Source organism: Lactuca virosa, chromosome 3 (genome assembly GCF_052849685.1).
Source record: "Lactuca virosa cultivar CGN04683 chromosome 3, Lactuca_virosa_CGN04683_v6, whole genome shotgun sequence".
In the NCBI taxonomy this organism is placed as follows: Eukaryota; Viridiplantae; Streptophyta; class Magnoliopsida; order Asterales; family Asteraceae; genus Lactuca; species Lactuca virosa.
Genome location: NC_136428.1, coordinates 362,705,717 through 362,777,805, shown reverse-complemented (window position 1 = coordinate 362,777,805; position 72,089 = coordinate 362,705,717). Strand labels below are relative to the sequence as shown.

Below are 72,089 nucleotides of genomic sequence, written 5' to 3'. Positions count from 1 at the left end.
TATCATTACTAGCTATCAGAACACACTTACTACCAGTGCTAGTTGTTGTGGTATGAATCATCTGCAGTAATAATAACATCAATCAAAACGGAACGCACTGAAAAGAAACACAAGATAATCTATCACTCTAACGAACATCTCTTGCGAATACAGCTTAACACATGTTTTACCTAAAAAGATATTGTTGTCGTCATTCGATTTCGATTGATATAGTCCTCACTTTCCTGACTAAACAGCTATGAAAAGACCTTTCACCTAATCTTGAAAACCTTCGTCTCTCATAAACACAAATCCAGCACGGATCTCCGGGCCATCTCTCGCTGTGAAACCCCAAAACACTCACCAGAGGAGTATTATACCTTCCGAAACCTTACCACAAGTATTTCCAGAAGACCCTTCGGGAAACCTTACCACAGAAGCTTGGGACGGATACGATTAGTCTACCACTACTACGTGTATACGCGAGGATAATGTATAATTAAGATTATATGGACATTGGATGTGTTCTTCCACCCTATTTCTCGTTCCTTGTCTGGTTGTGGACTTGGGGTAGAGTCGCCCATCTAACTGTCTTGCCAACCTTCAGTACATATGACCTATATGCGCAAGTTAATGATAGATGGACCAGGTACGAGTCCTGCCATGAACTTCGGGACCAGGTCATCCAGGAGTGCGAGTGAACGCTCTATCATCCGAATAAGTCTAGTCGTGTAAACCGAACCCATATGTTCCCTACCGATCTAATCAGACGAGAAACACTAAAGCAAACCCTATGCAGCGCTCCGAGGAGAAGTTATCATTTATGACTTAGTACAAATTCGAGAAAGGCTGGAAGCATCTCGAGAACACGACAAAACCCGAATAAGTCTTATCATCTATATAAAAACACAGGGTTTTTACTAGTGAATCTATGATGGCTAGTGTAAACATTATGGCCATATATCATTAAGATTCTATGGACATAGAATGTGTAATTCCGCCTTATTTCACGTTCCTTGTTTGGTTGTGGGCTTAAGGCGGAGTCACTCATTCCAATGCCGTTGCAATCTTAATGATATACGACTAGTTTACACCAAGCGATTATAAAAGATCTGGTAGGACTTATATTGCAAATTTCATCACAAATTGTTGAAACATTCGTAATGCTAGTGCTCGCTAATTACATTATAAAAATATTCGGAGTAGTAACAACTAGGATAAAACGGGGAGCATAAAGGCACACATTGAATACACTATCATTCCAAAACAATAACTCCTTTTAAATCGACTCAGCTCAAGTTACAATAAGAAATTCCAAGGTCGTCATTTAACTTCAGGTGGGTTGTTCCCCACCATAATAAATTTCTTGTACCACGAAAAGTTCCCCCATCTTTCCTCCAAATTCTTGAAGTCCCAGTCGAAACACTAATTTCGGGACGAAATTCTTTCTAACGGGGGGATGATGTGACAACCGTCAATTTTTGGCCAAGTCAAAGTCAACTAAAGTCAACAAGTCAAACTGGTCAACTCATCTAACCCTTGTATATTAGGGTTTCCCTTATGATTCTTATTGTACCTCGCAATCTTAATATAAAGTATCACCTAGAGTATCCACGTGTTCGGAAATTCTAAACCCTAATCAGGATAAGTGATGAATCTCCTCGATAAAACATTATTCCATACCCCTCGAGAGCGTATAACATTTATAAATAGGATTAACGAGGTTTACAAACCTTGCGTTACGAAGCCAAACACTCAAAAAGATCACAAAAGAAGTCTCTCCCAATCTCTTTCACTCTATCTCTCTCTACCTCAAATCTCTCCCAAATCTCTCTCTGTATGAGAAATCTCTCCAAGAATGTGAAATCTCTCCCAAATCTCTCTCTGTATGAGAAATCTCTCCAAGTATGTGAAATCTCTCCCAAATCTCTCTCTGTATGAGAAATCTCTCCAAGAATGTGAAATCTCTCCCAAATCTCTCCAAGTATGTGAAATCTCTCCTAAATCTCTCTCTGTATGAGAAATATCTCCAAGTATGTGAAATCTCTCCCAAATCTCTCTCTGTATGAGAAATCTCTCCAAGAATGTGAAATCTCTCCCAAATCTCTCCAAGTATGTGAAATCTCTCCCAAATCTCTCTCTGTATGAGAAATCTCTCCAAATATGTGAAATCTCTCCCAAATATCTCTTTGTATGAGAAATCTCTCCAAGAATGTGAAATCTCTCTCAAATCTCTCCAAGTATGTGAAATCTCTCCCAAATCTCTCCAAGTATGAGAAATCTCTCCAAGTATGTGAAATCTCTCCCAAATCTCTCTCTGAATGAGAAATCCCTCCAAGTGTGTGAAATCTCTCCCAAATCTCTCCAACTATGTCAAATCTCTCCCAAATCTCTCTCGAAATCTCTCTCAACTTTTTATAATCACCCGGGTCATCCCGGCCCTCGACTTAGTCGAGAACCGCTCGAAAACGGAAGTCTACGCGAAAAACCCTTCTTAGGAACCGAACCTTCTTAGGAACCGAACCTCTTAGGAACCGGACCTCTTAGGAACTGAACCTTCTTAGGAGCCGAAACCTTGCATCAGAACCGAAACCCTCTCAGCCGAAATGGACCGAGGGTTCGGTCTATTTCGGTTCCTTGATCAATCCAAACCGAGACTTGACTTTCGGCTCTTCCCTTCCTACCTTCGGTCCGAGACCTTGACCTTCGGTCCCTTCTGATGAGCCACCTGCGAGACTCTCGGTTCCCATGCACAGCCGAACCATACCTTCGGTTCTATGCTCCTAAGGAGCCGAACCTTCGCACCTTCGACCCTGAACTTTGGAATTTCGCTTTCCTTTCCCGGTTTTCAATATTTTTAGCGTTTTGAGCCCGTTTTTCGTGATTTTAACGCAGGATTTTCACCCAAACTCGTATTTTATCATAATAAACCCTAAATATTCATATTTTAATTATATTTTGGGGAAAATCCTTACCTAAGAATAAAATCTAGTAGGTAAGATTTATGGGTGGAGTGTTTACTTTGTTTTAGTGTATGACACAAGCAACCACCCCATGCCCACTCCATGAACCATGCTTGTCCTTCCACCATACCTAGTCATTAAATAGTACTTTCACCACCATTTGACCAGCCACACTCTTGGTCAAAGGCTGGAAACTCTTATCTCTCCTCTCTCCTCTATTTTCTCTCATTTTCCACCAAAGAACAAACTTCATTCTCTCTCATTTTCTCTCTCTAAATTTCGAGATTCAAGGCTATTCTCCAAGCTTTTCTTGTACTTTTGGTAAGTATTATCATCCTTCATATGATTATTCCACCTCTTTCTATTCAAATCATAGGTTGCTTACACAAACTTCATCATATTTATGTTAGTTCTTCAAATCTTCAAGCAATCTTCTAAGTGTTCTTGAGTTGAACACTTCTTTTCTTCATCATCCATCCACTGAAATCACTCAAGGTGAGTTCATACCCCTACATTTTCATGTTTTCTTCAAGTTTTAGGGGGGGGGGGGGGGGGAATACAAGTTAAAACACCAAGAATACAACTAAACTCAAACAACAGCCTTCATCAGAAAAGTTGAGTCTTATTCACGGACTGTTTTGAATATCTTATACTTAATATCTTTCAAAACTGTTTAATAAGCATATAGTTTAGCTTCATACCCTTAAAATTACTACTTGCACATCTCCATACGATTTTTCTACGATTTATGGTGATTTTTACAAAACTGCATATCATTTCAAAAACGAATTCGGACCAGTCTGTGAATATGAACATTTTAACACAAGTTAAAGACTTCTAAAAATCATAATAAAAATTATGAATAAACTAGACACATTTTGAGAACTCGCAGAATTTACGGATTCAGTTTTCGACTTCGTATGATTTTTCTAAAACAGTGCTGAAAGGTTAAAAACTAGTTAACAGCCTATAATTTTCATAACACTTTATATTATGTTGAGCAAAGTGTATAACAGTAAGTTCTAAATATTGAATGTATTTTCTTGTTAGTTTATCATCATAAACTGAAAATTAGTCATTCATGATAAGGTTTCTTCATTCATTTCGAACACATATAATAAACTACAAGAAGCATAGTTTATGGATTTTTACTACATGAAAAAGGTTTTACTCTCATAACGAATGAGTTTTTCATATACTACATGATAAACTATAATAGTAATAGTTTAAAGATTTCATATCATTAATTTATTCATAAAAGGTGATTTTACTTCCTCCACGGAAGTGGTTTAATATCAAACTATGTGTAAACTAGTTAACTTAGGTTGTGAGGCAATTCTCTCCCCGTACGTTCGAGTACGGGATCCCAATTCCTGTAAGTTATAACCAGAGTCTCTTGTTGGGAGAGCGTGATAATTGTGTATAGATCTATATTGGGATTGACACCCCACACGTCGCTGCTAGCTACAGCCGGACCGGCAGGTCTACGGGTGACAAGAGTCATAGTATCTTAACGTCTGAAAAACGTTATGCAGGTTATTTCTCGTCATAGTATGGTTATAGCGACTCACATAGGTAGTTAACAATCTTTCAAGTTTACATGGAAAATTCTATTTTAAAAAGGAGTTTTACTTCTAAATTAAACGAGTTTATGTCGATTTAAACTTGCATGATTTACTTTAAGTATGGAAAAATACTTGTACATTTCGGTCTTGACATTCACGACTACACGACTTTTATAAGGAAAATATTGGATTTTCTTTGGAAACACATTACTATTATGAACATTATAAGTACAAAACACATATATATTCTCGGTCCTGGGATTTAGGACTACATGACTTTTACAAGGAAAATATTGGATTTTTCTGGAACCATACTCTATCACTTTTACAAGGAAAACGACTTTTTCCTCAAACAAAACTCTTATGAACTCACCAACTTAATTGTTGACACTTTTTCAAAACTACTTGTATTCTCAGGAAATCAGTGATACATGAAATCAACAGCATTTTGAGGATGGGACGTTTAATCGTCAAACAGTTCATTTTGTCATCATAATGTAATTGATTTCGAAACATGTAAACATATACTATGGTGTAACCTTTTCAATTATATTTATGATGGTTGTATTTACTTTGAGCACTATTATACTCGTTGTTGTGATACTATACATGAAGTCCTCCACCCCCAGACGTTTCCGCCATCCTTGGTTTGGGGGTGTGACAGTTTTGAATTGGGCCTTGAATTGAATAAAGCTGAGTTAGGGTAAAGTAGTCTTTTACCCCAAGTATAGAGTGGTGGTTATGTGTTGGAACCCAATTATTAATTTGGGTATTGTTTGATGTTGACAGTTCGAGAATCTGTCAACCAGCAAGGGGAATTTTATCTGCGGGGCTTCAGCAGTGTCAGGTGAGTCTTCTCACCATACCAATGGGTCTAAGGCACCAAGGTCGGCCCATTTTATGACAATTAGTATACTTGCTATGTAGAGGTGTGTGATATGTATGTATGCGTGATATGCTGTAGAGATAGCCTTTGTGGCTAATGGTAGAGACAACCTTTATGGATGATGGTAGAGATAGCCTTGTGGCTAATGGTAGAGACAACCTTTGTGGCTGATGGTAGAGATAGCATTGTGGCTAATGGTAGAGATAGCTTTTGTGGCTAACAGTAGAGATAGCTTGTATAGCTAATTGATATGTGCCAATGGTAGAGATAGCTTTTATAGTTATTTGATATGTGATATGTGGCAGAAGTAGCTTTTATAGCTAATTGATATGTGCTAATGGTAGAGAAAGCTTTTATAGCTATTTGATATGTGATATGTGGTAGAGTAGCTTTTATAGCTGATTGATATGTGATAATGGTAGAGATAGCTTTTTATAGCTAATACGATATGTGTTATGTGGATTGTATGTGGGGTATGCTTTGGGGGACTCACTAAGCTTTGTGCTTATGGTTTACAGTTTTGTTTTAAGGTTGCATCGATTTGGAAATGAAGGGCTCAGATTGATCGCAGTGCACACACATATGATTTCCGCAATGAATGGTTTTGGGACAAACTCTGATAATTATTTTACTTAATGATGATTTGGAATGTTTGAAATAAATGGTATCAATGTTTTAGCTATATTAAAAATGAAATTTTTACCTCTGATTTTTGGGTCGTTACATTCCATGAATGAGACCTTTCCAATTCCAAACTTGTGTACAAGTTATGAAACCTTTCAAGATTCTTTGAATTCTATAACTTACATTAGTTAATGGTTTCATAAATAAAGACTTTTCATATTCCATAACTTGAGGCAAGTTATGGAACTTTTTCAAGAACATACGTAGATCAAATTAACTAATCCAATTATGATATGATGATCATTTACCAATTTGACCTAGTTTGATTCATAGTACATGATAACTTCAAATTTTACAAATAACTAGTATATCACAAAAACAAGTAGTTATCTTACAATTTGATAAACATCATGTTATTGGATGGGGATAGACATTACCATATCATTAAAATCGAATTTTATGAACCAAAACAGTTTGTGGTAATGTTCCCAATCCAAACATGACACAAACTCAAAGATTCTGCCATAGTACATGATAACTTCAAATTTTACAAATAACTAGTATATTACAAAAACAAGTAGTTATCTTACAATTTGATAAACATCATGTTTTTGGATGGGGATAGACATTACCATATCATTAAAATCGAATTTTATGAACCAAAACAGTTTGTGGTAATGTTCCTAATCCAAACAGGGCACAAACTCAAAGATTCTGCCATCAGATGCACCGACTCGTCGAGTGCCATAGAATCCCGAAATGTAGTTTTCAGCTTTGAAAATTACACAATTGCATCAATACAATAGTAAACACCCATGTCTTTGATACCACTGTTGGATTTTATGTAGTCTAACATTCCTATGGTGCACATACAACCCTAATGCTTTGGATCTAAGTTTTCTCTAATTATACATGCAATAAACATTTTCCAAAGCATGAAGCTAAACTAGCATGCAAGGTGATATTTGAATCATAAAAACTAGTTAGAATATTACCTTGTGTAGTAGCTTGAATAACTTGGCCTCAAGAAAGCTTAGCACCCCAAGTGTGATGCCTCAAATGGAATCACAAAACACCAAAAACAATTAGGATGAATATGGAGAGGTTATGGAGACTCAAAAAATGGTTCTTACTCTTCAAAATACAAGTGGTAACCATTTTTGGACTTAGAGATACATATATATTTGTGTAGAATTCCAAGGGTCGTGTGTAACCCTAATCCATACCCATAAGTTTATGATCAACCCATTTGATTTGGATAACCACTTCATGGATTAACCCATAAGCACATCACAAATCAAACCATGGATCATTAGCCCAACTCATATGTATCAATTTAATTAGTCTCTTTTGATCACTAAATTAATTCTAAATTAATTCTTGATCAATACTAATTAAATAATATGATTCCTCAATTAATATATTATACTTATAATATATTAATAAATCATAAATAACCTCTTACTCAAATATCCTTCCTAACATTTATTTTGATTAATGCAACTCAAATAGACCATGCTACTATCGGGTCAGGTACATACCAATTATAGTTATGGGCTTAGACACCTTTTCCAGCACTCCGATACTCAACAAATCGTAGTGCGTTCCTCCATGTTCACACATATACTGGGAGTAGTGTCCTTCTGAGCCAAGGTTGGCTCCTTGAACAACTATGGTGAGAAGGGCCTTTATGACTCTGTGATCCACATGGACGTTTTAGTCATGGTTACTTTCAAGACGCATCTGTGATCGACAAAGAACACTCATTCGAAGGAACAAGAAGTGAAGAATATTTTTCAACATACAATCTTTCAACCCCAAAAGCAAGGTGAAGCTGTTTTTGAAGTTATGTGATGAATTTAATTGAAGCCTCCTCAATCAATTTGCTGCTATCTGTGAACTTGCTGAAGTGATCCAGAAGAATTCGTCTCTCTGTTATTATCTCTGAAGTCTTTCAAAGCTGAAAGTGATGATTTTAAAGAGCCTTTACAAGAAGCCTTTATACCCAATGTGCGTTCCAAGTCGAATTCTGTCACACCCCCAAACCGGAATGGCAGAAACGTTCGGGGGCGGAGGAAGTCATGTTTAGTATCACAACACATGTATCATAGTAATCAAAGTAACACACAACCATTGCATTAATATTAAAGTGTTTACAAAGTCTGTGATTCACAAAAGTTAGACTCCAAAAGTAAATAACAAAACAAGACATGAAGCTACTATGCTCCATCTTCTGAATCTCAGCGCGCGTACCTGTCTACTAGTTTCCTGAGAATACAAGGTATTTTGAAAGCGTAGATCAGCATTTAAGCTGGTGAGTTCATAAGTATTTTAGTGATGTATAGTAAGTTGTAAGTTCTTTTAGAAAAGTTCGCTTGTTCCTCCAGAAGATCCTATATCTTCTGATATGATGAAAGATAAGTAAAAATGGCTCTACAATCCCTTCTATGAGTACTAAATGGATACAAGTTATATAAAACCCAGAGTAAGCAGACAATCGACTGTGTGAATCTGCCCTAAGCCCACAACCAAACAAGGAACAGGAAATGAGGCGGAAGTCACACATCCCATTGTTTGTTAGATCTTTGTTGTATATAACCCTGACGTATTCATTTGGTACTCACGGAGTTAACTGTAATAGTTCCTATATATTTGATGAAAACATTCTTTAAGAAAAACCCATATTTCCTTTAGTAAAAATGGTATCCACAATAGTTCCTTCTATAATCACTTAGTTTATACTAGCTAGATATAATCTAATATTGAACGGATAGTTAATTGCGTGAATCTGCCCTAAGCCCACAACAAAACAAGGAACAGGAAGTAAGGCGGAAAGCACAAATCCAACTACCTATCGGATATTAATTATATATAACCCTGACGTATAAACTAGTGTATATAGAACTAACCACTAAAGGTCCTTTAAGTTATACTGGTTTAATAAAATGGATTAAACCCTTTACTGATAAGTTTCTAGTTTAGCCTACTAAATGTTCTATCTGAAAGTATGTTTTTGTACTAGAAAAAGGTGTATTGAATTTGTATACTATGACCTGACCCATACCTGGTACTCCTTATGATTACTTGGTGTATACAAAATATATATATAGCTAAGATCGAATAGATAGTAGACTGGGTAAATCTGCTCTAAGCCCACAACCAAACAAGGAACATGAAATGAAGCGGAAAGCATACATCCTACTGCATGTTGGACCCGATTAATATATATCACTGATGTATCTACCGAGGAATCATAAAGTTAGCATTATAGGCCCCCTTTTTACTTAATGTACTAAGACTCGACTGTACTGTTTGTCTTTTGTAAGTTTTCCCAAGTTTAAGACTATCTTTACTAGAAAATAGTTTGCATTACTTTTTATGTGAGAAGATCACTATATGAATGTAATGGGAAAATGGAAGTATTCAGTAATGTTGTATAAGTAATTACGGAAGCACTTACTACCTTAAAACCAGTTTGTTATTTAAGGTTAAAATGTGATGAGGTTATAACCATACTGATATGACACGTGATTAAAACGACGACCTACTGGCGCTGAAATTGATGTGACATTTGTCACCCGTAGACTTGCAAGTCCCACTGTAGCTAGCAGCAAAGTGTGGGGTGTGAATCCCGTATAGATCTATAGACAAACTCATGCTCTCCCTCCAGGAGACTCTGGTTACAAAACGCGACATAACAAGTATATTGCTAAGTCGTGAAGTAGTGGTTTCACATTATTGTTATCTTGTTCTTGTTATCGTATGTTCCTTCTGTTCTTGTTATTGTATGTTCCTCCCTGTTTATCTTTATAGTATGTTCTTTCTGTTTCTCGTTATAGTATGTTCTGAACCCCTAAACTATACCTATTATAGTTTACTAGCATGTTTGTTTTCAACTGTCTCTGATTTGTAGAAAAGACTCGATTATCTACTGAGTTATGCTCGTACTTTAAAAACGGAGTTTTATAAACAATAAAGTAACATAACTTAAAAGAGTTTTTGAAATGATTTTGATCACTTATAAAAGCATAAGAAATCCTTTAACGTGATGGTTATCACAATTAACATTTACACAATTATCATTGTGTTCAACTTGTATTCCCCCCTTAAAAGCATTTAAAACATTTAAAAGATTGATTATAGGGGTCTGAACTCACCTTATGTGGGTGATTCAATTGAAGATTCGCGTAAGGATGAGATGTTCCACGATTGAAGTCCTGCGACACAACCGAGTCCTAAATGACATATATTGATACATATGTGCATGTAATTAGCAAATCTAACTACAAAGGAGATTAGAAAACAACCTAGGGTGCAAGGATAACTCACCAAAGAAGTGTTGGAAACAAGATAAGAGGTTAATTGGATGTTTACGGCCCAAATGAAGGATAGTTCACAGCCCAATGGAGTTCACGGCCGCAATGGATGAATGGTTCATGGCCCAAGTTGGTTCACGACCCAACTTGATGAATGGTTCACGGCCCAAGTTGGTTCACGGCCCAAGTTGGTTCACGGCCCAAGTTGGTTCACGGCCCAACTTGATGAATGGTTCACAGCCCAAGTGTGAAGAACACTTGAAAATCTTTGTGTTTTGGCTAGTGTTTGAAGATCCTAGCAAGCTTCTATGGAGTATCTAAGGAAATGGGTGTTTTAAGAGTGAAAGATTGGAGTGTTTGTGGATGATACTTGAGAGAGAAAGGGATGTTTGCGGCCAAGGGAAGGAAAAGTGAGGAATAAATCAAAGAAAGGTATATATATGGGAGGGGTTCACGGCCACCCTTGGCTTCACGGCCGTGAACACTCTTTGATGGGTTTTCCGGATCTAATTAATTCCTCTAATTCTAAGCTAACACTTCTCAACATCCAATCCAAAACTGTATTGGGCTTATAACTCATTAGAATGACCATTAACAAGGCTAACATGCTATAAAAATAAGTATAACTTTTGGTTAACTGGATTGACTTTACAAGATAGGAATTTACGGGTTGTCACAAATTCTTAAAAGGAAGTCCGACTGTTCAAGATGAAGTCATTCATGCAGAAATTCATATGTTCATCTTGAAGTTGGGAAGAAATCGAAGATTTAAGCTAAAAGTCAAGATCAAATTAAAAATTTAAGAGAAAAGAAAGCTATAAACCAAGGGGGAGATTGTTAGGTCATAAATTATGGTTTATACTTTGCTTTTCATAGATATTAGAGTTCTTGGTCTAGGACCAAAAACAACATGTTTTCGGTGGTGTTTGGACCGAAATCACATGTGATGTGTGATTCTTATCAGCTTTTTGGGTTTTGGGCTGGGCCTTTGTTATTTACGTCTAGGTATATATATAGCCTATTATTAGGCGTGTATAGGTGTGGATGTGTGATTCTTATCAGCCAAGAACGTGTTCTAGAGAGAAACAGAGAGAAAACCGAGTGTAATCCAAATCTTATGTACTAGACTATCATTGAATATAATGTGCATTGAAGATTCATCTTCTGTTCATGTTCCACCATCAAAGTGAAATCGATTGATACATCACTAAAGGTAGAAGAAGAGGAGACTTTTGAAGACGAGCGACTGATTGTCAACGGTCTTGTGGCTGTTATAAATGATTCCCCTTATGACATATGTAACGTTAGTAGTTTTCACACTAACATAGGATCAAGTAAAAATCTAGGACAAACTTCGTACCTAGACAGTGGAAGCTCTAGACACTTGACCGGTTACATGTCCCTCATAACAAATTTTACAGAGAAGGATGGTCCAATGGTAACCTTTAGTGACAGTAGTTTAAGAGCTGTTACAGGCGTTGGAACATTTTGAAGGCAGGACAATTAAGCTGGAGGATGTATTTTATGTAGAAGGTCAGAAAGGAAACTTCATATCCATTAGTCAACTTTGTGACGCTGGTTACAAACTCCTTTTCAATTGTCATGAGGGAAAAGTATTTGATTCTAAAAACAAAATCATGTATTCTGCTCTCAGGGATAATGATATTTATATGGTTTGATTTATTGGTTTAGAAGTTGATACATTAATTGTTTTTATGCTATGTTACTTTTTAAAAATTTTGAACATAAGCTGCTATTTTTATTTACTATATCCTCCTATGTATTAAAAATTTCTTTTGTTTTACCAAAGGATTATACATTGTAAATACACATTTTGCTACTAACAATGTCAATGTTCGTTCCTCTCTTTCCTTTGTATGTGACAAGACCTTCTATCTTCATCTCAACATTGATCTTAACTAATTAAGATTAGCGCATCACTACTTGAATGCATCACCCTCCTTGTAAGAGCCAGTAGACGCTGACTCTGCGTCTTTTCTTCACCACCAACTCCCCTCTCACTGACGTTGATGCACACACTGATTGACATGTTTCTTCATGTTCATGAGACCACGTGGGGGAAACTGTGCCACCAGGTGTTCCTCTTTGCACATATATCTTCTATCTTGAACAACCTATCTCTGTTTCAATGGGATGAGATGAAGTTAGGTGACCTGGCACGACTAATTTCCAGAGACACTGTCACTACAACTTCATCACCTAAAAGATCCACATGTTTCTTCAATAAAACAGCCGTCCCACCTTCTTTTCCTTTGGTTGCATTCTTACAGCGGTTTTGCTTTAGCAACGTGGATGATTAGCCCTTGTTGTCGAGTACAAATATTTTAGCGGTATATATATATATATATATATATATATATATATATATATATATATTGTGAAAAGGCAGCTGACATAACTTCGTTAATGATGTTTTCCTCTCTAGGGAGGTCTATGCTTTTCTTTGAATAAGAAAGAGGGGATGACTTGTTGTGTAAGTCAATTCTTGGACTTTGTGTTGTTTTTCTGGGGGGTGATTATCCGTTTGGAGTTTGATCACATTTCCCCTTCTTTAAGTATACTTCATTTGAGCTTCTCCCTTTGCTCAGGGATGGTGATGTGTTCCGTTTGCGCGTCAAATATCAGGACATACACCTCTGTTTGGGATCCTGCACCGTGTACCCCCTGATTTTTGTAGCCCTCAACTGGCTGTGTGGTATGCTTCCTCTACGGAGTGTCATGGTGACGTCTCTGCTCTTGTAGCTCTGGGATCGCCCATGTGTGTCTTCCCAGGGTATGGTTGTGTCCTCGAACGTGCGAGATTTTGGTATTTCCAAGTGAGCTACCCTCCTGGGGAAGATCTTAGGATCCTATCGTCTCTTGGGGCCTTCTGGCTGGTTATTTTGTATTTGCTTCGCCGCAGCCTCCGTGCCTTCCCGATTATTACGGTTTGGGGATTTTTTTGGCGGGAGTTCATACGAGATGTTGTTTGAGTACAGTCTGATTTGGCTGAAGGAACTAGCTATTTTGTCCTTCTGTCCCAAGCAAATTTCTTTTCTTGGAGATCGCTTGGCCTTTCTATCCATCCATGTGTTTGGCGATCTTTGCTCTGTACCCCGATGTGTTTGTGTTCTTTATTTTTTAGCTTCACATGAGAGGTGGGCTTCTATGCCTCTGCGGGTGGGACGCCTCCTCGCCCAAGGTAAGCCGCTTTTTGGGCTTTCGTCACCATCCATCTTCGTTTCTTTTCAAGGGGTGATTTCCGAGGAAGTTTGAGGAGATCGAACCTGTGTGGGTGTTCGTGTCAGTCGCCTCTGTAGGTCTCGGCCTAGTTTGTTGTTTGCTTTGTTGGGACATATGCGGCCTCCAGTGTGTTTTTTGTTTTCTCGGGATGGTTACTTGAGTTGGATTCTTCAGTCCATGCCAGTTTGTTCTTTGCTTTCTTGGGACATATGCGGCCTCCAGTGTGGCGATAACCTCGCGAAGCTGCATTTCAGGGTTGTAGGTAATAACTGTGGCCGATCCCGAGCTGGTACTATAAGAAAACTGGTCGTACGAGGAGCATGTTCGTGTCAGTTTGGTGGTTTATTACTCAGAATTCTATTACTCTTGTGATTCTCTCTTTCCCATCGTGACTGAACAGGGTGAGGGGAGACTTATGGGGCCTATTGGCTGTAACTGGTGACCTGTGAATCCCACCAGCGGCCCTTTGGTTGGTTCTTTCAATCCTCCTTTCCAAGGGGTCGGAAGCTCGCAGAAGAAATGCTCATAGAGAACGTCCGCGCTATTGCCGTTATCGATCAACACTTGATGAATTTCTAGTTGGTGTACGTCGGCAATTATCATGAGAGGGTCGCTATGGTTCCACGTACGTACTTTGGGGTCTTCCAAAGAGATGTTGATGTTGAGAGTGTTTTTCGTACTACCTCGATGTCACTATCTGTTTCTTGGGAGTCACTTCATCCTCGGGGCCTTGTGATGCCTAGGATTTCTTCCTTCTTCACTAGGCGCTTCTGGTTTCTTTCTTAGCTTGCATTTCCTTGGGATCGACTTTGAATTTGGACCTCAGGTCCTTTTTTTATATCCACAAGGTTACCGGTCAGTCGCTTTTCTTCTACTTCTTTTTTTAGCATTGTACATTCGCCGGTGTCGTGGGTATTACTTTTGTGGTACTCACAATACTTCCCTTTTCCCTTTTATGCTTTTGATGGTGTTTTTTCAATGACATGTACTTTGGATCTGTTTCCCCAGGGCTTTTCCCTCTTGAATGGGCGAAACCTTTAAGACGAGTGTCTCGAGTGTCGGTTGTTCTTCTCGTGCCGCCCTTCGTGGTGCTCCCGATGGTGTGAGCTGGGATGAGTGTATGCTTCCTCTTATTTGATTTATGTGTTTGCCACTGCTTTGATGTTTTCTTCCTTCTGCTCTTTGCCTTCGACTTGCCGTAGGTACTTCTCCACCCTATATTTGAGTTCATCTCTTGTTTTTGGCACTGTGTGTTGCATCTTTTTTGACAGGGGTCTGGGGAAAAGTCCTTGGGTGAAAGCTCCTGTAACAAGGAATTCTTCGTGTCATGGCACACTGAGTGTCGCGTGAGTGAACCTGTCATAGTACTCACATATGTACTACCCGTCCTTTTTCTTGCACAACATGATGGAGCTCGCGTCCCCCTTCCTTTTCCGGACTTGCATAAATTTGTTGAGAAAGGAGTATTCTAATTGCTCGAAACTTGATATACTTCCCGGACGGAGCGCTTTAAACCATTTGCATGTGAACCCCGATAACGTGACTGGAAAATATGTGCAATGAACTCTTATCCATTCGGAGCGATACCATCATCCATTTGTAAGTACCTATGTGTTCTTACGAGTCTGTCGTGCCATAGTATTTGGGTATATTTGGGATCATTGTTGAGTGGGGTATCTCGTACTGCAAAAGCTTCAGGAAGAATGCAGAGCCGACACTTCACGTTGGTCCGTCTATAGAGGGGAAACCACCATATTACATAGTTTTTTGAGCGTAGTACGGACTATTGTATCCTTGGTCATATCCATATTTGTACTCTTGATTGTACTACGCCGTCTGTGGAACATATGATGGTATCGTCGTGCTTGTGTACGTAAATTGTTGGGATAATGAGTTAGAGTCTCGCTGCCCTAGAGTGCGTGAGTTTTCCTCATGCTCTAGTGTTGTTTTGGTATTTTGGCCTTGCGACTATGGTGCTTGAGGGAGGTCTTCATGAAAATGATGGAAGTAAGGGTTGAACATTGGCTCTTGTACGAAGAGCGGAATGTGTGCCATGTTTGCTGTAAAAGAAAATCGGTGGGTCGTCGCGTGTTACTGGGGAGGTAATATGATTGTTCTTGGAGATCAGGTGTTTGTCTCTACTCTCCTTGGTGGTGGTTACATTCTGTTATCAGCTAGCTGTGACTGGCATGTGGGTACCGTTTGTGGTGTTGTGTTGGTCGTTGTAACCAAGTGTTCTGCTACGACTGGCGGTGGGCGCCATAGATTCGCTATGGCTTCTACCGCTGAGCTGACTGCCTGCACCGCTGCTATTTGTATGTGTTTTCTCTCTTGGTGCAGATGAACCAATGCCGTCGAGGGACATCATGATGGGATTTGAGCATCCTAACAACCTTAAGATGCACATACAACCCTAAATGCTTTGGATCTATGTTTTCTCTAATTATACATGTAAAATGATTTTCCAAAGCATTATCCTATCTAGCATACAAACATAGGTACTTGTATAACAAAAATCTAGATAGAAGACATACCTTTTCTTGTAGATTGATTCCTTGGACCTTTAAGAGCCTAGCACCCCAAGTGTGATGCCTCAAATGTTTCACACAACACCACCAACAATGGAGGACTTTGAGAGAGAATACTTGCACTCAAAAATCGGCTATAGCTCTTCAAAGAACACTAGGGTGCCAATTTTAGGAGCCATGGGGTCTCTTATATAGTGTGGCAAAACTAGGGTTACACCATGCAAGCCCTAATGTGCATGATCTTCCATATTCCTTATGCTCCATGGGTTTAAACCTCCATGGATCATTCATGGGTTGTGACATTGGTTTAGCCCAACATAAAGAACTATGGATTATCGGCCCACATTATAAGAATCAATGATTTACACAATCAATCCCCATATGTTTAATTAGTCTCTTTTGATCACAAAATTAATTCCAAATTAATTCTTGATCAATACTAATTAAATAATATGATTTCATATTAATATATTAGACCTTATAATATATTAATAAATCATAAATAACCTCTTCTCAAATATCCATCCTTCAGATTGTTCCGGTGCCATGGAACCCAAATGGACCATGCTACTCTCGGGTCAAGTACATAGCAAATATAGTTATGGACTTGGACACCTTATCCAACGGTATCCCACTTGGATAAGTCTAATAACTATAGCTTCAAGTATGACTTCAAACACCTACTAGCAATCGTAGCTTTTAAAAGCCTCTGTCGAACTGTGTCGTGCCATTTTAGATAAGTGATCATATAATCCTCTGTTCTCAAGATATTAGCCGGACAAATACATGACACAATGTCATTCTTATTGTCCAGCAATTTGTTTCCCGATTTCCGATTTGTTTGACATAGAACATAACCGAACACATCAATTGAGTTTTGATCGGGCCCGACACATAAGTCAAAACAAAATCATCGAGGGGCCCATGATATCGATTTTAATCCTCCAAGGACTAAAAGGAACAGATAAACTTTGACTTATATGCTTGTACTAACTACTCGTTAAATCGTACACAACAACACGCTTTATAGCATCAAGTTACTAAAGCGGTGTCGTACTATCAACGTACAACCAACTCATAGTCAACAACTCATATCTCTTGGTTTGAAGAATTATATGATATTATCATCTCACGATCACTCGAGATAAGTTCCATGAAGTGATACAAGTGAGCGTGGGTTTAATCCAATACTCAGACCTTATCAGCACTTATGAATGTTGTAGCAAACTTTTCTATGTCTAATACACTTCAGACAGTCTACAAGCCAAATTCATGACAGTCTTGCTTCAATACCAACTTCCAAAGTATGAACGACTGTGGATAGTTTGAATAATATAATTATTCTGGAAGTCAAAACATGCAAAGTGAAACAATAGTAAATGATTGACACATGATAGTAAAATTACTTATAAATAAAGAACACCTTTTATTTAAATCATCAAATGTCAATTACATTTCAACTATTACAAGTTTCAAAACTATCTAATCATTAAAACTAGTATCGTCCTTCAGCCCGATGCGCCTCACATGCTGTAAGTGCTTAACCCTACTCAGTCCCTTCGTGAGGGGATCTGATGGATTATCCTCTGACGATACCCTCTTTGCTACGAGGAGTCCTTCTTCTATTCGATGTCTTATGAAGTGATATTTTCTGTCAATGTGCCTGGATCTGCCATGATCCCTTGGTTCCTTGGCTAAGGCAAACACACTCTCACTATTACAGAAAATCTCCATAGGCTCCTTTATAGCTGGTACAACTCCAAGGTCTCCAATGAAGTTCTTCAGCCATATTGCCTCCTTCGCCGCCTCGCTTGCTACTATGTACTCTGATTCGCACGTTGAATCAGCTATTGTCTCCTGCTTGGAACTTTTCCAAGTTATTTCTCCTCCATTTAGGGTAAAGACCCTGCCCGAATGAGAGCGGAAATTATCTCTGTCAGTCTGAAAGCTGGCGTTACTATACCCCACCACTCTCAAGTCATGACTCCCACCGAGGGTAAGGACTCGGTCCTTAATCCTCCACCGGTACTTAAGAATATTCTTAACCACAATCTAGTGAGCCTTGCCAGGATTCCCTTGATATCTGTTGACCATGCTCAAAGCAAAGGCCACATCAGGGTGAGTACAAGTCATATCATACATGATCGAACCAACCGCAGAAGCATATGGTATTAAACTCATCTCATCTATCTCAGCCTCTGTATTCGGACTCCGAGTTTTACTCAGTTTGGCATTACTCTGGATCGGTAAGTAACCATTCTTGGAATCCATCATGCTGAATCTTTTCAACACCTTTTCCAAGTAGGTACTTTGACTAAGTCCAATTAGTATCTAACTCATGTCTCTCAATATCCTTATCCCAAGGATGTAAGCAGCTTCTCCAAGGTTCTTCATAGCGAAACACTTCCCAAGCCAGTACTTAACTTCCTGCAAGGTGGGGATGTCATTTCCTATGAGTAGTATGTCATCCACATACAACACCAAAAAGCTAACTGTCCTCCCACTAGCCTTGACATATACACATGACTCATCCTCGCTTCTCGAAAAGCCAAACTCTTTGACTTTCTCATCGAAACAAAGATTCCATCTGCGAGATGCTTGTTTCAACCCATAAATGGATTTCTCAATCTTACACACTCTATTCGGGACTTTGCATTGACAAAACCCTCTGGCTGACTCATGTAAACATCCTCAGCAACTTTTCCATTAAGGAAAGCGGTTTTGACATCCATTTGTCATATTTCATAATCATGAAATGCAGCTATGGCTAGCATAACCCTAATAGACTTAATTTTGGCCACTGGTGAGAAGGTCTCATCATAGTCAACTCCCGGAGTTTGAGTAAAGCCGTTCGCAACCAGTCATGCCTTATATGTGTGTACTTTCCCATCCATGTCGGTCTTCTTCTTGAAGATCCATTTTCACCCGACTGTCTTACGTCCCGGTACATTATCAACCAAGTTCCAAACTTGATTTTCATACATGGACTGCATCTCGTTGTCCATAGCCTCTTTCCATTTAGCAGACTCGGGGCGTGCCATGGCTTCCTTGTAGTTGTTAGGTTCATCCAAATTTACTAATGTTCTATCACTGATAAATGTATCACCTTCAATAGTAATATGGAAACCATAAAACTCTGGTGTATTTCCAGCTCTACTGGAACGCCTCAGAGGTAAGGACTCGTCAATTGGATCAACTAGAGTTTCCTCCTCAGGTTGATGGCTAGTGTTTGAGGTTCCTTCACCACATGACTCTTGAAGTTCTTCAAGGTAAATTTTCCTCCCACTGTCTCCTTGGCCTATGAGCTCTCTCTCGCGAAAGACTCCTCTCCTTGCAATGAAGACAACATTGTCACTCGGTCTGTAGAAGATATAACCAAAGAATTTCTGTGGGTAGCCGATGAAAATACATCGCTCACTTCGAGGTTTGAGCTTATCGTGAGTCTCACGTCTCATGAAAGCCTCGCAACCCCAAACCTTGATGTGTGATAACGAGGTAACCTTCCCTGTCCACAGCTCGTAAGTTGTTTTGGCAACCTTCTTAGTTGGGACTAGATTAAAGATATGGGTGACAGTCTCTAAGGAATACCCCCGGAATGAGATAGGTAACAAAGCTCGACTCATCATGGAACGAACCATGTCCACAAGTTTCAATTGCGCCTCTCAACCACACCATTAAGCTATGGTGTCCTAGGTGGCATCAATTGTGAAACAATCCCACATTCCTTAAGATAGTCTAGGAACTCGATACTAAGATACTCACCACCCCGATCGGATCGGAGCATCTTTATCTTCCTACCCAGCTGATTCTCCACTTCTTGCTTAAAGTCTTTGAATTTCTCAAAGGTTTCTGACTTGACGTTTTAGCGGTCCTCAAAAGGCCTTGAAGTTTACTCAGAGTGACCTCCTCCTTCTTCATATGATAAGTCATACGAAACTGATCATAACAGGGAGGTAGAGAGTGTAGAATGATATCTATGGCCAACTCTTCATCGAAATTAACATTCAGTTTGAGCAAACGGTCCACAAACCTTTGCATTTTCTGCAAGTGGGCCGTGATGGGTTCACCATCCTTCATCTTTGTTGTAATCATGGAGCAGATGATTTCATACCGCTCTTGACGAGCACTCTGATGGTATCTTTCCACAGGTCTTGGTGCATCTGAAAAGGGTAGAAGTCCTCATAGGACTTTTGGAGGTCAGCTGACATAGTGGCAAACATGATACAAGCTACCTTAGTGTCATCCTTCTCATGTGCCCTAAACTCAGCAATCTCCTGAGGAGTAGCAGAAGACTCATCGATATCCTTAAGCTCCTTATCGAGGACATATTCCTTGTCCTCATAGAGAGTGACCATCTCGATGTTCCTAATCCAGTCATTGAAATTAGTACCATCAAAGATGACTCTCCCACAACGGTTCATGAGAGAGAATGAGCCAGTAGGGTTTGAGCCAGAAGCAATGTTGGACGAGATCTGAAAAAGAAGAGAACAAAGTTTAGATTAGATAAGAGTCCTTAATATAACACCCAAATGAAATCTTAAGGCTAGGACCCAACACAATATTTTACAATTTGGAAGAGGGATGCCGTAATCCAAGTTGCAAAATATTGGAAGGTAGGTAAATGACGATTTACCAATTTCCATCATGAAAAACGAAATAGATTATTAAGTTTTAATTGGATTGAAATTCCTAGATTCCTTTGAGATTCATTGAGTTTTTCAATGGCATGTTTAAATCTCGATTATGCCCTTCAAGTTTGTGACTGGGATACCGAGGATCACAAATAAGGTGTGAATAACCATGCAAATTAACTTGGTACACTTGATGTCAATTATCACCTTAATCTATGTGCCAGTTAACCACACACACTCCATTGACCTTATGATAAACATCAAGCTACCCTTTGCCAACCTTACTAGTCCATGTTAGTGTGTCGGTTAACCACACATGCTCCACTAACGACTTGGTAAGGTGCAAAGTGCAATTTCATGGATTAGCATCAAATTGACATTTTCCTAAAGTAACTAAGATTGGGAATTTAATAAAACATTTAGTTACTTTATTATTATCATTATACTTTTAATGAGAATTATAGTCCTATCCTACACGTTCGGCTAACGACCCTCCAACAGTCAAGGAAGCGGTGGGTGAGAGTGGACACCCATTAAACCACCATTTTATAGGCAGTAACCTTATACTCACCTTATAGATCGGCTTCGTGAATGAGGCCTACTAACGATATGAATCACTTGATCTTATACATATATATTATTAAACTTATAATAGTATAAATTACAAGGGTTGAATTTTAAACTTTTAAAATTCTACGGTTTGGAATGAAAGTATTTAAGTGACTTTACAAATTCCAAAACTTGAGGGCAAGTTTTGAAACTATTCAAAACCTTTCATTTCCTTAACTTATGAGTTTTAATGACTTTTAAAGAAAAGAATTTTGGTTTTCCATAACTTGAGGACAAGTTATGGAATCCATTAAAAGGCATTTAGATCAACAATTAACCTAACAAGAAGTGTCAAATAATATCTATGATCTAGACAAGCTTATAAGCAAAGATAATTCATATCAACAATTTTCAAGAAATCATATAAACTAATACAAATTTTAAAACTTTGACAATTATCTTTTAATTGGACAAGCATGATCATTACCTTATGAAAAAACAGGTTTCATAGTTCACAAAACAGTTTGGGGTAATGATCCTAATCCAATTTCTAGCCAAAAGTCGAAAATTTGCCCACTGGAGCACCAACTCGGCGAGTACATGAACTGGACTCGTCGAGTTGGTCATTTTACAAGGGGAGTCGGCGAGTCACCCAGTGGACTCGACGAGTTCACTGGGCAGAAGGAAGAAATTTCATTTTTTTTCACTTTGAAAATCAATATAACATCAACTATAATAGAAAACAATCCTAGGCTCTGATACCACTAATGGGATTTGAGCATCCTAACAACCTTAAGGTGCACATACAACCCTAAATGCTTTGGATCTATGTTTTCTTTAATTATACATGTAAAATGATTTTCCAAAGCATTGTCCTATCTAGCATACAAACATAGGTACTTTTATAACAAAAATCTAGATAGAAGACATACCTTTTCTTGTAAATTGATTCCTTGGACCTTTAAGAGCCTAGCACCCCAAGTATGATGCCTCAAATGCTTCACACAACACCACCAACAATGGAGGACTTTAAGAGAGAATACTTGCACTAAAAAATCGGCTATATCTCTTCCAAGAACACTAGGGTGCCGATTTTAGGAGCCATGGGGTCTCTTATATAGTGTGGCAAAACTAGGGTTACACCATGCAAACCCTAATGTGCATGACCTTCCATATTCCTTATGCTCCATGGGTTTAAACCTCCATGGATCATCCATGGTTTGTGACATTGGTTTAGCCCAACATACAGAACTATGGATTATCGGCCCACATTATAAGAATCAATGATTTACACAATCAATCCCCATATATTTAATTGGTCTCTTTTGATCACAAAATTAATTCCAAATTAATTCTTGATCAATGCTAATTAAATAATATGATTTCATATTAATATATTAGAACTCATAATATATTAATAAATCATAAATGACCTCTTCTCAAATATCCATCTTTTAGATTGTTCCGGTGCCATGCAACCCAAATGGACCATGCTACTCTCGGGTCAAGTACATACCAAATATAGTTATGGACTTAGACACCTTATCCAACACATCATTGGTCTGATCAGGCTGGATTCCCCACCTTCTGTCAACACGGGTCGTTTATCTGTCATTTCCGATAGCTGAAGGTCGTTTTACAGGTTGTGTAGCTCTGAGTACATGCCCAAATGGCGCCAGATGTTGTGATATCTTCCCTGGTCTTAACGTCGGCTTTCGTTATCTCAATGGAGTTAAGCCTAAGAATCACAGCACAAAGAAAAAGGTCGTCGGTCGTCGTCCGGTATGGGCTCCCGGAACGAAGCTCCGACGGTCAAGTTGGTGATTAGTTGAGAGAGTATGGGTTAGCTGAAGAGTGAATGATTGGCGATCCACTCTTTTGAAAGAGAGGTGTTATATTTATACCAGTCATGGCGGGGTAAAGATCTTGACAATACCTTTTGGTCCATGCTGGGGAGACAGGACATGGAGGCATCCTATTAGCGGATCGTGCTCCACTATTGGTGAGCTGAGGTTGGTTCAGAATTCTCAGGAGGCGTGGCTCTTAACATTACACATGTCACTCTGGGAAACGACTGGTATTGTTTTATCTTCGAGTTGGCTTCAGTGCTTGGGCACCAAGGAATGATCATGGGATCGCGAGGGCGAGGGCGTGGTCTTGGCGCTAGGCGTACATTGATCCTTGAATACCATTTTTATCTAACATGAGCTCCGTTACATTTGACGTATTCTTAGTTGGATACGTTAACACCTGGAGAGTCTCATCATAGGTTCATGGTCTACTTCACTAGAGCAGCAGGTCGAAACACTCGAGGAGGAGAAGAAGGAGGACATTGAGGCCATTCAGGCACTATATCATTGCCTAGGTGCTAACCGCGCCATTGCCAACGTTATGAGTGCTCATTATAGAGCACTAACCTACAAGACCCACATCTCTGAGAGCCGTCTGGATGTGGCTGTGCACTGAGTAGTTGTTGCTACGCAAGAGCGATGTCATATCGAGGAGCAGTTCGAGGAACTGGTCCTCTATCTGATTTCACGTTTGGGCGATAGACGTTTCATCTAGGTTGATTTGTGCCCTAGGTTAGGGTTAGAACTTTTAAGGAATAGCCTTTGTTTTGCAAGTTTTTATCACTGTTGGTTTAGCATGTGATATTTTATAAAGCTTTTCCATTTCTAACCTTACACGGTTGGTACCTTTATAACAGAAAAAAAGCAGTTGTATTATATGAAACTACTTTCAGTATTTGTTATATACTGATACTTATTATTTGTATTGCTTGTAAAATAGTATCATTACTCAGTTGAAAAAATTGATTAAACTCTCATTCTAGGACTTGGAAATCTATAATATTTCAAGAACAAGTTACACAAATACACTATCACAAAATACAACTTTTTTATGACTACATAGTGTAAAACAACTTAACTTATCCGTCTACACATATTAAGACGATGCATCTACGAAAATGTCCTCGAGTTCGTCCACCACCAACTCCCCAAGGAAATCACAGAAGTGCTCCAAAAGTAACTCAAACTTTGAGAGAAACTCCAAACCCCGGAGGAGCTCTTGGCGTAACTAATGCAAACCAACATTTCAAATGGATCCTGCTCTTATGAAGACCCTGCTCGCGTAAGGGATTGCTACAGCCTTAGCCGCATATGAGGCTACCTGAAATGAAAACACCAAGAATAGTAGAAATGTTGGTGGCACTCTAGTCCCAAAATGAAACAATTCAAGGCCTTGTTCATACAAGGATTTAATGGGTTGCAAACCCGAATCCATCTACGGCACAGAAGGAGTCGTTGGTCTATCCCGTTGTATAGAAAAGATGGAAGCAATTTTTTGCATCAGTGCTTGCACTGAGGGCTGCCGAGTGAAATACACAACCTTTATACTAATGGATTCGGCCTTGACTTGGTGGAATAACCATGATATGTCCATTCATATCAATGAAGCCTATGCCACGGGCTAGGAACCTCTGAAGCAAATGATGATAAAAAAAATATTGCCCACGACAAGAAATCTAGGCTCTGGAGCAGGAGCTTTGGAACCTTACCATGAAAGGATTGGAGGTGGTTGCATACACCTCTCAATTTAATGACCTTGCTAACCTTTTCCAAGGAATGGTGACCCCAGAAGACAAAAAGACGGAAATGTACAACTGGGGACTAGCTTCACCAGTCCAAGGTCTGGTTACTGCATCCAAACGCTCCACTTTCGATACTGCCAAGCAATTGGCCTATCCGTTAACTTAGCAATGTATCCGTTAGGGTACCATGAACCCGCCAAAAGAGAAGAAACAACATGGAAGTACAAATAGGAAGTTCGATGTAAATCTGAAAGGGAACTTCAAGCATCGCAAGCCAAATCCAGAACCTATGGATGTATATGCTGCAATCACATACACTCTCACTCCATCAAAGGCCTATTCTTGAACCCTACCCTAGTATACTAAGTGAAACTTCCACCATGTTGGAATCTACATGATCTGCAGTATCTACAGCTTGAGGGGTCACATATGTAAGTTTTGCAGAAATCCATAAACAACACAACCTCAACCACTGCTGCATGAGGAAGATGAAACTGATTCGAATGCAACTAACCAGGGCACTTCAAGAAAGACTGCCCTAAACTGAAGAACCAAGATGGTAAAGGAAGGGTGATCATGATAGGTGCGAGAGATTCACGCCAGGAACCAACTGTGGTTACTGGTACATTCCCTATCAACAATATTTATACTTCTGTATTTTTTTGTAGTGGTTCCGATGGAAGCTTTATTTCCCAAAAGTTTAGGAGAATGATAAATCACAAATCATGGAAACCTAGTGAAGCTTACATGGTAGAATTAGCAAATGGTAAAATAGCAATCAATTTAGAGATAATCACCAATTTCCTTCTCACCCTGAACAAACACATCTTCCATGTCGACTTAATGCGTATGACCATTGGTAGTTTCTCCGTGATTATCGGGATGGATTGGTTATCAATTCATCGAGCGAAGATTCTATGGTTTGAAAAATTCACCTGATTACCTTTACCAAACGACGAAGCGCTTGTGATTAACGGAGATAATTAGGGAAGAACCTAAGAGTATTCATTTGCATTAAGGCAAGGAAGTACTTGCAGAAGAGATGCTTCACTTTCTTAGCCCACGTGGTGGATATGAAAGACAAGGGTAAGGAAATCAAACACATACCACAAGTGTGCGATTACCCAGACGTATTTCCAGAACGTCTATCTTGAGTACCTCTAATCAAAGAGGTGGAATTCTGAATCAACCTAATCCCAGGTGCGACTCCAGTGGCACAATATCCGTATCATCTGGAACCATCATAAATGCAAGAACTCTCTAGTCATCTCCAAGAACTTCTCGACAAACGCTTTATCCGGCCAAGCTTCTCATCATGAGCAGCTCCGACATTGTTTGTCAAAAAGAAGGATGGATTGTTCAGGATGTGCATCGACTATCGAGAGTTAAACAAGCTCACCATCAAGAACCGATATCTACTCCTGATGATCGATGACCTGTTCGACCGACTACAAGGATCTTACTACTACTTGAAGATCTGGCTATCATCAACTTAGAGTTCAAGAAGTAGATATTCCAAAGACGACATTCCTAACAAGATATGGTCACTCCAAGTTTCTGGTTATGCCATTCAGACTGAGCATCACACCAGCCCTATTCATGGACCTTATGAATCGGGTGTGTAAACCCTACTTGGATAAATTCTTGATTGTTTTCATCGACGACATATTGATATATTCACGAACCAAGGAAGAACAAGGACAACACTTGCGTTTAATTCTTGAACTGTTAAGAAAAGAGAAACTTTATGCAAAATTTCTAAATGGGAGTTTTGTATTAACGAAGTGCATTTACTCGGCCATGTGGTCAACAATAAAGGGATTCATGTCGATCTATAAAGATCAAAGCAGTTAAGTATTAGAAAGCACCAACGATACCAAGTAAAGTATGAAAATTCTTAGGTCTGGCGGGCTACTATCGGAGATTCATCAACAACTTCTCCAAGATAGCCAAACCTCTCACCACACTAACTTAGATAAACAAAAACTTCGATTGGGGAGACAACCAATAATCTGCCTTCCATAAATTGAAACAATTGTTGTGCAGTGCACCAATTTTGTCACTTTTAGAGGGAACAAAAGACTTTGTAGTATTATAAAATGCCTCAGACCAAGGGTTAGGATGCATACTAATGCATAGAAAGAACTTCATTTCATACGAAACCCAACAACTGAAGCCAAACAATACAAACTACACTACCCATGACTTAGAGTTGGGAGTCGTAGTATTTTCTTTAATATTTCGGAGGCAATACCAGTATGGAACGAAGTGTGTCGTGTTTATCGAACACAAAAGCCTCCAACAAATCTTTGATCAGAAGGAGCTCAACATGAGACAACAAAGATGGGTCGAATTGCTAAATGATTACGAAAGCGAAATTCATTATCATCTTGGAAAAGCGAATGTCGTAGCACACGCTTTAAGCAAAAAAGAGCGATCAAAGCCACTTGATGTAAAGGCTCTAACCCTAACCATCCACACAAAGCTCACCACCCAAAATCGATATGCTCATCTAGAAACACTTAAAGTTGAGAATATCATAGACGAAAACCTGCGAGGTATGGACAAACAGTTCGACCTCAAGGAAGATAGAACACAATATTTCATGAACCAAATTTGGACCCGAAGGTTTGGCGAAGTCAAGAGTTTAGTTTTAAACGATGCACATAAATTGAGATATAAATGAAGCACATAAATCGAGATATTCAATACATCCTAGATCAGATAAGATGTATCTCTATCTCAAGAAGCTTTATTGGTGGCCCAACATGAAGGAAGAGATTTCCACCTATGTTAGTAAATGCTTGACTTGCTCCAAAGTCAAGCTAGAGTACCAGAAGTCATCTGGTCTACTACAACAACTGTTAATACCAAAATGGAAATGGGATCAAATAGCCACGTACTTTATAACAAAGTTGCCAAAAACATCAAGCGGTTATGACACTGTCTGGGTAGTAGTTGACAGTTTGACCAAGTCCACCCATTTCCTAGCCATCAAAGAGACCGACAAAATAGAGAAACTGACTAGGACCTATCTAAAGGAGATAGTCAGAATACATTGTGAGCCGATATCTATCATCTCGGACCGAGATAGCAGATCCACTTCCAAATTTTGGCAATCATTGCAAAGGTCCCTAAGAACCAAACTCGATATGAGTATATCATACCATCCTAAAATGAATGGCCAAAGTGAAAGAGCAATACAAGACTATGTAAGATGTTTTTCGAACATGTATGATAGACTTCGGTAATGCATGGGACACTCAGTTGTCATTAGTCGAATTTTCATATAACAATAGTTATGACACTAGCATAAAGGTTGCTCCATTGGAGGCCTTATACGTCCACATATGCCATTCTCTGATATGTTGGGGAGAAGTTGGAGATACTCAACTAGATAAAATTCATATTGGAGATACTCTACTCACTGGTCCCGAGATCATTCATGAAACAACAGAGGAGATCGTTCAGATAATGGAACGATTAAAGGTCGCACGTAGTCGGCAGAAATGCTATGTTGACATAGGATGCTGTAACGCCCGTGTTTCTAGGCCAGGCATTAATATTTACATAATAGTCTAATTTAACCTTTGAAACTCATTTTGAAGAAATGAAAAGGAATTATGTGAATATTATGTGAATTATGTGTTTTATGCTTAATTATTAGGATTTAACTAATTAAGAATAAAAATAAGCGTTGAAAATAAATATTAGATAAAGCCGATATTTATTAAGAAAGTTATAGTGGTCGTGACAAGGATTACGGATATATAAAGAATACCGAAATCCGAGTTATAACGAAGAAGTTATGACCTGTCGACGTTTCGCGACAAAACCGGCACGGTGCCGAATGTCGTAAAAAGTGAGTTTTTGATAAACTACTTTTTAGCCTTAGTGATCTAAACGAAAGTCGTAGTGGTCGTTAAACCGAGAGTATGTATAAAAAGAACGCCCAAATCTGACTGCGTATGAGGAAGTTATGATTTTTCTAAGTTTCAGCTTCGCAGTAGACAGCTAAAAACTCGAATTTTAGATCGAGTGATTTTTAGCCGACACAACCTAAACGAGAATCGAAGGTCTCGTCAATAGTAGCACAATGGTAAAAAGACAGACGAAAACGGACGTCGGATGAAGAAGTAATGAATTTTTAACGGATTTCCTGTCCCGTTCTGTTAAAAATAATAATATAAAAAATAAATTCAAAAAAACGGAAGTTGTGGATCATAATTTTACCTACGCGTGAATATAAAGAACGTAAAAAACGGAGCTCGTATGCGAAAGTTATGGATTTTAGAAGTTCGGAGCTCAAAAATCGAGAAATCATTCAAAACCGAGAAGAATCGCAGAGCTCAGCTTCGGCCACGTCGCCTCGCATGCGAGGTTGACCCGTGTCCGATCTGATGAGTCATCCGAAGGGGAGGTCCAACCGAATCCAGCCGCGTGTCCGACTCGTGGCGCGTCCGAAGCGTAACAAGTTTGCAGCCTCTGTCCGATGCCACTTCGCCTCGCAAGTCCGACGCGTGTAGAAGCCACCTGTCCGACGTCAGCTGCCTCCTCGCATGCGAGCCATGTGCTCGCTTCTCATTGCTCAGGATCCGAAGCCTCCCCTAGAAATAGAAGGGTTGTGAGATCTTCCAGCTACTTTTGGAAAATTCTCATTTTTCACCCCTTTTTCAATATTTTTATTATTTCCACTTCCCCCGAAGCCCCGGTATTATACCAAACACCCGAAACACGTCCCGGAGTGCCCGAGAAGGCCGAAAAATTTATCTTTTCGGTTTCGAAGCCCGACCCTCGCTGAGCCCGGTTTTCAATAAAACATCTCGGTTTTATCGAAAATGATTGTTTTAATAAACGAAGTGCTGCCCAATTATTGTTAAATCAAGTGAGTGTATAGTTACTTTCATCTTACACATAGATATTGAGTATTTTATATAAAATACGTGTTATGTGAATATATATTGTTTGTTTATTTGAGATGGATATTGAAGGAATGATTTATACAGGTTTTTAAACTATATATGTATTTTTATCTACAAATATGTTGGGTAAAACATGGGTAGATGAATTAGATGATGTGTGATGAAATAAAAAGTGATGAGAGGTATCGATGTTTAAGATGATCTAGTCATCTAGAAGAGTATAGAAAACGGCCACAAACTACTTTAGATAGTCCAGTGGAACGTTAGCAGACTCGTAATTGGTAGGTATGTTTGAACTATATGTTCATAAGGTGTTCTCGAACTATGTGTTCATTAGGTGTTTTTGAACTATGTGTTCATCCGATAGTTCTTCTTTTTGACACTATTACCTGTCGAGGTACGGGAGCGTACGGGAGTACTTTATTAGTATTTTCCCTATACTTTTTATTTTGAAGAGCTTTGGAGTCTTTGTTTCTTTTATGAAGTGATCGGACGAGCTTCATGAGTCAGCGTTTCCGTTCTCGATGTCGGATAGGGTGAGTCTGGGGGTAAAATACCTCACGATATTCAGACCACTGCTTAGGCAAAGTTCGATGCTTGATAGGGTGAGTCTGGGGGTTACATACTTCACAATATTCAGACCACTGCCTAGGCAAAGTTCAATGTTGGATAGGGTGAGTCTGGGGGTAAATTACCTCACGATATTCGGACCACGGCTAGGCATTGATAACTATCCCTGACTTAATTGTCTTGTGGTTCTTTCGTTTATGAACGAAGGTTCGTGGTGAAACTTATTCAATTCCTCTCATTTGATGTCTTTATCGATCCTCGTTTGCTGCTAGGGAATTTCCGAAGCAGCTTCGTCAGTTGGTTTTTTCATATCGATCCTTTAGGCTAGATCTAGTAAGATCACTGTATAGAATCAGTATGTCGGGATCGACGTTTGTTAGTGCTTGTAGTATAAACCTTGGGCAGCGATGGACTTCGTGCCTATTCCTTAGGAAAATTCCTTAGGAATGAGTGATAGATGATTCTTAGGGTAACTCCTTAAGAAATAAAGGAGATAATGGGGATTGGGTAATTGGGTTGATTGTGTGATGTTTAAACATAATAAATTTATTTATTGTGGGTTGAAAACCCTATATGCTCACCAGGCTCCCAAGCCTGACCCACTCAGTTTATGTGCATCACAGGTATCGATACGATGTTGTTTTACACTGAGAGATAAAAAGGAGAAGTAGATCACTAGTGTAAATGAATGTAAGTTTGTTTATGCTTATGTTTTTGTATTGACAATGACATCCCAATGATTTAAATGAATAAAATACTTTTCTTCAGAAATGATTTGATAACATATTTATCATGTTTTTATGGGAACAAATTCCGCAACACTTTTAATCAAATGATTACTCTGGTTTATTTTAAAAAGCATAAACGAAATCGGTCTTTTTTGGCCGTGAAATTGGGGATGTCACTGTTGGTATCAGAGCATTAGTTTAAGCGAACTAGGAATTTGTAGGATTTCTAGACTTAAACTTAGAATGCTAACCAATGATTGAGAGATGAGTTTCTACTATATTTTAGACACGAGCATAAGTTTATTTTAGGAAAGATGCCTAAAATGTTTTATGTGTTAAATATTTTATGTTATAGCTATAAAGATGCCTTATACGCTATTATTTGTTCGGATCTATGGTCTGTTGCCGACCGGATCAGGAAACTTTATGTGTTTAGGATTCTAAGCGTATGACTACGATATTAGAACTAGCATGTAAACGTTTCGGAGTGACAAGGAGATTTATACGTCTATCGTAAATAAAGCTTTCCTATCTTAAATTCTCGCCCAGTACACCGAACGTCTGCTTGGGTGTACAAAACATTATGGTGAAGACTCGTAGATAATTGAGTAGATGGAGGAAATGAAAAGCTTATGATAGTGAATGATACCTATCAGAAGATATCGTAAGAGTGGTATCTTGCCTTTAGAATATGTATGATAAAATAACGGAACGTTTAGAGGGGTACGGTACGTCTGAAGTACACCTTCGATTGGCAGGATGATGGAATGATTGGTGTAATTCTTGAAGTTGTCCCATCCTCTGGAATTTCCATCACTAACCAAGTTGAAGTAGAATTGATGATTGAAGATACGCATGGAAGAAGTCCTAGTAAAGTCTAGGTAAATTTTATGATTAATTGGACACATTCGTAGGTGTTAAATTGTTTTGTGATTTTAGGACTTGGGGACTGCGAGACAATACTTGGGACGAGTATGAGTAGGTGTGAATAGTAGTCGAGATCTATACTAGTGGAAGCACAGGACTCACACTTGGATCAGGGAAAGTCACAAGGTTACCAAGGAACTAGTAATTGATTCCGTCTTATTCTAGTCTGTCGTTACCATCGTTTCGGTAATGACTAAGAAGATGATTGTTATTCCCACCCTAGTGGTCATATCAAATTGAGTCCGACTACGATGAGTTTGTTACGTGGTTCAGAGAACCAAGTTCGATGTAGTAGTTGACTTAAGCCAAATTGAAGTAAAGGATGATCAAAGCGATCAATAGAAGTATCGCGTTCGTTGTTAAAAAAGTTGGGTTAGGTTGTGTTCTGACCCAAAGGGATAAAGTGATAGCGTATGCATCGAGGCAATTGAAAGAGCATGAAAAGAACTACCCCACTCATGATCTGGAGTTGGCAGCGGTAGTATTCGCCTTAAAGATATGGAGGCACTATCTTTATGGCATTAAATGCAAACTTTTCATTGATCATATATCTCTTTAATCAGAAGGAATTGAACATGAGGTAACGACGCTGGCTAGAGTTACTCAAGGACTACGGCTGTGAGATACTTTACCACCCTGGTAAAGCAAATGTTGTTGCTGATGCTCTCAGTCGGAAGGTAAACCTTGAAAATAAAAGGCCAAGAGCATTGAGAATTGCAGTTGTCTCGACAATTGTGGAAAGTATAAAGAAAGCTCAAAAAGAAGCTTTAGAGAAAAATGACCGAAAGGATGAACGTTTGGGCAAAACGTTAGTGTTATATACAAACGGTCAAGGACTGAAGGTATTCAAAGATAGGATTTGGGTACCTAAGACGGGAGGAGTAAGAGATCTTCTGATGGAAGAAGCTCACAAGACCATGTACTCGATTCATCCCGGCAGTACAAAAATGTATAGGGACCTAAAACCCTATTACTGGTGGCCGACGATGAAGCTCGATGTTGCTAAGTATGTGGCCGAGTGTGTAACATGTGCTAGGGTTAAGGCACAACATCAGAAACCGTATGGGAGTTTAAAACCTTTGCATGTACCCATGGGTAAATGGGAAGACATCACCATGGATTTTGTGACATGAATTGGGTGGTCGTTGATCGCTTCACTAAGAGTGCGTATTTCATAGCAGCCAACAAGAAATGGTCTATGGATAAACTTGCGAATTCTTACGTGAAGGAAATTGTGAGGCTTCACGGTGTTCCGTTAATGATTGTATCCGATCGTGACAGTCGTTTTACCTCAAGGTTTTGGAGGAGTCTACAAGAGGAATTGGGTACTAAGTTGTGTTTAAGTACAGCTTACCATCCGCAAATCGATGGTCAGAGCGAACGAACAATTCAAACGTTGGAGGATATGCTGAGAGCATGTACCCTGGAATTCCAAGGTAACTGGGATGAACATTTACCTCTAGTAGAATTTTCCTATATTAATAGTTTCCACTCGAGCATCAAGATGACACCTTATCATGCTTTGTATGGAGAAAAGTGTCGAACGCCGTCATGTTGGCTGGAAGCTGGGCAAAAGCAGTTTATGGGACCTGAAATAGTCCATCAGACTGCTGAAAAGTTGAGAGTGATTAGGGAAAGGATGTTAGCAGCTCAAGATCGTCAAAAGAGCTATGCTGACAAGAAAAGACAACCGATATCATTCGAAGTTGGAGATTCGGTTTTACTTAAAGTCTCACCGTGGAAGGGACTTATAAGATTTGGTAAAAGGGGAAAGTTGAGTCCAAGGTTTATTGGACCATTTAAAGTTCTTTAGAGGATCGGGAATCAAGCTTACAAGCTAGAATTACCAGAAGAACTGGAGGGTATTCATAATACCTTTCACGTAGGTTATTTGAGAAAGTTCACGGGAGATGTGTCCGACATAATTCCCATTTCCGAATTAAGGTTGGATGAAAACAAGAGGTTAATTGAAGAACCTGAGGCAATCGTTGACCGTAAGACTAAGAAGTTGCGACGCAAGATGGTCGATTTAGTGCTTGTGCATTGGAAACATACGAATGGGCCAAATCTCACCTGGGAAACGAAGAGTGACATGATGAGTCGCTACCCGCAGTTGTTTGTTGATGTGTGATTCCGGGGACGAAATCATCCTAAGGGGGAGAGAATTGTAACCCCCGTGTTTCTAGGTCAGGCATTAATATTGACATAATAGTCTAGGTTAACCTTTGAAACTCATTTTGAAGAAATGAAAAGGAATTATGTGAATATTATGTGAATTATGTGTTTTATGCTTAATTATTAGGATTTAACTAATTAAGAATAAAAATAAGCATCGAAAATAAATATTAGATAAATCCGATATTTATTAAGAAAGTAATAGTCGTCGTGACAAGGATTACGAATATATAAAGAATACCGAAATCCGAGTTATAACGAAGAAGTTATGACCTGTCGACATTTCGCGACAAAACCGGCACGGTGCCGAATGTCGGAAAAAGTGAGTTTTTGATAAACTACTTTTTAGCCTTAGTGATCTAAACGAAAGTCGTAGTGCTCGTTAAACCGAGAGTATGTATAAAAAGAACGCCCAAATCTGACTTCGTATGAGGAAATTATGATTTTTCTAAGTTTCAGCGTAGTAGTAGACAGCTAAAAACTCGAATTTTAGATCGAGTGATTTTTAGCCGACGAAACCTAAATGAGAATCGAAGGTATCGTCAATAGTAGCACAACGGTAAAAAGACAGACGAAAACGGACATCGGATGAAGAAGTTATGAATTTTTAACGGACTTCCTGTCCCGGTTTGTTAAAAATAATAATATAAAAAATAAAATCAAAATTAGCCGATGATGTCTAAATGAAAGTTGTAGAGCGTAATTTTACCTACGCGTGCATATAAAGAACGTCAAAAACGGAGCTCGTATGCGAACGTCATGGATTTTAGAAGTTCGGGGCTCAAAAATCGGGAAATCATTGAAAACCGAGAAGAATCGCAGGGCTCAGCTTCAGCCACGTCGCCTCGCAAGCGAGGTTGACGCATGTCCGATCTAATGAGTCATCTGAAGGGGAGGTCCAACCAAATCCAGCCGCGTGTCCGACTCGTGGCGCGTCCGAAGCGTAACGCGTGTGCAACCTCCATCCGATGCCACTTTACCTCGCAAGTCCGATGCGTGTAGAAGCCACTTGTCCCACGCCAGCTGCCTCCTCGCATGCGAGCCATGTGCTCGCTTCTCATTCCTCCAGATCCGAAGCCTCCCCTATAAATAGAAGGGTTGCGAGATCTTCCGGTAACTTGTGGAAAATTCTCATTTTTCACCCCTTTTTCAATATTTTTATTATTTCCACTTCCCCCGAAGCCCAGGTATTATACCAAACACCCGAAACACGTCCCGGAGTGCCCGAGAAGCCCGGAAAATTTATTTTTTCGGTTTCGAAGCCCGACCCTCGCACAGCCCGGTTTTCAATAAAACATCTCGGTTTTATCGAAAACGATTGTTTTAAGAAACGAAGTGCTGCCCGATTATCGTTAAATCAAGTGAGTGTATAGTTACTTTCATCTTACACATAGATATGAAGTATTTTATATAAAATACGTGCTATGTGAATATATATTGTTTGTTTATTTGAGATGGATATTGAAGGAATTATTTATACAGGTTTTTAAACTGTATATGTATTTTTATCTACAAATATGTTGGGTAAAACATGGGTAGATGAATTAGATGATGTGTGATGAAATAAAAAGTGATGAGAGGTATCGATGTTTAAGATGATCTAGTCATCTAGCAGAGTATAGAAAACGGCCACAGACTACTTTAGATAGTCCAGTGGAACGTTAGCAGACTCGTAATTGGTAGGTATGTTTGAACTATATGTTCATAAGGTGTTCTCGAACTATATGTTCATTAGGTGTTTTTGAACTATGTGTTCATCCGATAGTTCTTCTTTTTGACACTATTACGTGTCGGGGTACGGGAGCGTACGGGAGTACTTTATTAGTATTTTCCCTATACTTTTTATTTTGAAGAGCTTTGGAGTCTTTGTTTCTTTTATGAAGTGATCAGACGAGGTTCATGAGTCAGCGTTTCCGTTCTCGATGTCGGATAGGGTAAGTCTGGGGGTTACATACCTCACGATATTCAGACCACTGCCTAGGCAAAGTTCGATGCTGGATAGGGTGAGTCTGGGGGTAAATTACCTCACGATATTCGGACCACGGCTAGGCATTGATAACTACCCCTGACTTAATTGTCTTGTGGTTCTTTCTTTTACGAACGAAGGTTCGTGGTGAAACTTATTATGTTCCTCTCATTTGATGTCTTTATCAATCCTCGTTTGCTGCTAGGGAATTTCCGAAGCAGCTTCGTCAATTGGTTGTTCATATCGATCCTTTAGGCTAGATCTAGTAAGATCACTGTATAGGATCAGTATGTGGGGATCGACGTTTGTTAGTGCTTGTAGTATAAACCTTGGGCAGCGATGGACTTCGTGCCTATTCCTTAGGAAAATTCCTTAGGAATGAGTGATAGATGATTCTTAGGGTAACTCCTTAAGAAATAAAATGAGATAATGGGGATTGGGTAATTGGGTTGATTGTTTGATGTTTAAACATAATAAATTTATTTATTGTGGGTTGAAAACCCTATATGCTCACCAGGCTCCCAAGCCATACCCACTCAGTTTATGTGTATCATAGGTATCGATACGATGTTGCTTTACACTGAGAGATTAAAAAGGAGAAGTAGATCACTAGTGTAAATGAATGTAAGTTTTGTTTATGCTTATGTTTTTGTATTGACAATGACATCCCAGTGGTTTAAATGAAAAAAATACTTTTCTTCAGAAATGATTTGATAACGTATTTATCATGTTTTTATGGGAACAAATTCCGCAACACTTTTAATCAAATGATTACTCTGGTTTTATTTTAAAAAGCATAAACGAAATCGGTCTTTTCTGGCTGTGAAATTGGGGATGTCACAGATGCAAACCATTAGAATTCAACGTAGGAGACCGTGTTCTGCTAAAGGTTGCTCCATGGAAGGGTGTCATCCGATTTGGAAAAGAAGGTAAATTAAATCCTCGTTACATCGAAGCTTTCAAAATCCTCGAAAAGGTTGATCTAGTGTTTTACCAACTCAAGTTACCTCAAGAACTCAGCAAAGTTCACGATACCTTCCACGTGTGTAATCTTAAGAAGTGCCTCTATAATGAGAACCTCTTAATTCCACTTGATCAGGAACCAGTGGAGATCATAGATCGAGAAATAAAAAGCTCAAACAAATTTGCATACCTATAGTAAAAGTCCGATGGAACTCTCATATAAGGTCGGAGTTTACTTGGGAACGTGAGGATCAGATGAAACAAAAGTATCTGCAACTGTTCAGCAGTGCTCCCACCACTAGTGGAACGAAATTATAGTAGAACAAAGTAGCCTAAAACTTAATAATTTTGGGACGAAATTCGCTCAACAGGGAGGTAATGTCACAACCTAGAATGTAGGTCAAAGAGTGTGAACGGTCAATTCATAGTAAATCTCTTTGTAATTTGACTCATTGATTTTTAGTGTATCTTTTTAAAAAAAATAAGAGTTCATTTCAACTATTATAAGATACGAGATGGTACCTTACTTTAAAATGTATAACCTAGCAAATAATCAAACAACTCAAACTGCAACCCTAGTTAACACGTCTAAAAAACTGAAAATTCGTATTAAGAAGTTGTGTGAAGAAACATTTTAATCGCATAGTACATGTTCCACTGTTTCCAAAAATATAAAGAAAGCCCAAAACGGAGTTGCTATGCAAAAGATACAACAGTTATAAGAAAACAAACCAATATAACACTGACTTTTTTTAAACTGCTAAAACTGAATCGATCCGTTGAGGTACTTGCAAACCTTAGATGGAAATTCCGAGAGTTTTTTTTGGACTAAGGCTGTGGTCTAATATTTAAATTCATACCCGAAATATTTTTAGCAAAAATATTTGCAAAAGTCAGAAAATCGAGCATTTCAGGCCATTTAGATGCGACACTTTAACGCTATTTCCCAGAGTTCTATAAATCGAAACATTAATATGTTCGGGTTTATGGAATCCTTGAAATTCCCTATATCATAAGAAACATTCGAAAAAAAATCCAACATCGGGATCTCATAATGCATTTCTAAGTGTGTTTTTGAGCATTTTGGAGATAATGACCCCACTAGGGCTCACTAGACTTGTGTGGGATAAAAGTGATAAGCCCCTCTCTTTCCCATGCCCAAGTTCTTGATGCCCATTCATTTTAGTGTGCACCTTTCGTCATCTAGTACAAAGCATGAGTGAAGTTATGTGTTGACTTGGTGTGAGAGGTAAGGTGTACAAGGGTTGTTTGAGGCTTCTTCTACCATAAATAAAGGGCATTGGAGACCTTTAATTTGCCCTCAAATCACAACCATCTCAACGTCTCTTCCTTCTCTTAAATATCTCACTCTCTCTCTCTCTCTCTCTTTCTCTCTCTCTCTCTCTTTCTCTTTCTCTCTCTCTCTCTCTCTTATGGCCCAAAATGCTATAGTTTAATGAATGTGGGTCCATTTAGGGCCCAAATGAGGTTCCTTAACTCAAAATAATCTAATTGAGATTTTATTAGCCCATTAGGCCCAATAAGAGGGTCCTGGTCGAATAAGAGTTTGAATCGGGGTATTAGGGTTACAACCCAAAGTTGAGTGTATGAAATGTATTAAATTAGGTTTACGGCTTCTCGATTGGGTTTTGATTTGAATAGTTGCTTTTGAATTGAATAACATGAATAGCTTCAAGATTCATCAAGAGTTAATTATACATAGATAGAATCTCGTAGCCAAAAATGCTAGTTGTAGCAGTGAAAGACATCTTTGTGACTAATTTGTGTTCCTTACTTATTCTATTCTTTATTTTGTTTAGTTAGTTTGTTCTTGTTTATTATACATGGGGTGTATCCGATCGATATAAACCTCCACAATTTCCTCATTTGTGGAAACCAATCTAAGAATGTATTAGGATTTATAATGCTCTTTGCACTAATGTTAATGAAAAAAATTGTCATTTTAGATAATCCTACCATTCCTTTTATGAAATTCAGTTTCAAAAGACATTACAATATTCATATTTAAAATTATATTACATTTCTAACCGATAACTGAGAACTTGCATCCGATGCAAACTAGTCGTGTTTACATGATTTTCAAACAATTCCATGTAGGTCTCAATTAGTTTGAACACACTATAAGTCAATTCGACTCGATCTTCTACTGTTGGAGTTGTCCTACGTGTTTCTTCGATGATGTGCATTGTGTTCACAAATTGTCGTATATCTTCAGACATGGTAATGAAGAGCATTTGCATGTTATTCATTGCTACTTTTCTCCGCTCCTCAACCGTTGAAGGCGGTAATTAGATTTCCAGTATTATCATTCGTTGTTTCGCATGTTGATAATCACGTATTATATCTAATGCAGTCGTATCAACAAGACGTCGTTGCTCCTTCCAAGAATAGTTCTAAGTTACAAACCAAGATTATTAGTTACAGAATAAAATTCCAAGAAGATTTTAATAGATTTCCATAAAAATAAATTAAAATTATAAATTTTTGTTTTTTAATTTTACCTTTATCGAACGCAATTCCAAAAGTTATCGTAAATTGTATACAACTCGTCGTCCGTAAAACCCACTTTTTTTAACATCCACGCAAACTCGTCTTTAGAGTAACATAGGTTACTAAACAATATTTAGAAAAAAAATGATAAGTATAGTTATTCCTGATTGATATCCCGTAACATCATTGAAGAATAGTTCATCGGTTTCCGGACCACGTTCTCTGTGTTTCAGACATACATTAGCATTCTAGGATTGCTACAAAACCTACTTCCGGACTAAAAGAACTGATCTGAAACACACTGGAAGATACTTACATGAGATTCATATACGTACACGGTACAACGAGAAAAACTTATATATATATATATATATATATATATATATATATATATATATATATATAGGCTTAGGTTATTTTGTTTAAAGTAATTATTGTGTTATTGTATGCATAAATGTGGGCCAATCAAATATTTAATTTTTAAAGGAAAATGATTAACATTAATTTGATATCCATTAAATGAAAAAGGCTTCACATTTAAAGATAACAGACGAGTAAGAGTATATGTGTACATTTGTCAAATCCATTAAAATAGGAAACTGACTCTATTTATCAAAACTTCCCGCATAATCCCTATAACTTCGCATGACCCGGATTCCACTACCCTCTGTATCGGAACACAAAATCAAAGTATATCTTCTGTAATCAACCAAAAAAGCGTTAGATTTTGTTGTATTTTTAATATAAAGTGACCGATTCTTGAATAATGTTCATAGAAATTGCATTGTGATCGATTCTTGAAGAATGTTCACAGAAATTGCATTGTGATCGTTCGAAGTAAAAGAAATTGTAGTAAAATGAGGAGTACAAGGACGACTTCTTTCAAATCGAAATTTCAGAACACACAAGAAATGGTTTTGAATATAGATGAAGACGATGATGATTTTGTTGCTCCGCCTATAGGTAATTTTTATTTTTAGATTTTTTTTAAGGTAATCGTTTGAATAAACAACATTCTTTTGGAATGTTTGAACAATGAAGTATATGCATGTGGTTTTGTAGTTCGTTTAAGTAAAATAGACCGAAATACTGTAAAAAGGGAGTATTTTTTTATTAGGGTTTTCTGAAATTGGGGATTTACAATCCGATTAAAATTTTGGATTTTACAGATATGCTAGTGTTGTTTTTCAAAAAAAGGGTTTGTGATTGTTTATTTTGTTTTGTGTTTTAAAAGCGTAAAAAGATGTTGTTTCTGTTTATTATTTTTTTTGCAATATGTTGTCGTTTTTGTGGTATAAGTATGTCAGGAGGATCTTCTGTAAGAATTGTATGTTTGTTTGTGAAGTTCATGTGAAATGCATTCTTCCAGAATACGAAATATTTAAAATGCTTGTATGTTCTTGTTGTTGTGGTATTTTAGGGTGTGAAAGTGTTGTTTGTTTTAGAATTTTTTTTAGTATTTTGAGTTATGTTTTTAAAAACATGCATAAATCTTTCAAGTGCTTGATGTTATGATAGAATTTTTGAAGATATTGTTGTATTGTTTTATTTTTTTTTGGTTTTTTTGAAATATGAAATATTTTTTATTTGTAGTTTTATTCCTATGATTTTGACGGTTTACTTTATTTGTATGTACTGTATAAATCTAATTCTCATAGAATTAGTGTAAGGAAATGTGTTAAATTCTTAAATAATGTCAACATAAGAAGAGTATATAGGGGTTATATAGATTGGAGTGTGACTGGTTAATCTGAGGATTGCTATTAAGTATCTGTATATGTTTTTATTACTGTGATTTTTGCTGATTTAGTTTATTTGTATTAACTATTTGGCTTTAATTCTCATAGAAACATTATACGTATTTGTTTTGCATTCTTACATAATGAAAACATAAAAAGTATTGATAGTGGTTATAGAAATTGAAGTATGAGTGGTTACTTTGAAAAATATTATAAATCTCATAGAATCATTGTAAGGAAATGTATTTACATTCTTAAAGAATTGTAACATAAGAAGTGTATATAGGGGTTATATAGATTGTGGAAGTTTGATACAAGTTAGTATACACATTAATCGTGAATAAGAATTGCTATAATTATCTGTACATCATATTCTGAAAGAATAAAAGTACTTGATTACAAGTGGTAGAATGTATGAAGATTATGATTTTCCATGTTAATTTCAATGGTATATTTCAGATAGGATACAGATTAATCGTGGTAGAATCTATGAAGATTATGTTCTTACAAGTCAGGATACTCATTAATCGTGGATAAGAATTGTTAGAATTATAAGAACAACATGTTCTGAAAGAATACAATAAGTTGATTACAGGTGCTAGAATGTATGAAGATTATGTTCTTACAAGTTAGGATACACATTAATCGAGGATAAGAATTGTTAGAATTATCTGTACATAATGTTCTGAAAGAATATAATAACTTATGTTACAAGTGGTAGAATGTATAAACATTATGTTCTTCCATGTTTGGCTGAAGATATGTATTTTTTTGTTTGTTACATAGTAGTGTTTTTCACGGGTCTTAAATTTATAAAATATCAAAATGGTTGTCAATCTTATGAAAGAATGTATGTAAAATGGAATACCTATAAAAATATGTTATGATTTTTTATTTCCGGTATGAAATTGTTCTGTCAGAATTGACGTAAATGGCTTAAATTTAAGTGTGTTTAATGTGATTAGGAAAAATTGTGTTTTTGGGGAATTAAAAAAACTAATGGAAAATAGTGATTGTACATGGTTATAAAGTTGGGGAAACTAGCTTGGATAAAGAATTAAAACAAAGTATGCAAAAGTGTATAACAATATATGACAATTATATTAAAGACTATGAAATTTGTAAGCAATATCAGAACTAAATGTGAAACAAAAAAGTTTTACTGTAATATAATATTAAAAAAAACACTACATATAAAGCATACTACTTAGACACGTTTTTTAATAGGACAATTTTGTTAATCATGGTTAGCCATCTGTTTACATAAAGCACACTTTCGCTTAGGCTTCGAACTTACTTTTTCCAGCATTTCTTTTTTTGATTTTAATCTCTTAACATGACTGCCAGTTCCCTTATTACGAATATCTGATGGATTCTCAATATCGGGAACATCATTAGTTAATTCTACACCTATAATCTAGTTGTAGAATGATTCTCTTGATGGCATCTCAGGGGCTGGACAATCATCTACAAATTTTTTCTTCAGCTTATTCAACTCTTCAAGGTATGACTTTAACTTCGATGCATCATGGCTTAAAAATGAAACACAACAATCTACATTTGAGAAAATTTCAATAGCCGTCATGTCAGAGTTAGAGTCTAGCAAAGAATTAGAAAAACGCATTTTAAGCAATTCTGTTGGAATAACATCCTGACGCCACCGTCTCATAATGTATTCTTCAGGAATCTGTTCAATACTGTAGTACTTAAAGACACAGAATATGTGCCTACACAAAAGACCGACATGTTCAAAATGCATGCAGGTACATTTGTATGAACCATCTATTGTTGAGTGTGTAACCTGGAATAGTTATGATTAAATATGAGTTTTAGTTATAAAGTTTTGTTGTGTGATTAAAAAAAATAATTATATAATGAAGTAATAACGTACCATGTATTGGGTATCCTCTGTAAGACAATCGTAATGGTATTCCTCAAGTTTTTCATCAACAACAGGACTTGATGGTTGCCTTGTGGTTATGTTCTTTTGCTTCTCCAATACAATAATAGTGTCAACACCATTATTAGAAGTAACACTCATTTGGAAACAAGTATTATCAGAATCTGAAATATCTTTCTGCACCTGTTAAAATTTTTTACGAGTGTAGACCTTTCAAGCATGTGGTTCAACTGGACTAGATGTGATGAATCTAGGAAGTGTTGTAGCAGTGTTAAAGTCGTTGACAAATTGATTACGCCTTTGACGTTCCATAAAACCCTCAAATGTCATCATAAACATTAAAAGATAAGAACCAGTAAGGGTGTTGTTCTGAAACGACCAATTGTGGCCTTCCGACAATGATGTATTTCTCATAAGACCAGACATCGGTATGTCCTTGAAAAATGCAGGTACCCAACGTCTACGCAACCCATACATCTCTTGCATCCACTTGTTATTTGAAATGTTAAACTCATGTAAACAAAATTTCCATGCCTTTTCAAAATCATGTAGTTCCAACTTAGAATTCCAAATTATAGAGTGAGAACGCTTTCGAAAAGCTGAGTTTGTGGCTAGTTGCGATGTTATCTGAATAAAAATAAAAAATATAGATTGGTCTAAAATATATAATCATTGTATACAACGAATGAAGGGTATGAATGGTATAAACATAAATTCTAAAAAAATTTAGAATAATATTCTAGCAGAACAACCTTTTAAATTGTAATTCTGCCATATCATTTGTTCTGAAATAATTATATTTTGATTGAACGATATGTACTAACAAGGTAAACATAGTGACATTGTTTTGAATATAAAAAAAATATTCACCTTGGTTGGCAGTTTTTTTTGTAATATGCCACATACAAAACCCGTGTGCTGACATTGGAAATACTTCATTAACAACCTTGTTTAAAGCTGGATCTTGATCTGTAAGAACAAGCGTAGGTTGTTTTTTGCATGCTTTCAAAAATGCTCCAAGCAGCCAAGAATAAGAACTACCATCTTCTCTACTCAAAAGTCCAACACCAAAAGTCACACATTTCTTATGATTATCTATCCTAGTGAACGGTACGAAAACCAAATCATATCTGTTTTAAAAAATAAAAACTGGTAAGCGTTATTGGAAGCAAGAAAAATTTTGTGATAACATTGCAAACTTTAAAAATACTTATTCATGCTGAATGTGGCATCCAGAGATACAACGTCTCCAAAAGCATTGTAGTTGTACTTTGCGGTTTCGTCAGCCCAAAAAATCGAATTCAATTTTTTCTCAACAACTTTAAGCTCGAAAGAAAAACTTGGGATATTTTTTTTCCTTTCCAACATCTTCACTAAAAAAGTAATTTTGCATCCCTGGAACCTATGTAAGAATTGAGATTTCTCGTACTGTTCTTGAAATCAGGAACCAACCCACCTCGAATGTCAGAACCACCCTGAAGTCTGGTATACAATCTATGTGCACTTGAGGCACCAATATTTTGCTTTGACAAGTTATGAATAAACATCTCCTGTGAATAATCAAGTTTCCTCTTTGTACGAGACAAAAACATAGTGTCCTTACCAAACAACTCATGATTATGTTGTTCGACAAATTCAGCAACAATATATTTATTAGTGCCATGTACTAGAATAAAAACAATTTTCGCTTTGCATTCGCACCTAAATGAGTCTTTCCTTATTTCAATCTTATTATGTTGACGGTATAAAGTATCCACTTTACCGGTTCTTGGTTTACCTTCCCGATTGCATAGCAAATGTCGTTGTGTGATAATGCCGGATTCGGTGGTTCTAATTGGTCCAAGCCTGACATCAAAGTCTGCTAATGATGCGTAATTGTAATACATTGATAATGTTGCACTATATGAATCAACAATTGAATTGATTTTAGGTTTGATGTGGACTGAAACAACAGGAATCCAATAAGATGATCCACCAGGAGAAACGTAATCATGTGTAACATGAGATTGTTCTGCATCAAAAAAAAAAGGATGAACATTTAAAACAAATTAAAAAATTGACAATGAATTAATCTAGTTTATTAAACTTTTTTCTTATTCGTATACTAACCTTTCTGAAAATCAATGTTATCATCGGCTATAGTATAATCTGCCTCATTATCATTGAACTCCAATTCGTTTTCTGCATCTTTTAATCAGAATATGTGTAATGGATAAGTATATATATATATATATATATATATATATATATATATATATATATATATATATATATATATATATATATATATACTTAAAATACATCACCTGGGTTATGATTACTACAATCACCGAAATGATATTCGGAATTGTCATATATATGATCTTGAATGTGTTCTAATGGATCCTCATCTTTGCAAGTGCAAGTTACGCCATATTGCAAAAAACAATATAAAAGTTCAACATTATTATTATAAAAATTAACAAGTATAACAACTTATAAAGTAAATTCACCTAAATTTAGATTGCTATTCTCGGATATTTGAAAATCGATATTATGTAGAGAATCATGATCAGCTAACCCGAAATCTTCATAATCATGTGCATAATCTTTAGGATATTCATGTTGATCATGAATATGATCGTCACCAGCTGATACTGTATCATCCATAAGATAATTTACAGCACGATTGAACACCAGTTGATTGGAGAAAGCAAAATAAATTCAATATTACAAACTTTGAGCCAATTCAGTATATATTAACAAAGGAGAAACCGTGTAATTGATATGTAACTAAAAAGGCGTGATATTTGCATTCATTGTTATCAATTATTTAGTTTTTTAAATTTTTAGAAACATTGTAAAGATAAGAATCAACACAAAATCGTATTATTTATCATGATATTGTAAATATTTGACATATTCATATTCCAAATATAATAAATTCCATAGATAAGACTTCGAAACATCCTGCGTTTTAAAGTAGACTTTTAATTAATTTATTCAGCAAACTTTTAAAAAATAATTTTTTTTATGAATTTACAAATGATTTCTGATTTATTATGGCATAAACGCATATACTAAGAAATCAATGAATATAACAGACTGTTATTCTGTGAGAATATTTGAAACAAGATTTACAAAAAAAATTATTTTTCACACAGTTGTTCTGTATATTCTCGTACAACTTAACAGAGACATAATTATACCACGGTCTCATTATACCACAATCTTATTCTGTAAGAATAGATGTAATAAGAATTACACTAAATTTATTTTGTTCATGTTTGATCTGTATATTGTAATACAAATTAACATTCTGGAAGAATTTGATAATAAGAATTCTAACGGAATCTTTGATTAATCATTAATTAAAACGAATTTGGGAACACTTATTCTATACGAAGAGAAAAACAAAATGAATTAAAAAACATACATTAAATTGTGTTTTTGTTTATTCTGTATCTTGTAATCAACATTACATTCTAATAATTTTTATAACCATCATTCTAACATAATGTTTACATCTAACATTACGTATAACACAATTTAGGAAGAATTATTTTATACAAAAATATGAGAACAAAAATACATTTACAACAACATATGTGTAGGCATATGATAAATAAGAAAATGTACGGAATTTTAATCAAACTCAAAATGAAAATTATTAATATTAATTGAATGAAAGCATAAACTTACAAGGATAAACCCCTAAAATTCATGAATCCATATCATTATTAGACTGAAATAAAACTCCATAAAATCCGATAAGACTAAATTGAAATCATTATTCAATTCCTAAAATATGTTGACGAAATAAACATCTACTCTCTCTTGACCCTTGCTTGAGGACAGTTCCTCCTATCATGACCAACACCAAAACAAATCTCACATCTTTTTATTTTCTTCCGATCTTGATTCACTTGGGATTGCTTAACATTCCAACCATTGTTATCTGAAAAGTATTTGTTATTGTTATCAATATTATCTTTGTTCCGAAAAACATAAAAATAAAATTCAAAATATGAATTTCATCAATGAAATATCATAAGAACAAATATGATATGAATCTGATGAAGGATTATTCTTAACTATGAATAGAACAAAATTTATATGCATATGATAAACGATTATTCAACACTATCAAAATAAAAACGTGCATGAACAACATACCTCCATTAACGAAATATCAGAATAAGAAAAATGATATGAAGATGATGAACGATGAGTCTGCAATCGAATAAAACGTGTATATATATATATATATATATATATATATATATATATATATATTATTTTCGTTGATAAGATCCATATTTAATAGTCTGATATTTAGGAATTTGATTGATATCAATCAAACTTTAATTAACTAGGAAAAATATAAATTATATAGTAATATTACATTAATACCCCTTAAGAATGATTGGCCCACAGTTATGCATACAATAACACAATAAATACATTAAACACCTGAACCCATATATATATATATATATATATATATATATATATATATATATATATATATATATATATAATTCAGATTGGATCATATTATTTCGGGGTCGTTCCTCGTATTTCAGATCATTCCGGAATACGTAAATCCATTTATAAAATTAAATGCAAAGTAACTTAAAGAGCGACACTTACTTGATTTGACGAATCAATGCTGAAAATTAGGTCTGAAATGTAGGAAGTTCGTGCTTCGGATTTGCAAATTTCCGAACGCGTATTCCAGTTTTTTTCTGTGGGACCCATATATATACCATTGAACTATAATATTGTGTTTGGACGATTTTTTGGGTCCAAAATTACCCCAGAACAAGTGGTTAGTTTTTTTTAAATGATTATTATTATTCAAATACTATTAAAAAATAGTCAGATATAATTGAAGTATTTATAGAAAACAAAATGTAGTGAAATAAAAATATACAGACGTGTCACGATCAATCGTCATTTTTCAAAAGGCGAAATGATGAAAGACTTGAGCATATTTTAATATTTATTTATTATTAAACTCTCTCATTTTAACGGCATAAACGAATTTATTCGTTCCTACATGGATAGTTTTTGTGCATCACATGAAACATGAGACGCACTCGACCCTTGGCCCCCACCATTTCCCTATAATAAGAAGCTACCATTACCCATCATACGTACCTCAATAACCTCGGTGGTACATCGCTACACCCAACCAATCACTTCTTTAGTCACAATACATACAAAAAAAAAATGATACTTAGTCTAGCGGTAGCGGCAGCTCACGTATAGGTATCCTTTAATTAGAGATTAATGCTCAAATTTTACTGTGGACGAAAGATATATATTTTGAAGTAGTGTAGTACTACGTTTGTAAGCAGTTCTAAAAAAACACACAAATGCAAAATGTACAGAAGACAATCTTATTTTCTGTGAACGGAACCGGAGAAAGTCTTATACTTTCATCCTATTCACGACTTTTCTCTCATCACTTAGCCCCATTCACATCTTCTTCATGTGCCCAAATCCCAATCATATATAGCGACCCATCCCTTTGACAAATCTTGAACTGTAACTTAATTATGTTTATAAAATGAATTGATAGAATGGATTTATTTTACCGAGCCAGACTGTGGATAATATTATCTAAATAACTATAATTTTAATAAAACGTATAATTTAGAATGGATTTATTTTACCGAGTCAGATTGTCGATAATACCATCTAAATAACTATAATTTTAATAAAAAGTATAATTTAGAAAATACTTAAACGTCATTTTAGGTTATACAGAATATATGATTTATGTAATTTATATACTTAGATAACTAAAGGAAAATTAAAGGACTTGTTTGTTACATATCCATTCTATTATGTATTAATTAGAAAGAGGATTAACGTAAGGACCAAATTAGACATGACTTCAGAATGCACACTAATCGGGTGTATTTTATATCTTTGGGTGATTTTGTACATGCATACATGCATGTATACGGTTTTCTGTATGGGACAAGTAAAAGGTATTAACATTCAATGTTATATGTTGGTTGTTGAAGCAAGAGGCATAAAGAGAGAGGTTGACAAGCTTTTGTGGTCTTGGCTGGTCTCACCTCTCACTGGTTCAACTCTCTCTAAGACTATTGGGTGTGGACAACCTGTTATTACATGTTATCACACTCAAAATGTCCACCTGATTATATACATATTTTCGATGTTATAACACCCAATGCGGAAATGGGCAACACCAAATAACATGTGATAACACCTGCCATTTTTTATTTATTATTATGATTTTTTTTTGATGTTTTGAATTTCTGTTTTTCTAATTTTTCTAATTTGTTTTAGTTGTTTAATTTATTTCATAATATTTTTAAAAAAAACATATATGTGGTTAGGGATGTTCTCTTTGATGTTTGTCGGCGTGCTGGTATTTCTGCGAAGAAAGAAGCGACAATGAACTTTTTAACGGATCCGCAAGATGGAAGATCTACACTTAGACCGACTGACATTTTGGTATTTGGATAGGTAGGAGGGAAGCACACGTGTGTGGATCTTACTGGGGTCTCTCCTCTCGTCGGTTTGTGGAACGGGGTTTCACAGAAGGGCATGCCGCTTTGAAAGCCGCTGCGTACAAAGTGGCAAAGCACGAGAATGCATGTATAGAAAATCAACATGTGTTTGTACCTTTTGCATTTGATACATTTGGTTTTCTCGCACCAGAGGCGGTGAAGCTCCTCAACAGAGTCCAACGGGTCATGCATTCTAATGTCATATCTCCTAGCTCCACATATGTTGTTTTCAAAAGAATTAGTTTTACCATCCAGAAAGGGCTAGCGGCGCAGCTTGTTGCCCGTTTTCCTTCCATTGATATGTATTGAACTATATTATTCACAATGAAAAATCAATATTTTATTAAATACTTAATTAAAAATACCATTTTAAAAATAAAAACGACATTAGAAAGGAAAAAAAAACATTAAACGAAAACATATGATAGTCCTAATATGTCACACCCCCAAACCGGAACGGCGGAAACGTTTGGGGGCGGAGGACGTCATGTACAGTATCACAACAATTGCATAATAGTAATCAAAGCAAACACAACCATTACATTAATTGAATATAGTATTTACATCTGTTCAATACAAAGTTTGTATGACATCAAAAATGTATTACAAAAGTATAAAATACGTGACTCTAAAAGCTCCGTCTTCTCAAAACCTGTGGCTGTACCTGTGTACCGGTTCCCTGAGAATACAAGTGGTTTTGAAAGTGTATCAACATTGAAGTTGGTGAGTTCAGAAGAGTGGTTTTGTAATGAAATATTGTCTTTGAATCTGTGAAAATGTTTGTATGTTTCTCAAGAAAATCCAATATTTTCTTTAGTAGTGAAAAGTAGTCTTAGATCGTAAGACCAAAATGTATGTTTGTTACTGTATTCAGTAATTGTATATGAATATCTTTGTATGTATGCCTGTGTACCACCAACTGTTTTGTATGAATACTCTTGCATAAAATCCCTGGATACCACTAGTATTTATGTATAGTAATGTACTGTATGAAAACCTTTGTATGAAATCCCTGGATACCACCAGTAATGTATAGTATTGTTCTGTATGAAAACCCTGGATACCACCAGTAATGTATAGTATTGTTCTGTATGAAAACCCTGGATACCACCAGTAATGTATAGTAGTTTTATTACTTAAAATAAAACCATGTGTTTGTATTCCCTTTGCATCTTTTGCAAGTGGGCCGTGATGGACTCTCCATCCTTCATTTTGGTCGTGATCATGGAGGAAATGATCTCATACCTCTCCTGCCGAGCACTTTGATGGTACCTTTCCATCAAATCCTGGTTCATTTCATAAGGCCAAAATTCCTCATAGGACTTCTAAAGCTCAACAGTCATGGTAGCGATCATTATACACGACACTTTGGTCGCGTCCCTCTCATGATTTTTGTACTTAGCAATATGTTCGGGAGTAGCAAATTGATTCATCAATCTTCTTAAGCTCTTTATCAAGGAAATATTCTTTGTCCTCATAACGAATAGCCATTCGGATATTTTGAATCCAATCATTGAAATTCGATCCATCGAAGATGACCCTCCCACATAAGTTCATGAGGGAGAAAGAGTCTGAAGGGATTGGGATGGAAGCATTGTTTAAGTAGACATCTGAAAAGAAACACAAAGTTTAGATTAGATAATGATCCTTAATATAACACCCAAAATGGAATATGAAGGCTAGGACCCAACACAATATTCTACAATTCGAAAGAGGGATGCCGTAATCCAATTGTACAATATTTGAAGGTAGGTAAATGGCGATTTACCAATTTCCAACATGAAAAACGAAATTGAAGATTAGGTTTTAAATGAATTGAAATTCCTAGATTCTTTTGAGATTCATTGAACTCTTCAATGACATGTTTAAATCTCGATTATGCCCTTCAAGTTTGTGACTGGGATACCGAGGATCACAAACAAGGTGTGAATAACCATGCAAATTAGCTTGGTACTCTCAATGTTACAAATCACCTAATCAATGTTCCGGTTAACCACACATGCTCCATTGATCCATGAGTAACACCAAGCTACCCTTTGCCACACTTTGCTAGTCCCAGATTAGTGTTTCGGATAACCACACATGCTCCACTAATGACTTAACAAGGTGCAAAGTGCAATTTCATGGAATAGCACAATTTTCACATTTTTCCTAAAGTAAGTAAGATTGGGAATTTATAAAAGTTTAGTTACTTTAATAATTTTCATTATACTTATTAATGAGAATTAGTGTCCTATCCTACCGATTCGGCTAACGACCCTCCACCAGTCAAGGAAGCGGTGGGTGAGAGTAGACACCCATTAAACCACCATTTTATAAGTAGTAAGCTTATACCCCCCTTATAGACCGACTTCGTTAATGAGGCCTACTAACGGTAAGACTGACTTGTCTTATTCATATATATATATATATATATATATATATATATATATATATATAAGTATTAAACTTTAATATTATAATAGTATAGGGTTGAATTTTAAATTTTTAAAATTCTAGGGCTTGGAATTAAAGTTTCAGTAATGTAACTTTTTCAAGTTCCAAAACTTGAGTGCACGTTTTGTAACTTGTCAAAAATTTTGAAATTCATAACTTATGGACTTTTATGTTCCATGTAACACCCCGTTTATTTATTAAATAAATAAATAAATTGATGAATGTATAGTAGCCCTAAAATCAATAATTATATATGCAGGGTGTTGGTTTCGTGGATTTAATTGGCATAATGTAGAAGTTGAGGGTTAAAAGTGTAAGTTCTGGACTCAGTTTATAATTATTTATGAAGACAGGGGCTCCGTATTGGGATTTAATCTAAATGGAAATGAGGTGGAAGGGCTGATTATGTCATAATTAAGATATTGGGGGCTGTTTGGTAAATTTTGTACCTAAGGTGTAAAGGATTTTACTGTTGGGGGTTTAAATGGTAATTTATGGACTATGTTTGAAGAAATTGTGTATAGGAGGGACCGATTCTGCGACTTCTGTTAAAATTTTGTATGGAAGCGGGATTTAACCCGAGGACCCCTTACCCTCCTGTTGCATTGGAAAAACCCTAAACCTAGTTCTCTTTTTCACGGCCGCCGGGTATGACCTTCCAGCCGCCACCATTGTTGAATATGCTCCCATTGTTGCCATCGAAGACAAAGAGCCACCGCCGATCGTTTGTTGTCGTTGCACCGCCACAGACGAAGACAGATACTCCTCTTCACTCGCCGCCGCCGGCCACTACAAGGTGGTTATGTGTGTGTGTATGTTAGTTTAGTGTTTGTGTGTGTGTGTGTTATTTTGGGGCTAAAGCCTTTTAAAATGTAATAGAAAATGGAATAATGAAAGAAAGGAACCCTAACCACCACCGTGAGGTGGTAGCTGCCGCCACCGGCCGCTGTGTCAGGTGGCGGTGAGCTTGCATGATTGTGTTTGATTCGTTTGGATGCTGAAACCCTAATGGGCTTAAGGATTTGGCTTTGGGCCTATTGGGCTAAGATGGGTTGGAAATCCTAATTAGGGTTTGGAAAACCCTAATGTCATGAAACCCTAATTTGGGACTTATCGGGACCGCATCGAGATTATTTAATGAATTTAAAATATTAATTAATAATCATTGGTAAATGAACGTAAGGCAATAATGGACTTAATGGATTAAGTCCTTAATGGGTTAAGTATGAACACTTAACCCTAATCGATATTTTATGTGAGAAACCCTAAATTGGATTTGGGTTCTTTTTGGACCAATTGGGAACATGCTATGGACTAAATAAATCATTAGGCCTTAGGATAGGACCCATTAGAGAGGCTTGGGCCCAATTTGGAAAGTTGGGCTATAAGTGGGCCATAATTGGTCCTTGAGGACTATTAGCTATTGGACAATTAGAATGCCAATCATTTGGACTAGAATAAGTGGTTGGGCCTTAAGATAAGCCTATATAGAGGTTTGGGCCCAATTTGGAAAATTAGGCCATGTGTTGGGCTTTGGTCCATGATTTGGCTTTTGGGTTTTTGTGACAACCGTCAATTTTTGGCCAAGTCAAAGTCAACTAAAGTCAACAAGTCAAACTGGTCAACTCATCTAACCCTTGTATATTAGGGTTTCCCTTATAATTCTTATTGTACTACTCGCAATCTTAATATAAAGTATCACTTAGAGTTTTCACGTGTTCGGAAATTCTAAACCCTAATCAGGATAAGTGATGAATCTACTCGATAAAACATTATTCCATACCCCTCGAGAGTGTATAACATTCATAACCAGGCTTAACGAGGTTTACAAACAAGGAACAGGAACATGAAGTAAGGCGGAAAGCACACATCCAACTACCTATCGGATATTAATTATATATAACCCTTATGTATAAACTAAGGTATTATAGAATTAACCACTAAAGGTCCTTTAAGTTATACTGGTTTAATAAAATGGATTAAACCCTTTACTGATAAGTTTCTTGTTTAGCCTACTAAATGTTCTATCTGAAAGTATGTTTTTGTACTAGAAAACGGTGTATTGAATTTGTATAGTATGACCTGACCCATACCTGGTACTCCTTATTGATTACTTGGTGTATACGGAGTATATATATAGCTAAGATCGAATAGATAGTAGACTTGTAATAACCAGATTTCCAGGGACATGTTTGTGTATGTTAGTCTTGAGATTTGAGGAGGGAATCGACGAGTTGAGGGACCAACTCGCCGAGTCGAGTCGAGATTGTCGCGTGGATTTAATGAGCGGACTCGACGAGTCCGAGGATGGACTCGCCGAGTAGGTACTGGGCAGAGAAAACCCTAAGTTCCGGGGTTGGAGCCTATTTAAAGGAACTTATGACCTTGGGTGCGCCTCATATCTCCTGTGAGAAACCCTAAAGCACCATTGGAGCCAAGGAAGAGTTCTTGTGATGAAATCAAGTAATTTTGGTGTGGTTTTTCAAATGAAGTGAAGGGATCGAGCTTGAAGGACCAAAGGAGGTTGTTATTCTGAGACATCTAAGCAAGGATCTCCATTTTGAGGTAGTATTTCGCCCCTTCCTTCTATTTTTGTGTCAATCCTTGAATCTAGGGTTTTCTTTACCCTTTCTTGGATAGTATATGATGCATATGAGGTCCCAATGTGGAGAAAGTCTTAGATCTGGACCTTAAGAAGTCCAGAGAGTCCCAATCATTCGGCTTTATGCTGTTCCTTTGGAGATATGAACCTAGGTTGCCATTTTAGAAGCTATTTCACCAAAAGAAGCCTTATGTGTGTTGCATGAGTGTAAAGATTGGACCTTTACGTGATTATTGAGCATTGGGAGGTCAAATCTATAGGTTAGAGAAACAGATCTGACCTCAGAAGGTCTTTTGAGTGTTGCCATGGGGGAAACTCGTCGAGTCCATAAGGGGACTCGACGAGTCAGGTCGGGTTACCCCGCGACTGTGACCCGTGGTAACCCGTCGAGTGAAGGGTTAAATCGACGAGCTGAGAGAGGCCATAGGAGGATTCAGAGGACATGCTTGGACTTGCCGAGTCACCCATGTGCACTCGACGAGTCCGATCAAAGTTTGACCGTTGACTAGAGTTAACTTCAGTTGACCTTGAGGTTTTGGTCAATCTGATTCAAGAGAGGTCAGAGAGGGGTAGAATTGTCTTCTACCCATTATTAGGGATGAGAACATGAGAGGATTTTTATTTGAGATATTATCATTTTGATAAGAGGAGGCTAGGTCGGGTTATCGAGCACGAGAGGGTATCCAACATCATGTGAGGTGAGTCTTCTCACTATACTTTACCTTGAGTGGTAAGTAGAGTTATGTGACAGAGTATCTTGTATGCTATGTATGTGATGTGTTGCACTGCATTATTTCTATGTGATTTATGATGTGTGTATTCCAGAGTTACAGAGTTAGGACCGGAAGGTCCACAGAGTTAGGACCAGAGGGTCCACAGAGTTAGGGCGAGTGGGCCCACAGAGTTATAGCCTCGAGTGACTAATATGTGTTATATGTGGTATTTTGGGGAACTCACTAAGCTTTGTGCTTACAGTGTTATGTGTTTTAGGTTTTCTCAGGATCGCGGGACGGCACCGGCTTGATTGTATACACCAGAGAAAGAGTTGTATTTTTGAGGATCCTGGATTATTAATGGAGTTGTGCTTGTATTTTGAATAAACGAGATTTCTATACAATATGTTATGAAAAGTATGCGATTTTGAAATGAAAAATCTGTTTGAAAATTTTGGGTGTTACAAGTTGGTATCAGAGCCTTGGTTTGAGGGATTTGGATGCGCCTTTGGGTAAATCTGGACTCAAACTGAGGATTTGAGAAAAAAATTCAAAGAAATGATTTTTCTAAAGCAAGCAAGAGTTTCTAAAAGAATACGAGTTGGAACAGTATGTACAATCAGCCAGAGCCCGAACGGTGATTTCCCAAAATACCCTTACGTTTGTATTATGAGATATTTTTGAGATATGCTATGAGATATTATGCATGCTAGAGATAGGCTAGGTATTTCATATGTTAGGACTAGAGTGGCCTGATTTGTGATTCCTTAGCCTAGGAGTTACTATTATCTGTGATGTGCCAAGTAAGAGTATCCAGCAGGAATCCCCTAGAAAGGGATTTGAGTAGAGGAGTAATCTAGGAGATATACCTAGATAAGCATTTGAGGAGTCTACTGAGGGAGTAGTCAGATGCCCGCGTGGGGTATAGTCGCTTGGGTTCGGTGGTATCCTTTGAGTATGAGGAGAGCAAGTGGGTAATGACCTAGAGTGGTTTTGCATGTTGGTAGAGATTATTCGATGCCTGAATGCTGCTTGCTTTGTGCTTTGTGGAACTCTTGATGATGAGAGTCAGCTACTAAGTGGATATGACGATATTCAGGAGGTAGATGGCTGGCATCATAAGGAGTTCTTTAGCAGCTGATGGCGGAGAAGTGTGAGAACCTAGGAAGAGCCTAGAAAAGGGTGACCCTAGTCAGATGAGTACGCTGACAGAGTAGGATATTTCGCGGGGGAGCGAACACGCATGACGGGGTTGGTGATTGAGAAGGTCGAGCAGCTACTTAGGAACTCGGGGATGGTCCGTGTGGAAAGTATGGGTAGATGTGGCAGGTAGTATGGGCCCGTACTACTGAAAGCAGAGGACCCATACTCGATACAGGGAACATTCCGGAGGTTTTAAGTAGCATATCGAGAGGTTATTTCATGGTTCGTGTACCATGATTTGCAGCAGATCGAGAGGTGATTTCATGGTTCGTGTACCATGATTTGCAGAAGATCGAGAGGTGATTTCATGGTTCGTGTACCATGATTTGCAGCAGATCGAGAGGTGATTCCATGGTTCGTGTACCATGATTTGCAGCAGATCGAGAGGTGATTTCATGGTTCGTGTACCATGATAAGTAGCAGACCGAGAGGAGATTTCATGGTTCGTGCACCATGATTTGTAGCAGATCGAGAGGTGATGTCATGGTTCGAGTACCATGATTCGTAGCGGATTAAGAAGAGATAACATGGTTCGGGTACCATGATTCATAGCAGATCGAGAGGTGGCCACATGGTTCGAGTACCATGACCCATGGCAGTTAGTGTTTTGGTTCTACCAGTTATTCCGTGGTGATTGGTTAGACCGAGATCAGAGGTGAAAGAGTATGGGGCCAGAGGGCCATGATGAACGAGTTTTAGTGAAGCATCCCTTAAAAGCGAAATCGAGTTAGCTCTGAGGGATTGATGGTGAGATGCCAATTGGAGTCGCAAGACTCAAGAACGAGTAGAGGTGGCGGTTATGGAGGATTACGACATGAGTTGAGCAATCAGCCGATGGTGGAGATGTCATTTTCTATGACCTGAGCGGTGTTATTTCCGTTCCTGTGGAAAACAGGAGGGGTATTGATATTTTCGGTTTCCCAGGTTTGGGGGTGAGCCCTCTGGGGTAGCTTTGGTTATGATCTTTCATCAGAGTATTTAGGCAGTATGTCTGCCGAGAGGTAATGTTAGAGCATGAGCAGGTTGTCAGCGGGGACTGAGATGGTTAAAGACAAGGATACACCCCATTTGAGCGTAGTAGGGCATGTATTAGCTGTAGCAGCAGACGATCAAGAAGAGGATATTGGGGCGGTGGCTCTTATTGTCTATGATGAGTATCGAATGTGGTAATGAGGACTCCACTCTTATTACAACCCACGTGATGGAACGTTGGTTGAAGAGTCGAGGATGAGGAATATGATAGTTCGTTATTTTCAGCCTGAGAGTCAGGGCTACGACTGGACAGTCGAGATGTCCGGTAGTGGGATGGTACGAGATTCTGAAGGACTAGAGGTAGTCATGATGAGAAGTTTCTGAGGATTTCATCGGAGATTCGGGGTATTTGGAATTGCTTGACCTCCATCGGGGAGATCATCGAGCATTGTGTATCACCTTCCAAGAGTAAGTGCGATGTTATTGGTAAAAATAGTCTGTGGGTTAGATTGTTAGCGAACCAATTGGTGACGGTTCGAACCCTGAGTGGGGGAGAACCGGGTACTTTTTGAGGAGATAAGAGATTTGTTCAAGAGCGGTTAGAGAACTGGATAAAGAGGCCTGCGGTACGGATTCCTAAGACCAGGGTTATTGGTGGTCAATGAGAGGTGCAGAGTGAGATAGTGCATGTGATACGTGTTTGAGAAAGGATGAGTGTCTCTACGGCAAGTGGCCGTTGGTCGGATACCTTATGATGGTTAGGAATCCTTCAAGGTTAAATGGTGAATTCGAGGTGGTTGGCTTGTGAGGGTAGTTCGGCGGTTGAGAATTTCTGGATCAGAGTATGGGCTATTATATGTTGTATGGGAAGGGAAGAAGTTGTTTGGGCAACCAACTTCAGGGTCGTTAAGAGTATTCTTGCATGAGTTTTGAGCAATAGAGGAGGAAGTTTCGGATTGCCATCTACGTGTTCTGAGTTGTTGGCAATTTCTCTGTGTTTTAAATTGGGAGATGGAGTATTTCGGGGTTACAAGTGGCACGAGAGAAAGACCGGTTGCGAGGTTCCGAGGAAGCAATACGGTATCTGAGTATGATGCCATGAGTATGAGATCAGTGGTAGAGTCAAGACACTGTGAGGCGTTGTGATGATATTCTGGGGTATCCGAGTTTAATGTCCAAAAATCTCGGATTATTTTGAGTTTGAGTTTGAGATGACGAGTGGTGTATCAAGTGTCTATGGTTCCGGTGGGGGCCCTTCAGCCAATTGGCATCAAATGGATTTATTTGAGAACGCGAATCGCAGCGAGAAAAATAGGTTTTGTCACGACGGTGGTCGTCCGAAGTAGTGATGCTTAGCCTGGATGGGTGTGTGTGTACCTATCTATGCTGGGCCGCGGAGCTATGTTAATGATCGCAGCATGGTGTCAACCTGAGGATGAGATTGTGGAGTGGTAAGAGTAAGTGCGGTAAGGCTGCGGGGAGCTGCAATTTCAATGAGTCAGTGCAGAGAGGTGTGGTGATGCTACGGAGAGCCGTAGTACTCACTATTCAGTGAGAGGTTGTTGTGATACTGCGGGGAGCCGTAGTACTCATTAGTCAGCGAGAGGGTGTTGTGATACTACGGGGAGCCGTAGTACTCACGAGTCAGCGAGAGGGTGTTGTGATACTGCGGGGAGCCGTAGTACTCACCAGTCAGCGAGAGGGTGTTGTGATACTGTGGGGAGCCGTAGTACTCACCAGTCAGCGAGAGGGTGTTGTGATACTGCGGGGAGCCGTAGTACTCACCAGTCAGCGAGAGGGTGTTATGATACTGCGGGGAGCCGTAGTACTCACCAGTCAGCGAGAGGGTGTTGTGATACTGCGGGGAGCCGTAGTACTCACTAGTCAGCGAGAGGGTGTTGTGATACTGCGGGGAGCCGTAGTACTCACTAGTCAGCGAGAGTGTGTTGTGATACTGCGGGGAGCCGTAGTACTCACTAGTCAGTAAGAGGGTGTCACGGTGCGGCAGGGAGCCGCGTTATTTGTTAATCAGAGCATGACGCAGGAGTGTTCTTAGGCTTGAGTAGCCTTATTTGGGTTGAGTATTCGGGAGCCTGGGGGCCAGATCAGGAAAGAGACGGAGGTCTCTATATTTGTCGGGAAACGTTATACTCTGAATTGAGTTGTGGTTGTCGCAACCCAAGGGAATTGGAGAAGCGGTTTACGCACTGGTTGCGGGTCATGAGTCATGAGTCGAATGCTTCATCGAGTCAAGTGGTTCCGACTCTGGGTCAGACCAAACTCTCAAGTCTGAGTTTGACTCTGGTGGTGCGTTGGGTAGAAAAAAATGAGATTTCGGATTCAGAAATGAATTTCCTTTGGAAAGGGGTATTGGTTCCATCTTGTGTCTTAGACCTGAGTGGGTCAATTAGTGGGTATGAGAAAACCGCGAAACGCATGGAACTAATGAGTAGTAGACGACAGAGGTCGAGGGTGAATGAATTGCGTATTCGCTTGGGGAAAAGCGAACTTCGTGACTTGTGTGTGTCACACCGGGCCGAGATAGCTAGTGTGGGAAGGAAGTCAGTGAACCATGTTGAGATATGCAATGGGTAACCCTTTGAGGTTCAATTGCTGGGTCGGGAGATGAACTGGTGCTCAGTCTTGAAAGGGATATTGAGAAGGGAGCTGAGGTTTATGTTTGTCAGATGTCGGGGGACGCTTCTAAACAAGCATGGTCATTGTTCGTGTCTGAGGACAGGGTGTTGAGGGTTCGTTGTTCAGAAGGGTTGTGATTACAGTACAGTGGATGAGCCCCTAGTGTGATGTGATCTTTCCACTCCTTGGCATATGATCTGGATTGTTTATCATGTCTGGGTCGAGTGATCGGTAGCCAGTTTTGGGCATGGACTTGTTTTATCGGTTCCCACTAGAGAATCAGAGGGGCAGTGAGCTATCGGGGTTTGTTATTCGAGGAGCGAATAACGTGGTGACATCTGGAGAGGGCGGTCTGGCTGTGTGTCAGGCTACTAGAGTTCCAGATTCTTGAGAGTCAGAAGGGGTAGCATAGTGGCAGATGGGTCTGTCCTTTTCCAGGGAGGAATTCCTGTTTGGATTCAGGTGTCCAGAGAGGAAGAAAGTGGTGTGGTATGAGACCCTTTCGATGGTGCTGTTTGGTTAATGAATTGGATCTATATGTGTTATGTGTTATGTGTTTCAGGTTTTCTTAGGATCGCGGGACGGCACCGACTTGATTGTACACACCAGAGAAAGAGTTGTATTTTTGAGGATGCTGGATTATTAATGGAGTTGTGCTTGTATTTTGAATAAACGAGATTTCTATACAATATGTTATGAAAAGTATGCGATTTTGAAATGAAAAATCTGTTTGAAAATTTTGGGTGTTACAAGACTGGGTAAATCTGCTATAAGCCCACAACCAAAGAAGGAACATGAAATGAAGCGGAAAGCACACATCCTACTGCCTGTCGGACCCGATTAATATATATCCCTGATGTATCTACCGAGGAATCATAAAGTTAGCATTATAGGCCCCCTTTTTACTGAATGTACTAAGACTCGATTGTACTGTTTGTCTTTTGTAAGTTTTCCCAAGTTTAAGACTATCTTTACTAGAAAATAGTTTGCATTACTTTTTATGTGAGAAGATCACTATATGAATGTAATGGGAAAATGAAAGTATTCAGTAATGTTGTATAAGTAATTACTGAAGCACTTACTACCTTAAAACGAGTTTGTTATTTAAGGTTAAAATGTGATGAGGTTATAACCATACTGATATGACACGTGATTAAAACGACGACCTACTGGCGCTGAAATTGATGTGATATTTGTCACCCGTAGACTTGCAAGTCCCACTGTAGCTAGCAGCAAAGTGTGGGGTGTGAATCCCGTATAGATCTATACACAAACTCATGCTCTCCCTCCAGGAGACTCTGGTTACAAAACGCGACATAACAACTATATTGCTAAGTCGTGAAGTAGTGGTTTCACATTATTGTTATCTTGTTCTTGTTATCGTATGTTCCTTCTGTTCTTGTTATTGTATGTTCCTCCCTGTTTCTCTTTATAGTATGTTCTTTCTGTTTCTCGTTATAGTATGTTCTGAACCCCTAAACTATACCTATTATAGTTTACTAGCATGTTTGTTTTCAACTGTCTCTGATTGGTATAAAAGACTCGATTATCTACTGAGTTATGCTCGTACTTTAGAAACGGAGTTTTATAAACAATAAAGTAACATAACTTAAAAGAGTTTTTGAAATGATTTTTATCACTTATAAAAGCATACAAAATCTTTTAACGTGATGGTTATCACAATTAGCATTTACACAATTATCATTGTGTTCAACTTGTATTCCCCCCCCCCCCTCCCCCCCCCCCCCTTAAAAGCATTTAAAACATTAATTATAGGGGTATGAACTCACCTTATGTGGGTGATTCAATTGAAGATTCGCGTAAGGATGAGAAGTTCCACGAATGAAGTCCCGACACATAAACGAGTCCTAAATGACATATATTGATACATATATGCATGTAATTAGCAAATCTAACTACAAAGGAGATTGGGAAACAACCTAGGATGCAAGGATAACTCACCAAAGAAGTGTTGGAAACAAGATAGGAGGTTGATTGGATGTTCACGACCCAAATGAAGGATAGTTCACGACCTAATGGAGTTCACAGCCCAAATGGATGAATGGTTCACGGCCCAACTTGATGAATGGTTCACGGCCCAAGTTGGTTCCCGGCCCAACTTGATGAATGGTTCACGACCCAAGTTGGTTCACGGCCCAACTTGATGAATGGTTCACGGCCCAAGTGTGAAGAACACTTGAAGATCTTTGTGTTTTGGCTAGTGTTTGAAGATCCTAGCAAGCTTCTATGGAGTATCTAAGGAAAAGGGTGTTTTAAGAGTGAAAGATTGGAGTGTTTGTGGATGATACTTGAGAGAGAAAGGGGTGTTTGCGGCCAAGGGAAGGAAAAGTGAGGAATAAATCAAATAAAGGTATATATATGGGAGGGGTTCACGGCCACCCTTGGGTTCACGGCCGTAAACACTCTTTGATGGGTTTTCCGGATCTAATTCATTCCTCTAATCCTAAGCTAACACTTCTCAACATCCAATCCAAAAGTGTACTGGGCTTAGAACTCATTAGAATGGCCCTTAACAAGGCTAGAAGGCTATAAAAATAAGTCTGACTTTTGGTTGACTAGATTGACTTTACAACATAGGAATTTACGGGTTGTCACATCATCCCCCGTTAGATGGAATTTTGTCCCGAAATTAGCTTTCCTATCAGTACTCATGGGGTTGTGTTTCTCTGATTGGCAGAATAGCCACTCGTAGACCTGGGCATCTCTGCCCTGGCGTTCATAATAAGATTCATACTTGGTCCATCTATCATCACCTCGTGTATACAAGTCGTATATAATTAAGATTAGTATAACTGTCGGATGTACGACTCTACCCTAGGTCCACAACCAAACAGGGAACAAAAGATAGGGCGGAAACACACATACTAAATCTGCATAATCATAATTATATACCACTCTCGTGTATACACTTAATAGTGATAGGTGGGCTGTAATCGTCCTTAGCCTCGGTGCTTGAACTTGATCTGTTGGACGAGTGGTAGTTCAGAATGATCTGCTGAATATACGGTGGCAAGGTTTCGGAGGGCAAGGTACTCCTCGCATGAGTACTTCGGGGTTTAGAAGACAAGAGACAATATTGAGGTCTAGGTCGGGTTGTCGTTACGAATGACGAGGGTTTCGTTAATTTGACGGTTTAAGGCGATGGAATTTCGAAACATATGAACTTAGTATGGTGAGGACCACACAAATCCATGACGAATGATGACAACTGACTCTTTACAGAAACAAAAATTAGGCCGATTTGAAAGAAACGTTTGTTATACAATGGTGTATTCCGAGTGTGCTCGACAATGTACTATATGTGAACTTTCTAGTGATTTCTATTTTCTCCTTGATATTACCCCTGTCACAACTCGCACCGCGATGAGCGAGTACTAACAGTGCAAGTGTTTTGATAACTAGTGTCGATACTCTATATTATGATCATCCTCGGTACCTCTATGATCGTCTGGCATATACAAGTTATGTATAATTAAGATGAATAAGACGGTCGACTGAGTAACTCTGCCCTAAATCCACAACCAAACAAGGAACAGGAAATGAGGCGGAATCACTCACTCTTAGCCCGCAAAATATTAGTCAATGATTACTCTTATGCATATACTAAGCCATCATAGCTTACCTATACGGATCTTTAGTTCCCTTATGAATGTTGTGACTTGTTCAGACGAGTTCATAATTTTTATAATTACTTTTAAATGTTTTCCCCAAGTTTTAATCTTATATAAATATAAATTAAATTTTATAGTAATTCTTATTTTGAAGATGTACCGCTGGTCACTGGGGACTCCGGGGTAGATTCTCCTGCGATAATCATCTGAATCCGTCCATCCGCTCCTGAGTTCTTCGTTATCGGGCAGTCCCTCTTGTAGTGCCCTGTCTCACCACAGCCATAGCAGGCCTGGTTTACTTCTACTCCGGGGATTTGGGAGATCGGTTGTGCTGGTGCCCTGCAGAACCGGGCGGTGTGCCCCTTCCTGTGGCAATTTAGGCATTGCATTTCCCGACATACCCCAGTGTGGTGGTAGTTACAACCATCACACTTCGGGAGAGTTCCAGCATATCGACTGGAAGGTGCTGGAGTAGCAGGTGTTGTGGTGGCGTATATAGTATCCATTTGTTGCACCTGCGGGGTTTCCTATGTTGTTCGCTCCTTCCTCTTGTTCCCCGACTTTCGTTTATTGTCACCTCCCTTTGATGGCTCGGGAACAGGGACCTCCATGCCATGGTGGACTCCATGGTCAACGAGTCACTGGGCCAGGCGTTTGGCGCTATCGAATGTGGTTGGGTTAGAAGATAGTACTGTTGGGTTTTGAGCATTCTAACACTCTTATGGTGTACATGCAACCCTATAAACCTTGGATGTATGTTTTCTCTATTATACATGCAAATATTAACTATTCCAAGGTTTCATCCTAACTAGCATATTATGAAGCACCTATACTACAAAGTTCTAGTTAGATGACATACCTTTTGATGTAGGTTGATGTCTTCAAGCTTTAAGAGCTTAGCCCCAATAGTGTGGAAGCCTCAAATGGAATCACAAATCACCAAAACACCTTGGAAGACTTTAGAGAATATGGATACTTGGCTCACACTTATGAAATCGGTTATTGCCCTCTTTAGTGTATCCACACTAGCCACACTCTAATTTCATGAACCATAAGACTCTTTATATAGTGTGGAGGATTAGGGTTAAACCCTAATACCCATGACCTTTCATTTCCTAGGATCCATGGGTTAAAGCTCCATCGACTATCCATGAAGACTTAGCCCAACCTAAATGAACTTGGCCCACTACACACATATATCTAAGAGTCCATATTTAATTAGTTCCTTTTGATCACTTAATTAATTATAAATTAATTCTTGATCTATACTAATTAAATAATATGATTATATATTAATATATTAGAACTTATAATATATTAATATAAATCATAAATATACTATTCTCAAAAGACTATCCATATAAATTGTGTCGGTGAAGTGCAACCCAAATGGACCATGCCGGGTCGGGTCAAGTACATACCAAATATAGTTATGGACTTAGACATTAATCCAACAGTCTCCCACTTGGATAAGTCTAAAACTATTATTGAGTATGACTTCAAAAACCAACTGGCAATCGTAGCTCTTAAAGTCGCTGTCAAACTCTGATCCTGTCAACGAACTCTGACCTTTGTCAATGACTTGTCCATTAGATAAGGGATCATATATTCCACCATTCTAGATATCATATGGACTGAGACATGCATTATAATCATTCTCTCTGTCCATTTGTTGTTTCCCGATTTTCGATTTTTGATGACTGACTGATTGAACAAATCAAATCAGTCCTGGCTTGGCCAAGCACTCACATGTGTCATCGCTAAATCATCGAGGGGCCCACAGATATCGCTTTTATCCCGAAGGTAAAAGGAATGGATAAACTTCGACTCATATGGCTTGTTCTACTACTTGTTGAATCATACACAAAGGCACGTTTTATAACATCGAGTTACCAATGCATTTTCGTGCAATCAATGTATAACCAACTCATAGTAACAACTCATATCTCTAGGTTTTAAGAATATAAGATATTATCGTCTCATGATCACTCGTGATAAAATCCATGAAGTGATTCAAATGAGCGTGGGTTGAATCCAATACTCAGAACTTATGAGCACTCATGAGTGTTGTAGCACCACTTTGTCCACCAACTTGGACCTCTACAAACCAACCCATGACAGTCTTGATTCATATCTACTTCCAACATATGACCGACTGTGGATGGTTTGAACAACTTAATCATTCAGGAAGAGCGACTTAGTTATTCTGGAAGTCAAAACATGCAAAGTGAAACACAAGAATAAATTAATCAAATATGGTATCAAACCCTATTAATATAAATAAACACTTTTATTTATCACCATACTGATTAGTCATTATTCATTGTTTCGGTTTTATCAACTTTATACTTGAATTAAAAACACTAGTTGTCCCATGCTCCAAGCATGTACACTATGTTTTTCTTAAACAATAGCTTTGCCATACACCAAGTATGCACTCTATGTTTGTCTATGATCCTTACTTTGTGAAATAAACCAATTGAACATAATTTCAATGATTCTAATTTCACACTCCCAAATCCTTATCTAAAAATGTGAGAATTTCAAATTCCTATCATTTATCGAAATCTGTTTAGATTTTAAACTTATATGCACTGACTCTCCTGTAATGAATATGTACAAAGTCGCAAAGACTTGTCAACAGTCATTATAAGGTATTCCAATGGAGATCAACTCCATGGAAACTAAGTCTCATATTCAAAGTACATTGCTTTGGACATGCTTCTTGCATTAAGTTTTCTAATCTTACACATATAACTTCCACCTATGGAGACAACTCCATATTCTCATTTTGACTATCACTTCTGAATAAGAGATGCCTCTTTTCAGAATATGTCAATATGGTCCTTCCAAAATTAGCACTATACTTCCAACTGTCCCTGAGCAACCAATCTTTGGTAAACCTCAGATTGTCCTCGACAATTGCTTAATCATTTTAGTCATATCCAATTCTAGACCTTTTCCCTTCTTAATGCCTCTGGGCATTCGAAAAAATTTAGAAATGACAAATATTATAGCACATGCAATCGATCCTGTACCCAAAGCAAATGGTACACGATTCATGATGTCTCACATAAAGACATGATTCTAGACCAGTCTTTTGCTACAATATTTTTATTTGCCATGTTTTCAAAATTTGACTATGAAGAGGGATGTCGTAATCATAATCGAATTTTGAGAACGCAATATATAGAATTTCCTTAAGTTGAACCAATCCAACATGAAATTCATATATATATATATATATATATATATATATATATATATATATATATATATATATATATATATATATATATATATATATCTTGACTAAAGATGATTAAGGTCTCAATCTAAGCCTTTAGAACTGAAATGAAGTATATCCTCTCCCTTAATTATAGCAAAACAACTTTTTCAATCCCTGCAGCCTCACGAATTGAAACTTTTCTTTTCTATAATTAACATTTCTAACTTGCAACACTAACAATAATTATCATGCTCCCACTAACATGATGATTATTAGCATAACACTTATGCTCCCACTAGCTTTGACATGTACTCAAAAATCAGCTGGACTTCTAGAAATCAATACTTTATTGACTTTCTTACCAAAGTTCAGATTTCAGATACGAGATGCTTTGATAAAACTTTATCAAAATCATACACCCTTCCTTAGATAGCATGCATGTGTGTCTAAACAATTTCAGAACTATGAAAATGGATGCCGTAATCATAGTCTTAATTGTTTAGACCTTTTGCCATCTGCTTCAAATCTACTTGGTGGAAGTGTTTCCTCACCATCATTTTCATGAATCGGAGAGAAACCTTATGACCCTTAGATTTTATGGTGTATGTGTTCTTATCCATGTGAACCGTCAAAACCATAGTCATAGACAAGGATAATGACAAATCCAAACTCATATGGACTGAACTTATGCAATCTTAACTTCTTGCCACCTGGCAGTACATGGCCTGCCATTGCTTCCAAGTTGTTATGCAACCAATTGAGAACTTTCAGAACTCATATGCAAAGCCAACTTTAACTGGAATGGGCACAGAATATGTCAACACGCTAGGTTATAAACCTCAAGTCGTGTGCTAGTGAAGAACCTCAGGTTTTATTCTCGATTAGTTCTTGAAATTCTTTTTAGGATCTTTAAGACTCCTACTATCCTCTTGACATATAAGACTATCTTGCCAAATATTCAAGAGATAGTGCGGATTCTTTATCAAGACAACCACTTCACACAATTGGCCTTAGTTGGTCTTTGTTTTATCGAAAACATCACAACTTACCAATTTCAAATGTACAAGAGTAGGACACTTTTACTCTTACATTTGACAAGTGTTTTAAACCATTCTTTAAGATATGTCACTCAAGTTACAATCTTGGAGTATGACAGTAAGAATTGTTTTGGAACGAAGTATGACTCATCTTCCTCATCTAACCATTTCAACAATTCATGACTCCTCTTCTTAGTCATAAGAATGCACTAAGATGACCTTTAGAGGACTAATTGTGATATGATTTCTAAATCATTAAGATGATCACAAACATGATACTAAAGTACTCTCCCATCTTTTCAGATTTGAGAAACTTTTATCTTTCTGCCTAATTTGATTCTTCCCATTCGTTATGCCATACATTGAGACTTTTCCAATGTTTCAGAATTATACTTAAACTTGTAAGTATAACCAGATTTACTAAACTTTAGTAAATCAAATAGTCTTAACGAGCTTTGTGGTGGACATGACCAGTGCACAAGAATGTGTACTCGATCCCTTTAGTCCTTCACTTGACTCACACATCCATGTGAACAAGCAATTAGTCTTGATTTTCCAATGCTTGAAAGTTCTCATTCATCATACTATTCAACTTGCATGATTCCAAGTTTCGGTCCAATTGAAACTTGGGTGATGAGGAACTTTCCTGATTTGGTAAATTTAGACACTACCACAAATGAAAGAATCAAATCCATTTTTCCAATATTGCTGTCAGTGGAATCATATAAGCAACAATTTTCCACAAATGCCATTGTAAGGATACTTCAAATAAATAAAATTAAACAATTTACTTTTATTTTAAAACTTTGCAGAAAAACTTATCCTTACAATCCACATGGAAAACTGTTGTTATCTATTCCTTAGCAATATATCATAACTTCTTAAGCAACTGCTCAAAATTCTGATGCGATCGAAATCCACCTTCGCGATCAAAATCAACATATACTTCCTTTAAGATTTCTCTCTATTCTTTGATTCTTAAAACATCAACATGTGACCCAGCACATCATGTAATGAGGATCTCAGAATAGAACTTAACAGAGTTAGATAATGGGCTCTACCTGATGTAGAGTCAAACTTATTGACTTTAACATCCTTAGGTAAATTTGGCAGCTTTGCAATCAATGCCCGTTCCTTTGGCACTGTCCATAAAGCTTTTTCTGGATTTCCAGTGTCACCATTGTCACTGTCCATAAAGTTTTTGGGAAGTTGATCTTCTAATCAAATTTTCTTTACTATCGTTCCAAATCATTGATGATTCAGCAGCACCAAGCAAATAGATATGATCATTAAGGTTCATGTCATATTCTGTTTCATAGTAGTCCCAAAGGAACTCACTATGTGACTTACAAAGTGATTGAACATCCAACTTTCTCAAGACTTTGACACCCAACTCTCCCGGCTTGTCAATATGTGACTTCATCTCTAAGATGTGATCACACATAGACCTTGCTTGCCATTAGGGCTTGAGTGACCTTGAACTTGTAGGTTAGGGAGAATAATTGGAGGAGGTGGAGGAAGAGAAGTATGACTTCCATGAGCCAAATTCGGGAAGTCATATTCATTAGGAAAGCTTGGTTTGGGAAGATCATTGTTGTCTAAACCAGACATCAACAATGGGAGAAATTCACGTAAAGTTGATTTAAGTCCTTAATATAACACCCAATATGATATATTAAGGCTAGGACCTAACAAACTATTTTATAACTTGGAAGAGGGATGCCGTAATCCAAGCTATAAAATATTTGAAGGTAGGTGAATGACGATTCACCAATTTCCACCAAGATAAACGAAATGTATTATTAGGTTTTAATTGGTTTTGAAACTCCTAGATTCTTTTGAGATTCATTGAACTTTTCAATGGCATGTTTCAATCTCGAGTGTGCCCTTCAGGTTTTGTGACTGGGATGCCGAGGATCACAAAACAAGGTGTGAAGTAACCATGCAAATATACTTGGTACCCTTAATATTTACCCCTCAATCGATGTGCCGGTTAACCACACACGCTCCAACGATACTATGATAAACATTAAGTTACCCTTTGCCTACCTTGTTAAGTCCAGGTTAGTGTGCCGGTTAACCACACACGCTCCACTAACAGCTTAAACAAAGTGCAAAGTGTAATTTCATGGATTGGCACCTTATTCACATTTTCCTAAGTAACTAAGATTGGGAATTTATAAGTGTTTAGTTACTTAGTATTTATCATTATACTTATAATGAAGGGAGAATTATAGTCCTTGTCCTACCTGTTCGGCTAACTACCCTCCACCGGTCAAGGAAGCGGTGAGTGAGAGTGGACACCCATTAAACTGCCATTTTATAGGCAGTAACCTTATACCCCCCTTATAGACCGGCTTCGTGAATGGGGCCTACTAATGGTAAGACGACTTGCTCTTATACACAAATATATTAAACTTTTAATATTATAATAGTATAAGGGTGTATTTTAGACATTTAAAATACTTGGTTGTTTAATCTATTAATTAAACTAGACTTTTAATTTAATTAAACTCAAACCATATATTTATGGATTAATAATACTCTTTTAATTAAACGCTTTAATTAACTATTAATAAAGTCCATAAGAGTTAATTTGAACTATTCAACAAAACATCATAATTCCAATTATTAAACTCAAAATTAAAACCATTTAATTAATTGTTTAAGTTATGAACCCAAGAGTTTTAGAATTCAATTCTTTTTTTCATAAAAAACTTTTCTCAAATTCCAAAACTTGAGGGCAAGTTTTGTAATTCTTGAAAACCTTTGGATTCCATAAATTATGGAATTAATGGTGTTTTATGATGAAACTTTCCATGTTCCATAACTTAAGAACAAGTTATGGAATTCTTTAAAACATTAACACCAAATTTTGTAACTCCATAAAAACTTTGAATCATTTTTTTTTTAAAAAAAAAAAAAACTTTCATATCCATAACTTATGGAAGTTTCAAAAACCCTTAAGATCACAACTTTAAAAAAAAACTTTTGAGCTCCAAAATTTTATGACAAAATTTGTAACTCCTTAAAACATTTAGATGAAACTTTTAAAACTAATAAAATAATCATATCATTTTATCTTTTACTAAATTTGACCTAATTCAACTCATATAAGAAATGATTCAAATTTTACAAATAATTCGTTTTTCACAAAACAAGTAATTGTCTTAAAATTTGACAAACGTCATGTTTTTTTTTTCTTTTTTTTTCCAACTTGAAAATAAAACATTTGCATCAATATAACAGAAAACAACCCATGGCTCTGATACCACTGTTGGGTTTTGAGCATTCTAACACTCTTATGGTGTACATGCAACCCTATAAACCTTGGATCTATGTTTTCTCTATTATACATGCAAATATTAACTATTCCAAGGTTTCATCCTAACTAGCATATTATAAAGCGACTATACTACAAAGTTCTAGTTAGATGACATACCTTTTGATGTAGGTTGATGTCTTCAAGATTTAAGAGCTTAGCCCCAATAGTGTGGAAGCCTCAAATGGAATCACAAATCACCAAAACACCTTGGAAGACTTTAGAGAATATGGATACTTGGCTCACACTTATGAAATCGGTTATTGCCCTCTTTAGTGTATCCACACTAGCCACACTCTAATTTCATGAACCATAAGACCCTTTTATATAGTGTGGAGGATTAGGGTTAAACCCTAATACCCATGACCTTTCATTTCCTAGGATCCATGGGTTAAAGCTCCATGGACTATCCATGAAGACTTAGCCCAACCTAAATGAACTTGGCCCACTACACACATATATCTAAGAGTCCATATTTAATTAGTTCCTTTTGATCACT

The 72,089-nt window shown here is 37.6% G+C and overlaps 1 protein-coding gene across 1 annotated transcript; it reads right to left on the bottom strand.

The window, feature by feature from the left end:
* Positions 1-42,794: 42,794 nt before the first annotated feature.
* LOC145164909 (protein FAR1-RELATED SEQUENCE 5-like) lies at positions 42,795-52,942 on the bottom strand. Its single transcript, XM_079083567.1, has 9 exons — positions 52,837-52,942; positions 45,770-45,913; positions 45,387-45,458; positions 44,707-45,288; positions 44,488-44,650; positions 44,212-44,407; positions 43,563-43,904; positions 43,269-43,460; positions 42,795-43,178 (listed from the first exon to the last, which is right to left on the bottom strand). The coding sequence occupies exons 1-9, from the start codon at positions 52,940-52,942 to the stop codon at positions 42,795-42,797; spliced, it is 2,181 nt and encodes a 726-aa protein (XP_078939693.1).
* Between the last annotated feature and the right edge of the window lie 19,147 nt (positions 52,943-72,089).

Excerpts from the sequence above, each read along its gene's own strand:
- LOC145164909 (XM_079083567.1), bottom strand. The coding sequence starts at position 52,942 with ATGGCAACAATGGGAGCATATTCAACAATGGTGGCGGCTGGAAGGTCA. Across the intron at positions 45,459-45,769 it reads GAATAGCAATCTAAATTTAG|AAAACGAATTGGAGTTCAAT; the intron begins GTGAATTTACTT and ends TAAAAGATGCAG. Across the intron at positions 43,461-43,562 it reads GTCAAAGGCGTAATCAATTT|GTGCAGAAAGATATTTCAGA; the intron begins GTCAACGACTTT and ends AAATTTTAACAG.